Here is a 69,145-nt window from a genome sequence, read left to right as displayed (position 1 = left end):
AATCAGAATCCTTAAAATTGTACAAAAAATGTTGATGTCATGGACAGGGGTACTGTAACGGTCACCACCGTTTACGATATTCCCATTCCATCGCCCACGACAGCTTATCGGACACTCCAACCATCCAACAGACACAATCCATAAGAATTCCCTCAGAGAGACGAGACATACGCTCTGTGTTCTGAGTCAAATGAATGACCTTTAATGGTATCTTAGCTCTCTTATATACGGTACAGGCATGTTTACAGTAATCAAAGGAACAGATGAACTCTCCACCCACACATCACACAATGGGGGGGCTTCAATCACATTCTTTTAGAGAATGACATTTAGAGAAGTTAATTTTCCCCCAGATGTCCGGACTCCGATACTAAGTGATTCACCTGCATAATACACATTTCCATGTCAGACGTTTTGGCACCGATTTAACATGACCTAATTACTACAGCTGAGAAGTCACATTCCTTTACTAAACATAATTGACATGCTAATTCCCTACCCCTGAAAGGAGACATCTGACCCTTAGGCCCCATACACACGATAGAATCCATCCGCTGAAAAATCCCAGCGAATGGGTTTCAGCGGATAGATTCTATGGTGTGTACAATCCAGCGGATCTGTTTCCGCGGATTTTTCTCCCATGCGATGGATTTCCAGCAGATAAATATTTGAAGACATGTCTTCAAATCTATCCGCTGGAATCCATCCCAACGGATTGATCCGCTGGTCTGTACAGACTCACCGGATCAATCCGTCCAAAGGGATCCCCCGCATGCGTCGTAATGATTCGACGCATGCGTGGAATTCCTTATATGACTGCGTCGCGCACGTCGCCGCGTCATCATCGCGGCGACGGCGCGACACGTCATCGCCAGAGGATTTTGGCGCGGATTTCGACTCGATGGTGAGTACACTCCATCGCATCAAAATCCGCGCAAATCCTCGAGAGGATTTATCCGTGGAAACGGTCCGCTGGACCGTATCCGCGGATAAATCCTCCCGTGTGTACGGGGCCTTAGACTGCTAACTCACAACACATATCTATCATCAATAGCATCTTCACACAAACAGTGTTATTAGCATACATAATGAAAAGGTCTTGGAGCAGACCCAATTAACACCTCAAAAGCATGTGTCCTCACATTGAAGGAGACACTCTCATTGACAGGTTGGGGGTCAGAATGAAATCACCTGTAATATGTCCAGATCTCCTGCAATACATGAATTAACAGTAATGTCCCATCTCATGTAATTTATAATTAATATTTCCCAGTCACCCTATGCCCAAAAGGGGCACAGGGTGACCCTAGACCCAAGAGTCATTAGTGACGCTGGCACAGGAGTACCCCCCATCCTTCAAAAGTCTCTGGTTGTCACGGGTCATTCCGTTACAGGTACCAAGGGTAAAGAGATGAGAAAATTGTGGGATAACGTTGTCCGTTGCATGTCCTCTGAAACTGACCAGCACGTTGGTAAATTATCGTGGGATCCTCTAGTTCTCCAATCTGAACACTGGTAACAACTGCACAAAACATGCACAATCAAATTTCCCACTGCTGCCGCCAGAAGCCAATGAAATCACCCTCATGGGGTCTCTTTAAAAAGTGGATGTAAGTCCAATTTTTTTTTATTTATTTTTTGATGTCACAATGTACAGTATAAGATTTCCTATCGTCTGTGCCCAGTCTTGCCACACAGAGTTAATCCAGCTCTGAGCAATCCTCTTTTACTTTTCAGTGAAATAAAACGGACTTACAGGGAAAAACCTTAGTCCGTTCCGCCCCCTTGCTGTGAGTGACAGGTTATTTTCATATCTCATGCACTAGCCTGGAGACAGGCGTTATTTTTTACTTCACACCTCCACTCCTTTTCTGAAGTCATGTGGTTACTTTTCTGGATGTGGACTGGATGTTAGTGATCATAGCAGATTTTAGTGTAAGGAATACACAGGAAAAAATGCATGTTGACAAGGGGAGTGTAGAGGTGGGCGGAGAGTCTACTGACATCACGACTCCACCCACCGAGCTCCAGACAACAGATCCACCCACAGAATCTGCAGTTTTTCAGTTCTTATAACAGACAGAGGGGAGACATTTGACAGATAAGGATACATGCAGGAGGCATCTCTATCCTTATAGATCAGCACTATGGCAGTAGTTTAGAAAGGATGAGAGCGGCTTTACATTCACTTTAACTGTAGCGAGAACCTTGTTTGAAGGCAGAGGAATGAGGATAGAGCCTGAAATACCACCAGCTGCCTCTAGAGGGACTTATCTAAAGTATAGTTGGCTGTACACACATAGGCAAATTTGCCTACAATCTGAAGCACTGTAAAGACTAAAGAGCAGCCAAGTAATTACCCAAATCGTTATCCTATGAGCTACCATTATTGTGTTATCACTTTTCCTGTTGCCACACACACCAAACATGCTACCTATGCAGGCCATAGATTATGCAATTGTCTTTCCTTTCATCACAGGTGGAAGGAAATACAATTTCTTGATTCCCCCATCAACACAATCATATGGTGCTGCTCCAGGTCGGTCCTCCGTCATGGTCCCGCACACAATTATTCCCATGGGTGAAAGCTCAGCTTATTGTACTGAAGCATATATGTTCACAAAAGTTCGGGCCGCTGCACTTTAACCACTTGCCGACCACCGCCAGTAGATATACGTCGGCAGAATGGCTGGTGTGCACAAAGCAACCTATGGGTACGTTGCTTTGAAATTCCCGCCTTGCGGGCGTCCGCGCAAGCTCCATGAACGTGCCCGCAGGACCCGTAAAAATGGGTGTCTACCAGTGTCCCGTGATCGTGTCATGGAGCAGCAGAACGGGGGGATGCCGTTGTAAACAAGGCATCTCCCTGTTCTGCCTAGTGACAGGACACTGATCGTCTTCTCCCTATAATCATGATCAGTGTTGTGTCACAGGAAGCCCAGCCCCCACACAGTTAGAATCACTCCATAGGACACACTTAACCCGCTTCCTCCTCCCCTAGTGGTTGAACCCTTCCCTGCCAGTGTCATTTACTGTACACAGTAATCAGTGCATTTTTATAGCACTGATCGCTGTATAAATGACAATGGTCCCAAGATAGCGTCAAAAGTGTCCGATGTGTCCGCCATAATGTCGCAGATAAAAATCGCTGATCGCCGCCATAACTAGTAAAAAAATAATTATTGATAAAAATGCCATAAAACTATCCCCTATTTTGTAGACGCTATAACCTTTGCGCCAAAACCAATCAATATACACTTTTTGCGTTTTTTTTTTTACCAAAAATATGTAGAAGAATACGTATCGGCCTAAACTGAGGAATTTTTTTTATTTTTTTATACATTTTTTTTTTCGGGGATATTTATTATAGCAAAAAGATAAAAATATTGTTTTTTTTTTCAAAATTGACTCTCTTTTTTTGTTTATAGCGCAAAAAATAAAAACCGCAGAGGTGATCAAATACCACCAAAAGAAAGCTCTATTTGTGGGGGAAAAAAGGACTCAAATTTTGTTTGGGAGCCACGTCGCACGACCGCACAATTATCACTTAAATTGACACAGTGCCGAATTGCAAAAAACGGCCCGGTCATTGGGCAGCCAAATCCTCTGAGGCTGAAGTGGTTAAAGAATGTCCATCTTTATTACATCATAAAAGCAACATAATAAAAAAAAAAAAAAACACTGTGAGGCATGAGAAATGTCAACACGTTTCATGCTACATCGTGACATGAGTCATGATTAAGTGCTAATGTAGAGTGAAACACGTTAACTGTTCCACAGTGTTATATTGATTTTATGATGCAATAATGATGGACATTCGTGAAGTGTAGTTCCCCTATCAACACAGTCAGTGTTGATGGGGGAATCCCTTGCGCAGGGCTATTGTGTTCTGCTGGCGGGAAGCCTTTCCTGCTGGCAGAAATCAATGAGTTTAGTCAGGGTCGCCATCAGGGGGGTACAGGCAGTACACCTGTAAGGGGCCCGGATGGCAACCCCCCCTTTTTTTTTGGAATTCCGGAGGTCCCCAGGGCCCCGGATGGCAATCCCCCCTTTTTTTTATATTTTTTTCTTTATATATATATATATATATATATATATATATATATATATATATATATATATATATATATATATATATATATATATATATATATATATATATATATATATATATATATAATTATTATTATTATTAAAGGGCCCAGAGGCAACCCCCCTTTTTTTATAAAAAAAACAATACTTTTTTTATATGTATATATATATATATATATATATATATATATATATATATATATATATATATTTATTAAAGGGCTCATAGGTCCCCAGGGCCCCATGTGGCAACCCTCCCCCTTTTTTTATAATATATATATATATATATATATATATATTATTAAAGGGCTCAGAGGTCCCCAGGGCAACATGTGGCAACCCCCCCCCCTTTTTTTTTTTTAATAAATGTTTATTTTTTTTTTTATTAAAAGGCCCAGAGGGCCCCAGATGGCAACCCCCCTTTTTTTAATGTATTTCTTTATAAATGTTTATTCTTTTTTATATATTTTTTTATTTATTTTTTTATTAAAGGGCCCAGAGGTTTCTTTTTTCTTTTTATTAAAGGGCCCAGAGGTCCCCAGGGCCCGGATGGCTACCCCCCTTTTATAATTTATTTTATATATATTTATATATTTTCCTTCTCAATTTGCGGCAGCCCCCCTCCCCCCGCTTCTCAATTTCAGTCGGCAGCACCCCCCCGGTTCTCTGCTGCAGGGGGCCCATGACTGAAGCTGTGTAAGGGGCCCCAAAATTCCTGATGGCAGCCCTGAGTTTAGTTCCGCTTTAATAGAATATCTGTGATATAATTCAACTTCTAACATCTAATGTTACTGTTGACTCTGCTATATCTCCCTTAAAGGGAATACTTTTGTTTTTTTTCCTTTTTATATGTAAATACGATCATGCTAATAAAAATGTATTTTTTGAGGCATCTTAATGTTTTAAAAGCTTTGTTTATACTCCTCAACCCTTTATGGTGAACCACATTACAGGTAATGTACAGCATCATTTATCATTAAAAATCGATAAAGATTTTGGATATTGTGGAGGCAACATGGACTCTCGTGGTACGATATGAACTTAATGTTGCCTCCACAATATCCAAAATCTTTATCGATTTTTAATGATAAATGATGCTGTACATTACATTTATCAAATATCAGGACGAAGGTTCTCTAATTTTTTCATATCAAGTCGTTTTTTCCATATATCATTAAAAATCTGTTAGGTGACCCTTCGTAAATTGAGATGATGATATCTACCTACAACCAACCAAGACCTCCAGGCAGGAAGACCAAGTAAACTGAACTTCCATGGCCCTGCTTGCTCTAGTACCTCCGAGGTCAGGTACAATGGTCAGATAAGAAGACCTGGCTTGCAGTGAGTGGTCCCATTCTTCGCAAAGGTGTTCAGTAGGGTTGAGGTCAGGGCTCTGTGCAGGACACTCAAGGTTCTCTACACCAAACTCATCAAACCATGTTTTTTATGAAGCAGGGTTTGACCACAGGGACACAGTCTTTCAGGAACAGTAAAGGGTCTTCACCATAGTGTTTCCAGATTGTTGGCACACAGGTGACTAAAAAGTCTTGCTCTAGATGGGTATGTGATGGGTGATTTAGACATAAGAGGTGCATGGGAAGCTGAAGCAAGGGTATCCCGTACTTTCTAAGGGATTCTGGGTTCCACGGGCCATCCCGTTACAGTGACTATAGGTGACTTTTGTGACTATAGGGTAGGAATTCTGTTTACCTCTTAGGATCACCAATGAGTTGATGAATGGCTGTAGGCTCTAGAATTGTAGAGAAATCTATATGTGAAGTTACCTTAATCTTTCCATAGAGTAGAGTGAGGAATCAAAGCACTTCCCTGCCTGTTGACTGAAGTAAATTCTACAATATTATACAATAAATAAAATAAACTATATGACTATCTAGTCTTCCGCAAGATGGTTACGGATTCCTTCTATTGCCTATAAGTATTAACTTGTCTATCCCTATAATTAGCTAATCTATTAAGACTCTGATAAGCACAGTGATATAAGGTTATCTATGAAAGTAAGCACACTGCTTAGTAATACAATATCTTTCATTTATTTGTCAAGAAAATAGGAATATGCTAACAGTAACGTAAAATTTACAACACATATAACGACCGAACATCACATATACTTATCACAATCCTCTAGACATAGTTTCATCGGCTGGGCTCAAGATGGCAAATAAGGGCCCGAGCCATGAGGCTTAGGCCAAAGCCAGGATCCAAAAGAAAGGGACGAATTCTCTTCTGTGTGTACTTTTTACATTCATTCACCCCCACTCATAACCACTCCCACTTGCCTCCTGTCCAATAAGATATTGCCAAGAGGTAGTCCTTGTAATATATTACATTGGCCTCTAGGGGCAGCATTGCCCTTGTATCATCTCTATGAGCCCTGGGCCGTCTTCAGTGTTAGCTAGCCCTTATTCTCTTTGAAGGCTGTAATCACACATATCACACCAGGTGGGCTTGAGCCAAACCCTTGTTAAACTTGCTAACTTCCAGATGCAGAATTTGATATGATACAAAGCTTTGATGTTAACTGGTTACATTCCAACTTGGGGGCCATCTGCCTGTATCAACCAGGAAGTACATTTCCAGACACCTGGTTGAAACAACCAGAAGGACAACTCCAGAGTTCCTATTTCAAACACATCTTGTATTATGAAATAAACATGTTGCCTTCCACCAATGACGAAACGCGTAACTTCCAGAAAGCACGCCAGGATCTAAGCGTTGTCCATATTTTGAATGCAATAGTGGGCAGTTTTTACAGTGTATTACATTGTATGATTATATGATTACAAAAGTGGCCTTCTTTTTATTTTTACCTAACAAATATATCTTTCACGTATCAGATGTGTGTGCTGCACAAAGTGAACCAGACGTATTTAGGTGAATAAAGTAATAATTTATTAAGACATGTGAATAATATATAAACACAACCACCTCCAATATCACACAGTGCACAACAAACCAATATTAGACAAGACCCAAAATTACCAATAATCAGACGAGTATACAGCCAAAAGGGAATACCAGAATCGTAGTCTCAGCCAGGCCAGGGTCATAACTGGAGATCAGCAGATGAGGGACAAGGAGCAAGACGCACAGGGAGAGGGTGGAAGGGATCATACAGCAGGGCAGGGATCCAGGGATGCAGGACTGACAGGAACAGGTACAAAATGTGTCAAAGTCAGGTTCAGAATCAGAGCTAACAGGTCAGGGCACCAAGACGAAATCAAGGCGGGGTGTGTGTCAACTTGCCAGGCTTTTTTACCATTACCTGCTATCAGGTTCAGGTGATGCTTGACTGCAGGAGGAGATATCTGCTCCATACTGCCAGGATCCACCCACTGGTGCATGCCAGTACTGCGGCCCAAAGACCACATAACACCAGCAGGGAATGGCTCTCCTGACAGTTCCAAACTGCCAGGAGACACCTGCTGGTGGACATCAGTACTGCACGCCAAATATCAGATAGTATTACCAGCGGGTGGAACCTTTCCTGACAAAACCTTAAAGGATTTTATACTATGAGAGGCTCCCTCTCCATTTAAATTTTTACTTTAAATTTATTGCCTGCCAATTAAACCCTCTGGAGCAACACTGGAATAACACAGAGGAGGAGTAAGAATCTGGGGCATGATTGATAACTGCCAGCCACTCCTCTCCAACTACCCCAGCACCCCTCACCATGCATGGTGAATAGGGTGACCACGTGTCCCGGATTGCCCTGGACATTCCCGCATTTTGGAGGTCTGTCCCGGGCACCTTCATTCCAGGACAATACAGTATCCCGGAATGAAACTGACACAGATACCCCCCCGCCCCCTGGCCAATCTGATGCCCCCAAAAAAGGCTGCCACATCACTGCTTTACTCACTGAAAGTACTTGTCCTGCCCGAGAATGCCTGGAGGAGCACAATCCCCGCCCCCTGCTTGTAATTGGAGAAATCATAAATCCTGCCTCTTGTGCTGATTTTTGGGAAGGGAAGGGGGTGTCCCTGAATGGTAGTTTGGAAATGTGGTCACCCTAATGGTGAGGGGTGCTGGGGTAGTTGGAGAGGAGTGGATGGCAGTTCTCAATCATGACCCAGAATTCAGAGGCTCTGGGTGACTTTGAGTGGGATTTTGGTCCCAAAATGGTCAACCCACCTGCAGAGAAGGCTTAAAGAGCAGCAAGAAGGAGTCAGCAAGTTGAGTGTGAGGCAGTTCACAGCTATGAGATAAGGTCCATAAAGTCATGGATGAGCAAGTTTATGGTGGAGGAACTTGACTGGCCTGTAGAGAGTCCTGACTTCAACCCGGGCCTTCTTATCAAACATCAGTGCCTGACCTCACAAATGTGCTTCTGTATACAAAATAGTATATATATATATATATATAGTTTATATTTTTATTGGAAGCAACCGTTGCTTTGTTTTTCTTAGGGCAGAAAACTTCAAGGTGAAGTTTCATGTACAAGGAAAACAAAGTCCACCATTGAGACAAGAAGAAAGTTTGCCTTGAAACAGCTAAAACCAGTTGCTATTACAGATACGTTTTTGAGTTCCAACTGAAACAACTTGGAGGCACTTGGCTTTTTCTCATGTTGCACGCGTCACAGTCTGTAAGGAGCTGGAAATTGTCATATAACGTAATTTGTCCACCACTTTTAGATGGTCGTTTTAGATAAAGGAAGTAAGGTTTCCTGCAGCTTCCCACAGCTCTGCAGGTTCCTTTTTTTACACAACCGATGTTAGCAGTGGTCAGACTACGAAGTGTTCCAACTCCAAGCCAAGCATGCAAAAGTTGTTTGCATTTGAGATCAGTTTGGGGTTGGTTTGAAAAGAGTTTGGGATACAGTACTTTTGAGATGGAGTTATTTAGGCTTTTTTTTTTGTATGTTGTAATTTTTATTATCGTATATACTTGAGTATAAGTCAATCCGAGTATAAGCTGAGGCACCTAATTTTACCACAAAAAAAAAAAGGGAAAAACGTATTGACTCGAGTATAAGCCTAGGGTGAGAATGTAGCAGCCACTGTAAGCGGAAAAGAGGGCCATTTGCACACCTCACTGTGCCCATTAAAACCTCACTGTGCCCATTACCTCACTGTGCCCATAACCTCACTGTGACCATCTCCTCACTGTGCCCATTACCTCACTGTGCCCTTTCTCACTGTGCCCATTACCTCACTGTGCCCATTACCTCACTGTGCCCATCTTCACTGTGCCCATCACCTCACTGTGTCCATTACCTCACTGTGCCTATCACCTCACTGTGCCCATTACCTCTCTGTGCCCATTACAACCTCACTTTGCCCATTGCAGCGTACCTGAAATTCTTGACAGGCTGCGCTGCGGGCGTCCATTTTTTAAAACTTGCGGCTTCCTCCTGGTCCCGTTCCGTTCCATGATAGGCGTTTGACACTGTGTTGAGTGTTCCACCTATCACGGACGTTCTTTCATTCTCGGACAAGAGAAGGTCCGTGATAGGCGGAACACTGAACACAGTGTCTGCTGGGAAACTGAGTCCGAGAATGAAAGAACGTCCATGATAGGCGGATCACTGAACACAGTGTCTGCTGGGAAACTGAGTCCGAGAATGAAAGAACGTTTGTGATAGGCGGATCACTGAACACAGTGTCAAACACCTATCACGGAATGGGACGGGACCAGGGGGAAGCCGCGAGTTTTAAAAATTGGACGCCCAAGGTACACTGACTCGAGTATAAGCCAAGAGGGGTATTTTCAGCCCTAAAAAAAGGACTGATAAACTCGGCTTATACTCGAGTATATACAGTATTTTTCAAGAAATTTTCAAAGTAATATGAGCAAACAGAAAATAGAATAAAATATAATTAAATTACTATGAAGAAGCTATAACAAGCAATCTGACGGTACAAGCACTAATATACCATATGTTCCTTTTAACATTTTAAAAGATTTGGGTACCAAAATAATATCTGATTTTGTAGATATTATTATTTTTAGTCTCGACTCTCGAAGCATAGAAGAAAAATGTACTAAGGTAATGTACCATAGTATTAAGATTGCTTTAGTAAGGCATTTATAGCAGGATGCTCATAATAGCCACATGAAAAATTGAATAAAATTAGTGAGTAAAAACAAAAAAAATAATTATCAAATTAAAATCAAAGTATCGAGACTTTAGATCATTTTTGACTGTCTTTATCATATGTTATATAGAAATGATATTATAGAGAAATAAAAAACTAAATAATAACAGAAAGTGTCAATGGGCCATATTCTCCTAGATTTACCGCGGGCGGCGCGTAAGCCATTTACACTCCGCCGCCCCAACCTACAGGAGCAAGTGCTGTATTCCCCAAACACTTGCTCCGTAGTTTGGGGCGGCGGAGTGTAAATGGCCCGGCGTAGCCACGCGTATCTCCAAGGGGGCGGCTTCTATTTAAATTAGGCGCGCCCCTGATTCTAACGAACTGCGCATGCGCCGGGCTTAAAATAGCCCAGTGCGCATGCTCCAGTTCTCAGCGTAAAACGTCAATGATGCCGACGTGTGCGTCATTGACGTAAAGTCGTATTCAAGAACGACTTAGGGAAACGACGTAGCCGACAGAAAAACACGACGCGGACCCGACGCCATACTTAACATGGCCTACGTGGGACTTGCGTAAACTTACCCCTCATATAGCAGGGGTAAGTTTACGCTTACGCAAACGACGTTAGCGACGGTTATGCGATGCGAATTCGTTCGGGAATCGGCGTATCAGGCTCATTTGCATAAACAAATGAGACCTGAACGTAAACGCCATCTAGCGGCGGGTGGAGTAATTACATTTAAGATCCGACAGTGTAAGTGACTTACACATGGCGGATCTTAAGGCCCCGTACACACTAGAGGATCTATCCGCTGGAATTTATCCGCGGATCACTTTCAGCGGTTAGATCCGATGGTGTGTACAACCCAGCGGATATTTATCCGCGGATATTTTTCGGGCCGATGGTTTTCCAGCGGATCAAAATTTCTTAGCATGCTAAGAAATCGATCCGCTGGAATCCAGTCCAGCGGATTGATCCGATGGTCTGTACAGACTCACCGGATCAATCCGTCCGATTCCCTCCCTCGCATGCGTCGTAATGATTCGACGCATGCGTGGAAGTCCTTATATTACAGCGTCGCGCACGTCGCCGCGTCATCATCGCGGCGACGGCGCGACACGTCACCGAGGAGGGAATTCCGCGCGGATTTTGATCTGATGGTTAGTACAACCATCAGATCAAAATCCGCCAGAGGATTTATCCGCGGAAACGGTCCTCCGGACCGTTTCCACGGATAAATCCTCTCGTGTGTACTAGGCCTAAGTGTATCTATGCGAAAATTATTCTAACAATCAGTCGCATAGATACACGGGCCAAAAAAGAGAGATACGATGGAGTATCCTGAGATACTCCATCGTATCCTTACTCAGAATATGGCCCAATGTCTCTATATGGTCCAAATAATATTTCAATATCAAAATAAAAGTCAGATATTCTACTAAAAAGACTGCGCTGGCAAGAGACTCCAAAACGCATAAAGTAGCTAACCACATGCCTTGGTACATAGGCATAAACATAAAATGTCATGAATCGCCAAATTACAAAAATTAGGCAAACAAATCTGTGAAATAATTATGAATTTATAAAAAAACTTGCTTGCATGTGAAATCACTTAAGAGCTGGTTAGAGAGGAGTTGTGGACACTTCTGAGATGGAATATTAAGGCTTTTATAGAGAAATAAAAAACAAAAAACTAAAAAAATGGTCCAAATAATATTTCAATATAAAAAAAAGCTAGAAATTCTAATAAAAAGGCCACACTTACTGTATGGCAAGAGACTCCAAGGGATAAAGCAGATAACCCTATGTCCTGGCATATAAGCATAAACATAAAATATCATGAATGAGGTAGCGCTAAATCACCAAATTACAAAAATTTGGGAAAAAAATTGGTGAAATAAATATGAATTTATGACACAATGAACAGATATACGCATTGAAAGATCAAGTCAAGACTATGAAAAAAAAAAATGTGCTCATCAAAAATAAAAAGTCGTATTATAGTCATTATCAGTGAATACATCCAATCCAACGTGATGGAATATAAGGTGAAATCATTTATTACAGTATGTGTCGACATAAAACATTTGCCACCTTTGGGTTCACCATGCCCTTAGGGAGGAACTTTTACTGGAAATCCATGACCCCCGGCTACAGAGTGGTCATGGAAAGCATGTGTGTATAACCCATCTGGGATATGTTCTCATCTGGCTTTTTCGGTTAATAAGCAACTCACACTCAAAGGTGCCCACATGTAAATATAAAAACATACCATAATAGTATAATACCATCAAAGCAAAGATTTATTCCAAGAAGTTAAAAACACTTTTGATAGGAATATACAGCACTCATCTATCAGTAAACCATCAGTAGATAATTGTGAAGAATCAGCAAAAACGGGCATGCGTGATGACGTCACCACGTTCAGACCATGCCACCTACGTGTGTCGTCATATGTTGAAAATCTCAAGGGGATATGCCCTTGATTTAAATCATTTCACCTGAGTTCCATCACGTAGGATTGGATGTTTTCAGTTAAGATGACTTTATTTGGACTTTTTTATTTTTGATGAGCACATTTATTTACACAGTCTTCACTTTATTGATTTTTCAATGTTTATATCCATTTGTTGTTACATGGATTCATATTTATTTCACATATTTGTTTTACAATTTTTTGCAATTTGGTGATTTATGACAAAAATTCAATATCACATTGTTTAAAAAAATTTACAAACCATTTTCAGACCCACTATCCCTGAAACTGATACTTCAGAGCTTCTTATACCTCATGGATCCCAGTAATGTGAACTAGAGGGAGCAATTATTCTTTCTGAATCACGGCAAGCAGTGCTAACTAGATCATATTAGTTACAAGGTTACAGCTTGCGTCATTATCTCCTCCCTCAGCTGCTGTAAGGAAGACCGGCAGCAGAAGAAAACCAGTACAACCTTGTGCGCATGTGCACTATACTGCCCACACTTCCAGGTACAAGGGAACAGTTGAACATACTGCTGGAAGACAAATGTATGCACAAGGATTTGCGTGCATACGCCTCACTGGGTTTGGTGCCTGGTTGCCTATATAAACTGATGCTTGGCAGAGAGAAGTTGCTGAATGATCTTCAGCTTGTCCTTGACCATTTGATCCTGCCTTCCTGTGTATGACCCAGCTTCCTCTCTGGACGTCGCTACTGCCTTCTGCCCTACTTATTATCTGCGTGGCTGTTAATGACCTTGGCTTAAATTCTGTCTCTGCCTTATGATCCTGTTACCACGCTGCCTGGCTGTTACTGACCTCGGCTTGTTTCCTGGACTCAGGCTTGGCTCCTGATTCTGCTACCGTATTGCTTGGTTCCTTCTTTGGCTCGTTTCTTGGACTCTGTCCCTGCACCAAGCTGGGACCCGGTACTGGGCTCCTTCCCAGTGATCTGCAGCTTCCAGTTTCACTCACCTGGCTACAGCACAGATCATGTCCAGCCTGCAAGCTCTGGCACTCGTGCCACTCCATGCCCTCACACTCTCTTCAGGAGTGTTGGGCAGGGAGTGCAAGAGGAGTCTCCTCAGCAACTCAAACTACATCCGGTGACCCAAAAGAAACACTGTGTAATAGGTCTGTGAGAGCCCCACACAACAGCCCCAGGAGTGCAGGATCTTTAATCATTCTACTTATGACAACACAACATAGAACAGCCAATGCGTTTCGAGGGCCAAAACACCTTCTATTTTATCAGGGTTTCAAAAGGCTTTTGAGATAAAAGGAGAACTTAAAATCGACTGAAATGCTGACTTTGTATATACTGGATTCAAAGGATCAAAGGTGTCAGTTGCAAGGTGTGCCAGCCATTAATGCTGCCACACCTTGTACCTGATTAATTTGATCCTTTGTATCCAGTCCATACAGAACAACGCTAATAAAGCCAACACTTGTGTCCATTTAAGTTCTAATTTGATCTGAAGACCTTCTTTGTAGCCATGATGAATAAGGAGTGTTTTGGCCCTTGAAATATATTGGTTGTTCTTTGTTTGTCTTGCTGTCATCAGTTGAATGATTAAAAGATTCTGTACTCCCAACAATTTTGTGTGGCGTTCTCATTGACCTGTCACATGTGGCTTTCTCAATTTAGGTAATCCCCCTCTTCTGAGGATCCCCAGTTGATCTAAGCCATCAGACTCAAGTAATGACTTTGTTCACCTTTTGAAAATCTGCGTCCAAATGCCAGTAACTACCTTTCACATTTGGACCTAAAGTAGCACTGTGACAAATTGCAACCACTTCTAAATTGTGTGTCCTGTGAGTAAGCCAAGACACTTTTCTAGAAGGAACTCCTGGGATATATGGGTTTTTGTGCTTATTGTATATCCATCTGCTTCTGAACGCTGTCCAGTGGTTTTTATTAGAGAATAAGGGCAGGTTGTTAGTTTTTTTTGCCCACTTTATTTTTTATATATATATATATATATATATATATATATATATATATATATATATATATATATATATATATATATATATATATGTACAGTATTTCACAAAAGTGAGTACACCCCTCACATTTTTGTAAATATTTTATTCTATCTTTTCAATTGACAACACTGAAGAAATTACACTTTGCTACAATGTAAAGTAGTGAGTGGACAGCTTGCGCAACAGTTTATATTTACTGTCACCTCAAAAAAAAAAAAAAAAAATCAACACACAGCCATTATTGTCTACACTGCTAGCAACAAAAATGAGTACACCCCTAAGTGAAAATGTCCACATTGGGCCCAATTAGCCATTTTCCCTCCCCGGTATCATGTGATTGGTTAATGTTACAAGGTCTCAGGTGTGAATGTGTTCAATTTGGTGTTATCACTCTCTCATACTGGTCACTGGAAGTTCAACATGGCACCTCATGGCAAAGAACTCTCTGAGGATCTGAAAAAAAATATTTGTTCCTCTACATAAAGATGGCCTAGGCTATAAGAAGATTGCCAAGACCCTGAAACTGAGCTGCAGAATGGTGGCCAAGACCATACAGCGGTATAACAGGACAGGTTCCACTTGGAACAAGCCTCACCATGGTCGACCAAGGAAGTTGAGTGCACGTGCTCAGCGTCATATCCAGAGGTTGTCTTTGGGAAATAGACGTATGAGCGCTGCCAGCATTGCTGCAGAGGTTGAAGGGATGGGGGGGGGGGTCAGCCTGTTAGTGCTCAGACCATACACCGCACACTGCATCAAATTAGTCTGCATGGCTGCTGTCCCAGAAGGAAGCCTCTTCTAAAGATGATGCACAAAAAAAGCCAGCAAACAGTTTGCTGAAGACAAGAAATGCCCTTTTGGAAGAATGGTCAAACATTCCCATAGACACACTCCTAAACCTTGTGGACAGCCTTCCCAGAAGAGTTGAAGCTGCAAAGGGTGGGGCATCTCAATATGGAACCCAACGGACTAAGACTGGGATGCCATTAAAGTTCATGTGCATGTAAAAGCAGGTGTTCCAATACTTTTGGCAATATAGTGTATTAGTGTAGGCTTATCAGCGCACATCAATGAAGAAGAAAAATGACATATTTAGACAGAAACTAAGAAAAGTATTTTGTTTTTTTTAGCAAAAAATAAAAACACAGTGATGATGAAATAATACCAAAAGAAAGCTCTATCTTTCTCCAAAAAATGATAAAAATTTCATTTGGGTACAATGTTGCATGACCACACAATTCTCTTTCAAATTGAGACAGCGCTGAAAGCTGAAAATTGGCCTGGGCAGAAAGGGAGTGAAAGTGCCCGGTAGGCATGTGGTTAAGCAACTGGAACCAGAAGGGTGAGCAACCCTTTCCATCATTTCCAATGAATCAACTTTCTGTGCATTGTTGTCCTCTCACCCAATTAAAGTCAAACTTGTTCCTCTGCTATTTTTAACTTGTATTTAAATTGTGAAATTTAGTGGTAAGAGAGAGAGAGAGACTTGTAAAGCGCAACACATGCGAACTGAATCGCCTCTGGGCGCTGTATCCATTTCATGGGTAAGGAACCCCTTGACCTCAGAAGAGATGGGTTTTATTCTTTCTCCTGAAGGCCAAGTGGTAAGCTTACAAAGCGGAAGTACTGCACTTTACACTGTAAATATACATTATATACTGTATAAATAAATAAATATATATATATATATATATATATATATATATATATATATATATATACACAGTGGAACCTCGGATTACGAGCATAATCCGTTCCAGGAGAATGCTTGTAATTCAAAGTACTCGCATATCAAAGTGAGTTTGCCCATGGAAGTCAATGGAAACAAAATAATTTGTTCCGCATTGACTTCAATGGCATGCAATACCGCATGTGGTCAGAGGGGGTCGCAGGAGAGCCTCAGAAACGGATGGAAAGTACAGTTCTTCTGGCCCGTTCACGAGCCTTTCCAAGGTTTGCCAAGGTCAGCCGAACTGTCCTTGGGCCTTTCCGTGCATTTCCAGACGGTGCCGATTGGCTGCGATCTGCGCTGTTTGGTTCCGGCACCCCCCACCACTTCAGGCCAAAAGCGGTACTGCACACCGCTTTAGCCTGAATCCTGCTCGTTGTGCGAGACAACACTCGCAAACCGAGTTAGGATCTTTAGAAATACAGTGCTCGTATTGCGAAACGCTCGTTAACCGCGTTATTCGCAATCCGAGGTTGTATATATATGTATATATGTAGAAATCAAGAGGGATTTCTGCACAAAAAATAAGTGTTTTTAATGAAAGAATTAAAACATCCAAAATTACAGGCAGTCATGGTAGTAACAGTTTCGGGCTAGTGGAGATCACGCCCTTCTTCATAACTTTATGCCTATGAATGATCACGTAGATGATACAATATATATATATATATACAGGGTGGGCCATTTATATGGATACACCAAAAAACAAAAGTTGGATTCAAAATGGCCGACTTTAAAATGGCCACCATGGTCACCACCCATCTTGAAAAGTTTCCCCCCTTACATATACTAATGTGCCACAAACAGGAAGTTAATATCACCAACCATTCCCATTTTATTAAGGTGTATCCATATAAATGGCCCACCCTGTATATATATATATAGAGAGAGAAAACTCATCTATAATCAATTAAACAATCAAGTAATATGTCTGTAGTCCATTAATCAATTAGTAGATTTATTATTATGATGAGAAAAACCGTATGGTAAAGTATACAATATAATTCGAGATTTTCCTAGCTTGTGACGGAAAATATTAATTATATGAAGACAGGAGGCGAGTATCTTATGCATTATCTTTCTTTAATAATGCCCATAGCAGAAATACAGTAAACATTTATTGTAACTTAAAAAATTCAAAGAACTACCCTTCCCAGCAGTCCCTGGGCCAGTGTAGCCCCTCCCAGACCGTAGCCTATATAAGGGACTGTCTGAGGTAACCTATTCCTCTTTCTTCATGCGAATTAGTGTAAACAGGAACCGAAAGTCCAATTAGACATCTCCGCGGCTGCCGGGAACCTTCCGACCGGAACACAACATCCGAATCTGGAGGAAACGAAAGGACAAGGCCAACACGGACCAACTTCATCCGGACCAACTTCATCCCAACGGGGACTATAGGAAACCCAAACCATTCGGAGCCGACCGGTCAGTTGTCCTCAGGAACATGGACCAACGGATTCAGTCAACGGCATCCCGACTCCGGATCTGGAACGCAGTAGGAACCTCCATCTGCGGTGAACTAAACCCATGGATCGAAACGGACAGCAATCCCAACGGGGATAGTGAAAACGAACTCCCGGGGCATACCAGCCTACGACTTGCAGGGTGCGTGGTTCATCAGTCTAGAACGAGAGAGAGACATCCTCGTGACAGGGTTGGGTTGGGAGGGAAGATACTCGCCTCCTGTCTTCATATAATTAATATTTTCCGTCACAAGCTAGGAAAATCTCGAATTATACATCAGACAGGAGGCTCATATCTTATGCAAGTTCAAAGCTATAACAATGCATATGACCAATAACAATCAAAATAATCCACAACACTGACATAGATATGTGTACCTCCTGTTCAAAGCGGGATTGGCGGAAAAGCGGTCGCTGACAACAGTCCGCCGCTATAGTAAGTCACAGAGGAAACCGGGAAGAGAGGATTAACGTAGGAAACGAGGAGTTGAAAGACTTGCGAAGATCGCAGCGAGGCTGTCAAGGACATATAAGTCTGTAGACAGCGGACCACATACAGTTGTGGATGTGCGGGGAAGAACGGGTAGAAAACCGATCGAAGTACCGTCTGGTCCAACGCACGACGGAAAAAGACTTGAGTCTCTGAGACGAGGAATGACGCCTGGATATGTCCAAAGCCTTGACGTCTGACCCACGATGATGGAAATCAGACACAAGAAGACAGTAAGCTCGAAAGACAGGAACCTCAAAACAGAGTGTCAACGTCCCCCAGCCAGAGAACATGATCATGACCTTGGAAAAATCCCAAGTGTGCTGGTACATTGGGTGATTTAAACTTAACGCCTTCAAAATTGACATACCAACGGATCCAAAGAGTTCGCCAGATAATTGGCTATTACAGACCCTGGCGCTTGAACGGGGTCGACCCGTCGTTGATCACACCAAGTAACCCAGAGTCCCCAGGTAGATCGAGCTGCCGATCTAGTCCCGAGGCCCAGTCCAAGGCAGGGAATCCCTAGCTGTTCCCGAAAGGTCGTAGTCTGCGACCGGAACCCCGATACTAACCATGTGAGGAGAGGTAGGATGTGCTTCGTGAGTAGAGGGTGCAGATCCCCGTTCGGACCAGCGAGGAGGTGGGGGGAATGAGGAAACAACCTGGGGAGTTCCACCGTCATCCTCAGAAGGAGGGGAAACCATGGCTGCGTCGGCCACCACGGAGTGAACCGCACGACTGATGCCCTCCGGCTCGCTAAGTGAAGGAGGACCCTGAGGGTCACCGGGAACAGGGGAACACGTAATGTGTCCCCTGTGACCACGTTTGGTGGAGGGCGTCCACATGGTGCGCCTCCGGATCCGGCCTCCGGTTGTAAGAGCGCGGAAACTGGTGGTTGATACGGGGAACGAACAGGTCCATAGAGAAGGATCCGCGAAGTGAGCGAGGATCAGGGACCCTGACCGGTGCGGTCGCCAATCGTTGGAATCGGTCAGGTAACGAGAATCCAATCTGCCACCCTATAGGGATAGTCTGTGGCATATCCCGCAATCGGGACGATGTTGCATTCCAGGCAGAAGTGCCCGAAGTCTTACTAGATCCGCTAGGATTCTGGATCAGGGGCCCACCAAGCGATCGATGTACCGGACTGCGGGTACGTTGTCCGAACGCAATAGCACACAGCAGATGGACGTGCGTGGCAACAGACTTCCGATGGCAAAAAAGGCCGTCAGGGGTGTACGTGTTGATGTGCAGCCGAGGGTTCTCTGCGGACCACGTCCTACCGGAGGACGAGGGACTGCACCGAGCACCCCAGCCGAGGCGGCTGGTATCCGACCCTATGACGAAATCCGGTGAGGAGTTGAAAATGTCTCGCCATTCCGTTTGACGGCATGACGTAACCACTACCGTAGGTCCACCATGGCTTCACTTAGTTTGTATAGCGAAGCCCCTAGCGAAGATGTAGAGTCTCGAGTCTCTGGAGGGTTCGACAGTGAAGAGGGGCTGGAGAGTGGCCTGGATTGACACCGGGAACAGGCCGACTAAGCGAGTCAGTCCGCGTAAGGACACCCGCTGCTGCCCAGCATGATACTATGTCTTTGCGGATGGCGGCTAATTGGGTATGGGTAGCCGAAGGATCGCTCGGTTGGTGTCCACCAAGAACCCCAAAAACTCTATCTCCTGAAATGGGGAGATAATAGGTGTTCGTGATCTATAAGGAGTCCCAGATCGCGAAGCGATCCGACCATCCAGGAGGCGTGTTTGCTCGCTAGGCGAGGGGAACCAGCCATTAGAAGTAGGTCGTTCAAGTAGATGTTCAACTTCACCCTTGTTCCACAGGGCAGTAAGTTGGTGAGATTTCTCAAGCTCCCACCGGACGAAAAACCGCCTTTCTTCTTCCTGATCGGGAAGATGTTGTCGAGGAAGTTCAAAGAGAGCGGATCCATCTCTACTATCGGGTGTTTGGTCCAAGGTCTAGCAACCTGTTGTCCATTAGGACGGTGTTTAGGTTTGAAAAACCGAATGGGATGGTGAACCAGGTATACGCCTGGTAATATAACTCCATTTGTCCTACCGTCTTAAAGATATCATCAATTAGCGTGATCCCATTGTGCTAGGTCAACCGGCTTACAGAGGCGGTAGCCTGCTCACTAAGGCGTAGGGTTAGGTGATAGGTCCAGAGATCTAAGACCCAGTACTGTGAGGTCCCAAAGACCCTCTCTATTCCCTTGCTGGAATACTGAATGATTATGGGATCCACCTCTGGAGTGAGCACCGCCGTATTTGGTAATGGAAGGGTGAGTATTCCACCCTCAACTTGTCCGGTTAGCGTACCGATCGATCTCCGGGTCCAGCATTCGATCTATTGGATCACCTCAGGTAGAGGTGCCCAGTCACCGGAGTGTGGGTGGCCAATCACCTCCTGATCGAAAAATGGTACTCCACAAGAGTCCAATAAGGTTTTACCCTGGGACCTAGGGTTGGCGTCGTCATGGAGCGCCATGTGCCCACTGCTCACATAATCATCATCCTTATCATCATCATTTTCATCCTCAGACTCAAAGGTGTTAGCCGCCTCGTACTCCGCGGACGACTCTGGAAGAGTCCACGAGGAGTCTGGCTCAGTCCTTCTAGCGGATCGCTGCCTCTGCATGTGCATCTCCCCGAGGCTCGGGGGTCGATTGGAGTCTGGGAAGGCAGTGGGTCGGCAGGCCCGGGAGGGTACTGCCTGGGGCATGTTATTTACTTCCCCTGCCGGGGAGTCCGTGGGTCGGCAGTCCTGGGAAGGTACTGCCTGGGGCATGTTATGTACTTCCCCTGCCGGGGAGTCAGAGGGTTGGCAGTCCTGGGAGGGTACTGCCTGGGGCATGTTATTTACTTCCCCTGTCGGGGAGTCAATGGGTCGGCAGTCCTGGGAGGGTACTGCCTGGGGCATGTTAATTACTTCCCCTGCCGGGGAGACGGAGGCCACATTAATGTGACGGCGCATACGGGACGTCATGCCCTACTCAGGGGCGTTATATTCTTGCCGGGAGATCCGGACATAGGGGTGCATGTGGGTTGGAACAACCGATGCCCTGGTAGTCTGGACGGACCTACCGACCAGCTCAGGAACCAGTGCAGCACTGAGGTAGGTAGGGCCTTCCCGGGCTGCGTCCACCACTTCAGTGGCACCAGTAGGGAGTAAAGGATCTGTCGCCAGCCACAGGAGAGGAGTCAGCTGTCTGCGGACAGCACGGCCGTGCAGCACAGGAAGATACGGCAGTTATGTACTATAACTTGTATAGTAATTTCTATAATTCATTCAATTATTGTTATAATTTGTTTATTTATTTATATATATATATATATGTATTTATTTATTCAATTATATATAAAGTATAGTTTAATAGTTTATATTTAAAATTTGTTTATTATATATATTTATATATTTATTCAATCATATAGATTGTATAAATTATTTATTTATAGACATTTATGTTCATTGATGTATTTATATTTATTTAATAAGTCAATAATTTATTCATTCGTATAATTATTTAAATGTATTATTTATTTACATGTATTAATATATTCATTATATGTAGAATAGACTACAGGGGAATAAATTCCAAGAACAAGAACTGATGTTTAATGTGACTGAAGGTGAAGGAGTGACAGAAGCAGGGGAGGGGAGGAATTCTCCACCAGCTAGGTGTGAGTGACAGAAGTTAGATGAGGGGAGATATTCCCCACCACAAGGAGAGCTAGACGTGAGGCTCGGGGCCGTAGTCTTGCGAGACTACGGCCTAACGTGATTCGCATAGATCAGTGAGATCTACACAGAGTTCCAACCATACAGCCGCCCGCACCCTGGCGTGGCGGCGATGGGGAGAGACGGCCTAGCACACGGAGGATGGGGTCCCCAGGACAGGTCCGCAGCAATGGCGCCGTCGATTCGCGACAATAGCGCGATTGGTGCAGGGAGATTCTCACCGCCACGCCCCCCTCAGAGATGAGACGCTCTGAGGAGAAGAAGGGAGGTAGGAAAAAAAGGCGCCGAGATGTTAAAATGGCGCCGTCCTACCTCCAGTCAGAAAACGAGCAGTGTGCAGAGCGCACCGGGGGGAAACAAAAGAAGCAAAGCAGCGGTATATTGTAAAATAAACAAATAAAGAAGCCCAATGACTGTAAGATGTACACATCAGAGGAAACCGCGTTCTCTACAAAACGGGTGGCACAGATAGCAAAGTGGGAAAAGCATACAACAAAAACTAAACGTTTATCATTTTTAGAAATATCAGTTGTGCTTCATAAGACAGAAGGTTGATAGAACAACACACAGATGAAGGTCTGAGGGGATCAGAGGGTATATGTAGATACAGGTGGAAGGGAATAGCGGAGGAGGGAAAAACCTCCGTAGCTGTAATAAAAGCCGGGGTGGGAGGGGGGGGATCCCCAGCACCCTGTGGAAAGACGATGTGACATTAGGATCTACACAAATTAAAAAAGGGGCTGCTGATAACCAAATAACAAGCAAGCCTACATAAAAATTATAAACATAGAGTAATGTACTTATCTGAGTTCTGGCTATGAGCAGAAAGAAAGAGGAATAGGTTACCTCAGACAGTCCCTTATATAGGCTACGGTCTGGGAGGGGCTACACTGGCCCAGGGACTGCTGGGAAGGGTAGTTCTTTGAATTTTTTAAGTTACAATAAATGTTTACTGTATTTCTGCTATGGGCATTATTAAAGAAAGATAATGCATAAGATATGAGCCTCCTGTCTGATGTATAATCCAATCTTGGACCAAAAGATCCACAGGTATAGCAGTATTCCTACACATCACAGATTGTGTCGATCCATCGGGAATGCTATGAAATATGTAATAAAAAATAGTAGAATGAAAATTGCAAAATATCTGAAAAAAAGAAGAAAAAAGAAAATGTATATACCGTATATACTCGAGTATAAGCCAAGGTTTTCAGCTGAAAATGCCCCCCTCGGCTTATACTCGAGGCAGGTTATCTGCCGCCGTGTCAGTATTGATGTGGAGGGAAGGAAAGCCATATTACGCCATATATTGTCCCCTCCGATTCACAGCAGGGCTGTGTGTATAGAAAGACTGCGCTGTCCACGCCATTCCACCTCCTCCTCGTCCTTCCGTGACGAGGAGGTGGCGGAGCTCTGTTGCAGTGGACGGTGCGGACTTCCTATACACACAGCCCTGCTGTTAATTTGGAGGGGACAATGTATGGCGTAATATGGCTTTCCTTCTCTCCGCATCAATACTGACATGGCGGATAAGGTACATGGGCACAGTGAGGCTACTTATGGGCACAGTGAGGCTGCTTATGGGCACAGTGAGGCTGCTTATGGGCACAGTGAGGCTTGCAATGGGCACAGTGAAGCGGAAAATGGGCACAGTGATGCTGCAGGTGGGCATTGTTGACCCTCTTTTCTACTTACAGTAGCTGCTGCATTCTCACCTTAGGCTTATACTCCAGTCAATACGTTTTTATCATTTTTTTGTGGTAAAATCAGGTGCCTGGGCTTATATTTGGGTCAGCTTATATTCGAGTAAATACGGTATATGAATGTATATGAACACATCCATTCACATACATACCTAATAAACGTGGGTGGGTATGGAGTTGGGTGTATGGGATTGTATTGTGTTTTTTATTTTGTTTGTTTATTTATTTTTTGTGGTTGAACTGGATGGACTTGTGTCTTTTTTCAACCTGACTAACTATGTAACTATGGCCCAGATTCTCAAAGGGCTTACGACGGCGCAGCGCCATGTACGCCGTCGTAAGTCCTAATCTGGGCCGTCGTATCTATGCGACTGATTCTTAGAATCAGTTACGCATAGATATCCATTAGATCCGACAGGCGTAAGTCTCTTACGCCGTCGGATCTTAAATGCATTTTTTTTTTGTCCGCTAGGTGTCGCTTCCGTCGTTTTCCCCGTCGAGTATGCAAATTAGCTAGATACGCAAATTTCCGAACGTACGCGCGGCCGACGCAGTAAATTTACGACGTTTACGTTAGGCTTGTCCCAGCGTAAAGTTGCCCCTGGGTATATGAGGCGCAAACCAATGTTAAGTATGGGCGTCGTTCCCGCGTCGAAATTTATAAATTTACGTTGTTTGCGTAAGTCGTCTGTGAATGGTGCTGGACGTAATTAACGTCCACGTCAAAACCAATGACGATCTTGCGACGTCATTTAGAGCAATGCACGCCGGGATATTTTAGGGACGGCACATGCGCAGTTCGTTCGGCACGGGGACGCGCTTCATTTAAATGAAACACGCCCCCTACCCGCCGAATTTGAATTCCGCCGGGTGATTTACGTTACGCCGCCGCAACTTTACAGGCAAGTGCTTTGTGAATAAAACACTTGCCTGAAAAACTTGCGGCGGCGTAACGTAATTGAGATACGTTACGCCCGCACAGGGATACGCCAATCTCTGAGAATCTGGGCCTATGTAACTATGTACAGAACAAATATAAATAAACATAAAAGTTACATGAAATGGAAAAAAGAATAGAAAAAAAATCACACTAAAATGTCATTACAAAAATAAACATAAATCAAAGTGTGATCTGAGTTTAACCCTTTTTGGTTGGAGAGTGTCAACCTGATGTATCCAGTCGACTTCTATTTTTATATATATATCTTTTTTTTTTTTTTTACAAACAAAATAGTGATTCTAATAGTATAATAGGATTACAAGTAGATTAAGTGAGAATACATAAACAACTGACATCACTCAGTGAGGACATCTTGTTCATCAGAAATGAGGAATTAGTCAATAGACTCTTTCTACCGGTCTAACTTCTGCTTCCTGTGTAATCTCAAATGACGGAACTTCTCCAAAAAAGATTCAGATATACGAGACGTACGGAAGAAGTAGAAGCAGAGAATAAAAAACCTCAACGAACAAATGAAATTGAATGATCAATAAAGGAAGAAACGAGACAGAAGACATGGACCCTTATGGAAAGAATTGTGGAAGAGAAGACCACGTCGAACAATAGCAGGTAATGTGACATAAAGAACATAATATTTTGTAAAGGAGCAGTATACCGGCTTGTCTATGGGATCTCCTCTCTGTCTCTTACCAATAAATAGGCACAACTCGTCCACTTTCCCTTTACTCTTCTAGCACTCTTCTCACCGTCAGCTCCTTCACCGCCACATAATTAAACTGCTAAAAGTTCTGACCTGCAAAGTTTCCTCAAGTCCAGTGTTTTATTATATTTTTTTCACTAATTTCTTATCCTCCTATTATATTTCACTTCTTTCACCGCTCTTTTTACAACCTTCGGGCAGAACAATGGTTTAGTGATTAGCGCTTATGCCTTTCAGAAATGGGGTCCTTAGTCTGAATCTTTGCCAGTACACTATCTGCATGGAGTTTGCATGTTCTTCCTGTGTTGGAGTGGGTTTCCTCTCTTACTCCAAAGACGGGCTGGTAACAGGGCCGTTGCTAGGTGGCAAAAAGACCAGGGGCTTTAGCCCAAAGTCAGAGCCCGACACCAGGGGGGGGTGTTTGGCTGGGCGGTGGGGTTGTGTGGAGGGGGGGTGGGGTTGTGTGGGGGGGATTGGCTGGGCGGTGGGGTTGTGTGGAGGGGGGTTGTTGTGTGGCAGGGGGTAAGCTCACTTGCTGGTTCCTGCCTGGCCTACCAGTGCCCATCAATGCTGACCGCGGTCCTGGCATTGGACCAGTGCGACATCCATCATAGGCGCTGTTTCTATTGTGTAGAAAGAGGGCGCTTTATATCTCTCTGCCCAACTCGCCCTCCTCGGCCAGCTTGGTCTGGATGACCCTGATCTCCATGGGTTCCACATCTTCCAGGGTAGGTGTGTATATATCCTCAGGAGCATCTAGGCTTTGTGGGGTTAGAGCTTAATAGCTTGGCACGTACTGGGATGGCTTGGAGTCATATCTGTACAGGGTAGCCTTCAGGGTGAGGCAGTGTTTTATACCCAGCTGATTAGATAAACTGCCTCAGCTGAACCATGAGTGACAGGTGCCAATTGCGAATAAAGATCCAGAGTATAGCCCTCCGTGTTGTATGCAGGGGAAGACATAGTTGGAAACCAGGCTGAATGATGAGCTGAAGTGTGGCTCAGAGGCAATACAGCAGGACCAGTACACTGAAAGTCATGGGTTCAAAACCTCCTTGAGCCACTTGCATGGCACGGTAAGAGCCGTGACAACTTTTTTTTTTGTTTTCTAGAGTGTCAATACTACGTTACCTTTGAAGTTCCACTTTTCAGGCCTTATATTATGTTTGGGGGTAAACTAAATGTGGGTTGGATCTTTTGGAATTTTTTTTTTTTTTTTGTATGTTTAAACTTGAAACTTTAGATTTATTTGTCGAATGTTTCTCTACACTATCAATATTACACAACCCAGTACAATCTCAACAAACCAACATTCTTTTTGTGAATAGAAAACCTTTAAAGTGGTTGTAAACCCTCACATATACTCAGTGGTTGTAAACCCTCACATATACCCAGTGGTTGTAAACCCTCACATATACCCAGTGAAGTGAAGAGCCTCAGCTAATACGCAGTGATGAAACAAATCCTCCATCTGTTAGGAGCACAGAGGAGGGGTTGGAGAGTCTGTGTGTGAGAGCTGATTGGAGGAAAGGAACACCCCCCCCTTTACACAGAAGAAGAATTGTGTTGTGAATAGAAAAGCTCCATACTGAGCTCCCTCCCCGACACATATTTTATCTCATGTGTCGGGAAAACTTCTCAGAAGTGACTCATGCTGATATAACAGAGGAACGAAGCACCAGAGAGAAACGACACTTAGAGCTTTCGGGAGAGATAAGTAAACACTACAGATTTATGCGCTTTGCTCAGATTCCATGACTGAGGCTTACAACCACTTTAAATGCCCCTATACCTTTACCTTCCAGTTAATACTAAGTTTGCATGTGGCAACACCTGCTCCTAAATATATCTTGCCTAAACTGGGCTTTGATCTAAAATACAATGTGCTATTAATTATCATTATGTAGTGAAGGGGAAGACACAAAACCTATGAGGGTGTCAGGTTCTTCTCTTGCACATTATAATCTCTTTGAAGTCATTACCAGGTAGTGACAATTTTATTGTATTTTAGGAACCGTGGACTGTCTAGTACTTTCTAATATGAAAATAAAAAGAAGTAGTTATCGGCTGAGCTATTACTACATCCTCATTTATATGATATCCCATCTGTGGAGCGGTGAGTATAATGTGTGTTAGCGCTGGCTTTGTATTGTTAGAAAATCTTTTAGGGTACATTATGCGATGAGAACTACATTTTTTTTATATGCAGCCACAATGTGGGAGTAGGATAGGGATTCCAAAGCCTAAAGAAGGTCTTCTCTGAAACAATAGGAATAAATACCCTTACCGCAATTGTTGGACCTGTATGTCAGCGACAGCAGATCTAATAGTCATGGGTGGCCGGAACGGTGTATAGCTCAGAGAGTAAACCCGGAATCTCCAGTGAGGAACTCCAAATGGACCTTTTCTGACACGTTTCGTCCTCAGGGACATCAACATGATGCCTCTGTAGATGTCCCAGAGGACAAAACATGTCGGGCAAGGTTCATCGCTCCCCACATTGCTTTATTTATGTGATCACTTTTATCTTTTTGTATGTTGGTTTAAAAAAAAAACATTTATTTTTGACCTACACTATTGGAGCCCCCCTCCGTTTTTCCATATACCTCGCTGGGGTCACAACCAGTGTGATGATTCCATACAGCTACCTACCCTTTCAGTCCGGTTGGGTTACCAAGAGGAAGGTTCTATTGGAGATTCCGGTCTTCTTTTATCATCTGGGCTGCAGTTCGGTTGGAGTGCCACGAGGTCCATTTGGAGTTCCTCACTGGAGATTCCGGGTTTACTGTCTGAGCTATACACAGTTCCGGCCACAAATGCCTATTTTATCCGCTGTCGCTGACATACAGGTCCAACAATTGCGGTAAGGGTATTTACTCCTATTGTTTCATAGAAGACCTTCTTTTGGCTTTAGATGTCTTTTATATCGGCCTCTCTTCTTTCTTGGGCTTAAAGGAGCATTACTTAATTGTTGTGGACTTATCATCCATCCCTTTTCCAGGATTTTGTGTCGGGATTAGATTGGTTTCAATCCTCACATTTTGTCTGACTTTTACATACATTTTTTTACTGAATGATCACGGACAAGTTGGACTGCTTATTTTGGGTTTATTTGAATGATTATTTGAGTTTCCCTCCTTCTTTGTGTGCATTTTCACTTCACGTACAGCTTAGCGCTACACTCCATCCATCAGTAAATTTTAGTAGCTTGAGTTGTACAACACCCATTCCCTACACTTGTATTGTAGAGGACAGAATCTTGTGTTTGAAGTGTTCACTACAACCCACCAGGGCCGATCCTAGGCAGGGTGCACAGGGTGCATTGCACCCAGGCGCCTGCAGAGGTGGGGGCGCCAAAGTGCCAAAGTTCTCCCCTCCCTCCTTCTCTCCTTGTTTGTGTCCGTCCAGAACTAGTGTTCTGAGTATAGGTATGTGTCCATCCAAAACTGATGTGTGAGCATAGGGCAGTCGGTCCAGCCTGGCAGTTCTCGGGGGAGGGGCCGCTCCTCTTCCTGACATGAGAGTTCTAGTTTTCAGTGGCTGCTGAGTGCTGATGTGCAGGAATTAATTCCTCAACCTGGGAGTCTTGGATCCCGCACTGTCTCTACCAACTCTAGTTGGAATGCCTCCCCCTCCCATCTCTATCTCAGGCTGCACAAAGAGAGAATCGAGGTGAGTCACAGTGTTCAGTGTGCTGGGGGATGGCATCCCCATCATCCCTTTACACATGCTCTGGGCTGCCCCTGCTCTAGATGTTTTATGGCATGATAGATTGCATAGGATACACAGCCCCTACCTATTCCTGCGCCTAGTCCATCTACAGATGTGATGTATAATGAAATGTAAAGGGGAGGAGTTAGTAAAATGACAACGCCCATGTGGGGGCGCCAGAAATATTTCTGCACCCAGGTGCCTATGACCCTAGGATCAGCCCTGCAACCCACCATAGTTTGAAGGTCGGAGAGTACTGAAATGTGGTGATCTGAGACGATCAGGCAAAGCATGACATCTCAGGGAGAAATGTAGCCCATAAGGTCGCAGCACCTGTAATGAGTTTTGCTGCATAGGATGTGACTTTCTCAAACATACAGTAAAAAAAAGGGAATTGATTAATTCGATTATATAAATAAGCAGCAGCTCAAAGTGAGATACACACAACATTGGAAAATATAAGGAAGTCGTGCTAAACAAATTATAACGGTACGGCTGGGCACAGGGACGTATATATACGTCCCCTTTAAGAGCGCGCTCGTGACCTGGTCCAAAGCTCCGTGACCTCGCCCACGGGACCCGCGGACCTGATCGCCCCGCTGTCCCATGATCGGGTCACAGGAGCTGAAGAACAGGGAGAGGTGTGTGTAAACAAACCTTCCCCGTTCTTCTCAGTGGCAGTGGCAGTGATCGTCTATTCCCTGATATAGGGAACGACGATCACTGACGTCACACATCCAGCCCCACCCCCTACAGTTAGAAACACACATGAAGTCACACTTAACCTCTACATCGTCCCCTAGTAGTTAACCCCTTCACTACCATTGTCATTTTCACAGTAATCAGTGCATTTTTAAAGCACTTTTCGCTGTGAAAATGACAATGGTCCCAAAAATGTGTAAAAAGTGTCCGATGTGTCCGCCATAATGTCGCAGTCATGAAAAAAATCGCTGATCGCCGCCATTAGTAGTAAAAAAAAAAGAATTATTAATAATAATGCCATAAAACTATCCCCTATTTTGTAAACGCTATAAATTTTGCGCAAACCAATCGATAAACGCTTATTGCAATATTTTTTACCAAAAATAAGTAGAAGAATACGTATCGGCCTAAACTGAGGAAAATAATTGTTTTTTTTATATATTTTTGGGGGGATATTTATTATAGCAAAAAGTAAAAAATATTGATTTTTTTTCAAAATTGTCGCTCTATTTTAGTTTATAGCGCAAAAAATAAAAACCGCAGAGGTGATCAAATACCACCAAAAGAAAGCTCTATTTGTGGGGAAAAGGGACGTCAATTTTGTTTGGGAGCCACGTCGCACGGCCGCGCAATTGTCAGTTAAAGCAACGCAGTGCCGAATCGCAAAAAGGGGCAAGGTCCTTAACCTGCATATTGGTCCGGGTCTTAAGTGGTTACATGAATAGTATTAGTAATTACATTGGTGTATAAAATGACACCATAAGCCACAAGTGAATGTGCGCAGTCCTTCAAAATCTTGAAAAAGCTCTCAAACACCACTACAAACTCGTGACCTCAACCACATAAAGTGCGTGCTTACCGGAAGGCAAGCTATCAACCCAGCCAGGGCCTTTATCCAGGAGGTGTTGAGATGACAGCTCACAGACAGATGCTTAGCATGATATGGGCAGGACACCAGGAAGACTTGATTGCTCAGTGATCATGGTCATGGACCAGACTCTCCTCGATGATATCTCTGATAACTTCTAGAATCTTCTTTGTATTTCTCTATTTTATCAGGGAGGGAGGGAGGTGGAGGCAATGTGATGGTCATATGATCACCAGACTTCACAGGAGGAAAACTCTAGATCTCCTCTGCTGCCACTTCCAGCAATGTCTATCCTCCCTTTCTCAAACAGGCTGTAGTGATTGGCCAATGACAATCAGTGCGGCTATTTGAAAGTGAAGTATGGCCAAAGTTTTTTTTTGCCATATTTCTCTTGTGGGTCACAGGAGTGCACTTACTTTTGCTCCTCTGTGATACAAAATCAGCTGACAGCAGGCTTTTGACCACTCTCAGCTGACATCACAGAGCCGCTCCAGGCCCTGGAAGGATCCCACCATATTGTTGACCTACACCCAACTGCGTGATTGGCAGCTAACTTTGCCTCTCAGAATGTTGTTGATATCTAGAGCCAGCTATGACTGCCCTGGGCCCGTTACTTCAGAGAGTGCTGGAGGAGCAGAGGGGAGAGCGGTGACTGACATTCACTGCTCTCCACTCTGAACAGACAGAGAACTTGATCTCAGTTCTTGGTCTTAGGCCCCGTACTCACGACCAAACATGTCTGCTGAAACTGGTCCGCGGACCAGTTTCAGCAGACATGTTTGGCCGTGTGTAGGCACGAGCGGACCATTTTCGGGCGGATCGGACAGGTTTCCAGCGGACAACTGTTTCCTGGACTTGCTTTAAAACAGTCCGCTAGAAACCTGTCCCCCCGACATGTACGGTCGTCTGTACAGACCTACCATACATGTCCGGCCGCCCGCCATCCCTCGCATGCGTCGAATGACTTCGACGCATGCGTGGAAGCATTTAAAAGGCAGGCCCGCCCACGTCGCCGCGTCATTGTCGCGGTGACACCGCGTCATCGACGCGGCGACACCGCGGACACGCCCTGCGTATTGTTTACGCGCGGAGTTCTGTTCGATGGTGTGTACAGCCATCGAACAGAAGTCCCCGGGCAGACATGTCCGATGAAAATGATCCGCGGACCGGTTTCATCGGACATGTCTGCTCGTGAGTACAAGGCCTTAGAGCCAATGTCGGACAGCTGCAGCATAGAGGTGAGTATGAAGGTTTATTTTTTTACATACCTTAAACTTTCCCTTTAACATAATCTCCACACGCATGGTGATTTGCAGTGATGTCATCATCCATACATGGTGGAGTCTCCCTGTGTGAAGCTTTATTTATAAACAATAAAGAACAAGAAGGGCACACCAGATTTGCACATCAATTTAGATACTATTTAATAAATTAATACACAGCTAGTTATACTCACAAACCAACTGAATCTCAAGCGAGAAAAATTGTTAGGAAACAATTATTACAGAAAATGCACTACTCAGGTGGACCTGGGTGTCATCTCAGACACAAAGGTGTTTCGAGGGATATACCCTCTTCCTCAGAGCTCTCACCCAGGTCCACCTATTGGTACTGTTCGTGTTCTGTAAGGTTGGTTTCCTAGCGATTTTTATGAGCCATAAGCCACACGATCGGACTTTCATCTGACTTTTCCGTGGATTTTGGTCCGAAGGGGCATTGGCCAAGAACTTGTTAGGCCTTGTATACACGACCGAACATGTCCACTGAAACTGGTCCGCGGACCAGTTTCCGCGGACATGTCCGACCGTGTGTAGGGCATAGCGGACAGTTTTACGGCCTAGTGGACAGGTTTCCAGCGGACAAAAGTTTCTTAGCATGCTAAGAAACTTGTCCGCTGGAAACATGTCCGTCGGACATGTCCGATGGTCAGTACGACTCAGTACGACATGTCCGCTGGTTATGACATATAACCAGCAGCCCGAAATCCCGCGCATTCATTGAATTGATTAGACGCATGCGTGGAAGCATTGAAATTCCGTGTTAGAGAACGTCGGTGTCTTCTATGTCACCGCGTTCTCTGTCCGCGGGGATTTTGGTCTGATGGTGTGTACACACATCAGACCAAAAGCTCCCAGCAGACATGTCCGATGAAAACGATCCGCGGACATGTTCGGTCGTGTGTACAAGGCCTTATGCATACACACGGCAGAACTTTTTCAGCCAACATTCACAAAATCACGTGGTTTTTCAGCTCTTTACCGCCACCCTTTGGGCAACTTCTGCTATTGTTGTCTGATCCTAAGGCCCCGTACACACCATAGAATCCATCCGCAGATAAATCCCAGCAAATGGGTTTCAGCGGATAGATCCTATGGTGTGCACACGCCAGCGGATCTTTTTCCGCGGATATATCTCCCCTGGGATGGATTCCAGCAGACATGCACAACATATCCATCTGCTGGAGTCCATCCCAACGGATGGATCCGCTGGTCTGTACAGACTCACCGGATCCATCCGTCCGAAGGGATCCCCCGCATGCGTCGTAATGATTCGACGCATGCGTGGAATTCCTTATATGACAGCGTCGCGCACGTCGCCGCGTCATAATCGGATTTCGGCGCGGATTTCAATGCGATGGTGAGTACACTCCATCGCAGAGAAATCTGCTGAAATCCTCGAGAGGATTTATCCGCGGAAACGGTCCGCTGGACCGTATCTGCGGATAAATTCTATCGTGTGTATGGGGCCTCAGTATTGGCTTTGAGCATGCGTGTTTGGAATTTGGACTTTAGTCTGATGGACTTGTGTACACACGATTGGATAATGCTCCATCGGACATTTGTTTGAGAGCATTCACAGCAACATTTGTCCGATGAAAAAATGAAATCAATTGTTCGATGGAGCATACACACGGTTGGATTGTCCCATCAAACATGTCCGTCGGACAGTTGTTGTCAAAAAGTCTGATCGTGTGTATGGGCCTTAAGATTCAGTTGGTTTGTAAGTATCTGTGTATTCATTTAATGAATGGTATCTTAGGTAATGAGCAAGGCAAGGTGCACCCTTCTTGTTCTTTATCATTTATGCCTTGTTTCCACTGAGCGGATCGGTTCGGTACGGTTCGGTACGGTACGCTTTTTTGGGTGTTTCCATTATGAAAGCGTGCCAAAAAAGCGAACCGTACCGGACCATTCTGGGTCCTGCTTCAGATGTGGGGCCATAGAGAATGGAACGGTTCCATTAGGGCGGACCTACAAATACATCTCACTGATTGGTGGACGTGCTAGGCTTTTTTTCTAAACCTTGCATGGTCCCGGATGGTCCGATTTGCAGTGGAAATGCTCTGCAGAATAGACCGGACTATTCTAACCCGTTCCATTCTAAGCGACCCGAACCGATCCACTCAGTGGAAACGAGGCATTAGTTTTGAGGACACCCCCAGTCTGGAGAGGGTAACAAGGCCTGGAGCCTACCTGGTTACCTGTGGAAGTATGAAGCCAGCAAGATTGACACCCATAAGACTGATATGCACTTTAGCCACTGGCCCTTCCCACATTAGCACTGAAATAGTGTAGTCTTCAAAGCTTTATTTATACCTTAACAAAGGGACATATCAGGGTGTGCAAGAAAAAAAAAAGTAACATCTGCCAGTTTTCATTGCTGTTATTTATTACTAAGATTTTTCGACTGGGTTTTTACCAGGAAAGGAGGTAATCACAAATCTCCAAATGTAAAACCAACAGCAATAATAAAAAATGAAGTTTATTCTTTCTGACAGTACAATGGTAGGAACAGACTTTATTAATATATGTAGCCAAATGTATGATCGTGTACATGTGTGACGAAGCCATGAAAACACACTTTTTCTATTTAATCTGCAGGTACTGACAGTGAATTGATTCGAGGATACAGTATAAATGTTCCTCATCATGTAACGGTCCAGAGAGGACTGTGTGTGTACATTCCATGCAGCTTTACTGTGCCTAGGACAGTAACATTAACTAGAAATGCTAAGGGAATTTGGTACAATAAGGATGAGGAATCTGTGGCTTCTAGAAGTAATACCAAGTATGAGACTAATGGACGATTCTTTCTGGTTGGAGATGTATGGAGAGGGGACTGCTCTCTCTACATAGAGGATCCATTATATGAAGATGAAGGTCATTATCGTTTCAGAGTTGAAGAAGATAACATAAAATTCAGCTACCAAGATATCAAGCCTTATGTAAAAGTAACAGGTAAGGAAAATAATAATGCTTCCTAGGAGTTTACAATCTACAACCATCAAATACAAAAATAAAACAGTCCCTGATCTCTATGAATATACATGGGACTATTATAGTATATACAGCCTTGGAGCAAAGCCTTCCCTTAGTTTACTTACATAAAAGCACGTAAATGGAAGGAGATATCATATAAATAATTGGATGTTGGGTTATCACACCATCAAAGTTTGAGACATTACTAAAGCTGAACTCTAGACAAATATAAATTGGACCATTGGAGAGACCTGGGCTGATGTGTGTGTGTGAGTAGCGGTCAGACTATCCAACATGTTGCCATTACAGTTTTAGGCTTTGCTGCATCGCCAAGCTTTAAAAAAAAACCACAAACTAGCAAACTTTGAGAGGCGAGTATGGTATTCTCAAAGATTTTGCCGCCGAAGTTACGGCGGCGTAGCGTATTAGGGCCGGCGTAAGCCCGCCTAATTCAAATGTTGAAGCTGTAGGCGTGTTTTATGTATATAAAGTGTGACCCCACGTAAATGACGTTTCGATCGAACGGCGCATGCGCCGTCCGTGGACGTATCCCAGTGCGCATGCTCCAAATGACGTCAGTAAATCGTCAATGCTTTCGACGTGAACGTAAATTACGGCCAGCCCCATTCACGGACGAGTTACGCAAACAACGTCAAATTTGAAAAATTCAACGCGGTTCCGATGTCAATACTTAACATTGGCTGCGCCATCTTTTTGGTGGTTTATCTTTACGCCTGAAAACCCCTTACGTAAACGTTGTATCTTTACTGCGACGGCCGGGCGTACGTTCGTGAATAAGCGTATCTAGCTGATTTACATATTCTAGGCGTAAATCAGCGTACACGCCCCTAGCGGGCCAGCGTAAATATGCAGTTAAGATACAACGGCGTAGGAGACTTACGCCGGCCGTATCTTAGCAACATTTAAGCGTATCTCAGTTTGAGCATACACCTAAAGTTGCGACGGCGCGGATTCGGACTTACGACGGCGTATCTACTGATACGCCCGTCGTAAGTCTACCTGAATCTGGCCCTTTGTATTCTAATTTTATAATTGTTAAAATTCAAGGAGTTTTCTGTGTGTTATCATTGCAGACCTAAATAAACCTGAGATCTCACCCATAAAGAGTTGGCTTGATGGAGAGGAGGTGACACTGCGCTGCACATCTCCTAGAACATGTGTGAGGAGGATAACCCCCAAAATCACTTGGAGAGGAAATATCCAAAGCAGAAGACTGGTAAATTGGGTTAAAGATAATGAAGATGGTACAAAGACCCACTTCTCTACAATCACCTTCACCGCGAGGAAGGAACAGAACAACTCTCCATTGACATGCACAGTAGAGCTGAAAGAGGGATTGACCACTGTACAAGAAATTACTATGAAAGTTGAATGTAAGTCTTCTTCTCATCCTGAAACCACCTTAATTTATGATAGAAATGTATAATTTACCAGGATAAGATTTCTAGTATTGAAGTTTTAGTCATAGAAACGTATTACATCATCATTTATAGGGCATTCTAGTACTAAGACCTCTCTATTCAACATCCAATTTCCTCAATTCCGCCAAGTATCAATGTACCGGCTACAGCAAGAGGAGTTTTCTTTTTGATATACTTAACCACTTGATACCAGTGCTATAGCCGAAAGACGGCTACCGCATGAGCTTACATTGCCGGGAGGACGTACATGGATGTCCTCCTGTGCTGGCACTGCCCGCGTGCCCCCCCTTGGGACTCGGCTGATCACGGTAAAGGGCCAATCATGGCCCTTTACCACGTAATCAGCTGTCAGCCAATGATAGCTGATCACGTGATGTAAACATAATCTGGTAATCGTTATTTTTTATTCCTCACGCTGACAGCATGAGGAGAAAGAAATAAAGCTGATTGCCAGCTTCTGGTAAAGGGACATCGGTCCGACACAGTGACCACCAGTGCCACCTACCAGTGCTCATCAGTACTGCTAACCAGTGCCACCTATCAGTGCCCATCAGTGCTTCCAATCAGTGCCCATCAGTTCCTCATGATCAGTGCCACCTATCAGTGCTGCCTATTAGTGCCACCTACAAGTGTCTATCAGTGCCCATCAGTGTCGCCTATCAGTGCCCTTTAGTGCCACCTATCAGTGCCACCTATCAGTGCTGCCAATCAGTACCTATCAGTGCCTCATCATCAGTGCCACCTATCAGTGCCCATCAGTGCCACCTAAGCTTACAGAGCTTAGGGAGGGATATGCAAATTGCCAGCCTGAATATTTATCGCGCTCCAGCCAATCCCTGCAGAAGAGAGCCCAGTATTGATAGTCTGAAGTACTAGAGAGCTGGGTTTTCTCTCCCCAGGAGGGTCTGAGAAGCTGCTTTTGAGGCCTTTCAGGGCTGAGGGCCTGGATGAACCTTGTTGGAAGCTGATTGCAGGACCTCATCACAAGGGATCTGGACTGAAGGAAGACTGTGCCACTCATTGGAACATGTCCGTAGGAAGATGGAAGGTGGTAACTATCCTGGGGACATGTGAGTACAAACCCTAAACTGATCCCTATCACTGTGCAGTGCTCTTAAGACTTAATTGGGTACCAGCAGTTTTGCATTGGCACTAGGTAACCCAAGAGACTTGCCTTATATTTTCAGTTATGAGAGCCTAGACTGCTCAGAAACTTGTGGTGTTCAAATGTGTGGTATTAGATGGCTCGTTGTCCCTATCTCTAAACTCATTTTTGCTTGACTGCTGTAAGTTCAGAAACCTGTGCCAATTATTTTCCTACTGATTGCTGCATACTGTTATAATTGCTTTTAGCACAGATTTTTTTTTCTTTTTAAATCTCTATATATTTTTGTAGCACCCTGATGTTTAGATAGGGTTGCTCCCAGGGCTTTTTTTCTCAGAAAACAGGTTCAGGAACTCAACCACAAGCCACTTCCCCCATACACACACCCTCCAAACTGCATCAAATAGTGGATGTGTTCAAATTTCATTAAAAGTCGGAGGGGTCTTAATGGGGCATTAAATACCAGGAGTGCATTACGTGCATAGTTGGGGGGTAACACAGAGTGCAGGGTTCAGTTACGTTGCATACAGAGTGCCGGTTTCAGCCTTCTTCCACAGCTGCTAACCTCTGCATTCCCCGTCCACATCTCACTTTCACCCCTCTTCAGCTCTGACCTCTGCATCCAACCCCCTCTACTGCCCACATATACTCCCACCTTCCTTAATAAGCTCCACCATCTTCCACCTTACTTTTGTTGCTGTATTAAATTAAAGCATGCAGTTGGCTCTAGTACCTCCCCACACACTGTAGGTGGCTCCACCTCTCTCACTCTCATCATCCATTGAGGGTGTCGGCATCCTCATTCCACCCCGGGCACCTGCATCTCCCTTGTCCCCACCCTGTACTCAGTGGGACCCATTCAGGAGATCAGATCTACGGGAGCCGTTGAGAGTCAAGCTGTCACTTGTAAACACAGAAGCCAGACTTCTGTGTTCACAAGTGATAGTGGTGAGCATGGAGCAGAGGGCCTGAGCCAGAAGCAGAGGGCCTGAGCCAGAGGTGGTGGAACTGAGTTCCACCAAGTTCCAGCTGAAAAAAGCCCTGGTTGCTCCTAAATTTACATGCCAGGTGTAGTTACCTTGGCCCAATATTTTTTTGCTATAATAAATATCCCCCAAAAATATATATAAAAAAACAAATTTCTTCCTCAGTTTAGGCCGATATGTATTCTTCTACATATTTTTGGTAAAACAAATTGCAATTAGCGTATATTGATTGGTTTGCACAAAAGTTATCGCATCTACAAAATAGGGGATAGATTTATGGCATTTTTATTATTATTTTTTTTTGTTTATTAGTAATGGAGGCAAACTGTGATTTTTATCGTGACTGTGACATTCCAGCGGACACATCGGACACTTTTGACACATTTTTGGGACCATTGACATTTATAGAGTGATTAGTGCTATAATGGGACTGGGACTAACTAGGAGAGATGAAAGATCGCTGTTTCTACTTAGTAGAAACACACAGTCTTCTCTCCTCTGACAGCACAGGGATTGGTTTGTTTACACACACCAATCCCTGTGTTGGCTCTTGTGCACGCAATCGCGCTTGGCCGGCGGCGATTGCGCCTGCCGCCCACGCTTATCGGGACCCCTGCACGCGCGCCCTATGGTGGCTCTTAAAGGGGAGACGTAGCCCTACATGATTTTGTGCAGCCGTGCCACTTTGTCGATGTATAGCGGCCATATTGCGAGCCAGGCGGCAAGTGGTTAAGGAGAATCCTGTGCCAAAATGTAAAAAAAAAAGGCGTGGGGTCCCCCCAAAATCCATACCAGGCCCTTATCTGAGAACGCAACCTGGCAGGCCGCAGGAAAAGGGGGGGAGATATCGCCCGCCCTCCTGAAGTGTACCAGACAACATGCCCTTAACAGGGTGCTTTGGGGGACAAGGGCCTCTTCCCCACAACCCTTGCTCAGTGGTTGTGGGGGTCTGCAGGCAGGGGGCTTATCGGAATCTGGAAGCCCCAGGGTCTGGTATGGATTTTGGGGGGACCCCCACAACATTTTATTTTATTTTGGCGTGTGGTTCCCCTAAAAATCCATATCATACCTGATAGGCCTGGTATGGATTTTGGGGGCGACCCCCACGCCATTAAAAAAAAAAATTGGCACGGGGTTCCCTTAATATTCATACCAGACCTAAAGGGCCTGGAATGGATTTTGGGGGCGGCCCACACGCAATTATTTTAAAAATGTTGCCGTGGGGTTCCACTTAATATTCATACCAGACCCAAAGGGCCTGGTAATAGACTGGAGGAGGAGGGAAACTGCGCCGTTTTTTTTCAATGATTTGTATCTGTATTGCCGGGATCCGACAATTCATTATTGGCAGCGAGCAGTTTTAAATTACTTTTTTCCTTTAGAAATTTCATTTTGCTGTGGTATTGTTATAAACATGCAAAAAAGGCGGTACTTTACAGGCAGACTCCCCAGGCACGATATTTAAAGGAATAAACAGGCAGGACCCAGGTCCCCAAACACTTTTTATGACAATAACTTGCATATAATCCTTTAAAATTAGCACTTTTGATTTTTCACGTTCATGTCCCATAGAGTTTAACGGTGTTCGCACAATTTTTTTGCCTGTTCGCATGTTCTGCTGCGAACCGAACCTGGGGGGGGGGGGGGGAGGATGGGGATTGGGGGGGGGGTATGTCCGGCTCATCCCTAATACTTACAAAATTGCAGAATGTTGGACAGCTCCCAGGTTAGATGTCCTTGTTGGTTAGCGTTGGGTTAGATTTTGCGACATCCTGCAATTTCGTAAGTATGGATACTCAAACTTCATCCTCACATGTGCACACATATAACACACTCTCTAATATCCATGTTATACCTTTTTTTTAAATTATGTTACCCTTTAGACATGTGTATATGCATTAAGAAGTGAGAACACACTCACGAAACGCGTATGGTCACTCAAGATGCTATGTTTCTTTTACTATGGATTTACTATGAAATGTTGTATATTACTATGGATTGTAAATGTATAGTTGGGCCAATTTGTTTGGCAACATGGAACCCATTTTCAGATGACCTTATTGGTATTACATGCAATAAATTTCAAAGTTTTTACTGGCTGTGCCACGCTTCATCTAAAGTCCTACGGGCAAAATTCTGTATTTTTGTATGCATAACAGGGATGGAGACGTTTCACAGTGTGCATTCAGCCTTATTCTGTTTCTTAGCTCTATATAATTGATTCTCAAGAGATGAGGCATTCAAAAGTGTTTGGCACATTTTGATCACTGTCTAGGTAAACCACGTGATCTGTGGTGGTTGATTGATGGTTGTTTGGTAGGTCGGTTGGTTAATCAATTGATTATTCTGGAAGTAGATGGTAGAGTGCTAGGTTTCAAGCCTGGAGGTTGTGAATGAATCAAATGTTGCAGCTCTCTATTGACCAGTGGAGCCCCAACAGGGACCATGGGCAAATCAGCTTGCATTTATTACCATAAGAGCTCCAAGGCTCAGTCCACACATTCATTTTCCAAGGTTTAGAGATTGGTCCACTTATTGTTTATTTGTCACAATATCAAGAGTTGACAGTCAATGTGTTTCCAGGGTTATGTAGAAATCATCCTTCACTGGACAGTTTTATTGTGTGTGTAATGTAGACGGGTGATTACCATAGCTCCCAACTGTCCCTGATTTCGAAGGGACTGTCCCTGATTTGGAGAAATGCCCCTCTGTCCCTCATTCCTCCTAATTTGTCCCTCATTTTGGTTTGATCTATATAGATGTATCGTATTTTTCGCTCCATAAGACGCACCTGACCATAAGACGCACCTAAGCTTTAGAGCAGGGGTCTCAAACTCAAATTACCTGAGGGCCACAAGACAAGTTTTCATATGCCATGGGGGGCCGCATGCAAACTTTCAAACTTCAAAAACAACAGTACTGGTGTCAGCGAACACATTATTAACCCCCAGCACTGGTGTCAGCGAGCGCATTATTACCACCAGCACTGGTGTCAGCGAGCGCATTATTACCACCAGCACTGGTGTCAGCGAGCGCATTATTACCACCAGCACTGGTGTAAGTCAGGGTTTGACAAATTTGCTTGGAATCTAGGAGCCAGCTAAAAAATTCAGGAGCCAGAAAACGCACCCCGTCCCGACGAGCTTGCGCGCAGAAGCGAACACATATGTGAGCAGCGCCCGCATATGTAAACGGTGTTCAAACCACACATGTGAGGTATCGCCGCGATTGGTAGAGTGAGAGCAATAATTCTAGCTCCTCTGTAACTTAAAACATGCAACATGTAGATTTTTTTAAACGTCGCCTATGAAGATTTTAAAGGGTAAAAAAGCTTGTCGGCATTCCACAAGCGGACACAATTTTGAAGCGTGACATGTTGGGTATGAATTTACTCGGCGTAACATTATCTTTCATAATATTAAAAAAAATGGGGATAACTTTACTGTTGTCTTATTTTTTAATTAAAAAAAGTGTAATTTTTTCCCAAAAAAGTGCGCTTGTAAGACCGCTGCGCAAATACGGCGTAACAGAAAGTATTGCAATGATCGCTATTTTATTCTCTAGGGTGTTAGGATAAAAAATATATATAATGTTTGGGGGTTCTAATTAGAGGGAAGAATATGGCAGTGAAAATAGTGTAAAATGACATTAGAATTTCTGTTTAACTTGTAATGCTTAACTTGTAATACCAACGGCCACCACCAGATGGCGCCAGCTCACATCTGATGGTAATAACTTGTAATACCAACGGCTCACCACCAGATGGCACCAGCTCACTTCCACCCTGCCTGAGGGCCATTTATAACTGGTCCGCGGGCCGCAAATGGCCCGCGGGCCGGTACTTTGAGACCACTGCTTTAGAGGAAAAAAACAAGAAAAAAAATATTCTGAGGAGGTTATTACACATTACCATTTACCATTCAGTTGTTGGAGGTTACAAACTCATTACTGCTTGCTGATTGGTTTCTAGAGGTTACTACAGATTGTCACTCTCCATTCAGTTGCTAGTGGTTACTGCACACTAATTGCCTGCAATGCAATATCCCCCTCTGCAAGTTGCTCAGTCCTGCTGCTGCTTTAACAATCCCCACCCCCACTGCTCACAGAAGAAGGGAGAGGAAATGGAATGCACACAGACACAGCCCGCTCTGTGTGTCTTTCATCTCTCACTCAGCTTGTGATGCTGCCCGGAGAAGGAGGGGGGGACACAGAGAGCCCGCTCTGCCGTGAGAAGCTGGGAGAACACAGACAGCCCGCTCAGTCTGCCCAGAGAAGGAGGGGGGGGGAGACACAGAGAGCCAGCTCTGCCGTGAGAAGGGGGGGTGTAAACGGACAGCCTACTTTGCCTGGAGAAGGAGGGGGAACACGCTCCCTGTCACGGACACACAGATGCTCCCATCCTGACAGGGAGGAGCAGGCAACCCACAGCTGAGGAGTTATGCGGCTGGCTCAGCATTCGGCGGCGGGCACTGGTCTATATTCGCTCCATAAGACGCACAGGCATTTTCAACAATTTTTTTTGGGGGGGGGGGGGGGTGTGTCTTATGGTGTGAAAAATACGGTATATAAAATGCACTTTTTATCTATCAAAAAGTGTTTCCCAGTGCTAAACCTTTCACCTGATTTCTAAATTGCTGCATTTGTAATTTCCAAAAGCCAATATAAAGGAATAGTAATGGTAAAAAAAATACTTGTGGGTTTAACCAATCTTGTTTTTTTTGTACAATTCTCCTTTAAGGGGGCATGGCAAGGGGTGTGTCCTATGCCTGCATACTTTTGCTGATAGGTGTCCCTCATTCCCATTTCAAAAAGTTGGGAGGTATGGATTACCCCTGAGTTTTAATGCTTCGTAAACTGTGGTTAGGAGCTCACTCTGTAAGTTGTATGGTAGCAAGACAACTTTCTGAGTGATTTCCTAAACTTGGTTTCATTGTGACAAATACAGATTTATAACTAGAACAATCTCTTCAGTTTGGCATTGTCATCCTTTAGGCCCCTATCACACTGACTTTGATGTGACTTGGTGTCCATAGACCTCAACATTACACAGGCATTGATCTTCAAGTCTCGTCAAAGTCGCGTGACTTTCAGGTTGTACAAGTGTGAAAGGGGCCTCAATTCAATACAAGATACGTAATTGATTAGGCAGCCAGTGTTTTTGCCATGATGATAATGATGAGATTTTTTTTATTTTTGTGTAGAGAATTTTTTTTGGAGAAAAACAGAACATTTTGGGTTCCTCAGATTCTTTTAAAAATTGTTACAGATCCCCCAAGAGCACCGGAGATCAAATGTTCCATAAGTACCGAAGAGCCAAACATACCTTCTAGTAGTGGATGCACCATTGATGCCAATAATGCCATTTACCCTCCAGAAGGGTCACGGCTCTCCCTGACTTGCTCTGCTGACAGTGTACCAGAATCCCGTTTCGTATGGAAATCCTTCTCTGGAACAAAAACTTCCTCCTTTACGGAAAAACTAATTTTCACCAATTTGTCACTCACCAATGTAGGAACTTATACTTGCCAAGCCACAAACCCTCATGGCAGAAAGGAGACTTCAGTCACCATTAAGATAACTTGTAAGTAAGTGCCGGTTCACACAGGGGCAACCCGACTTACAGCACGACTTTGCAAGGCGACTTGGAGCAACTTGCAACGCGACTTTGGCTGTGGCCAATCACAGAATAATCAGCTCTGTGGGAGGGGTTTGTCTGAGTAAACTATTTTCTTTTCCTGTAAAGTTGCTTCAGGTAAGACACTGATCCGACTTTGGAGGCGACTTCCATTGAAATCATTGGGTACAAGTTGCCTAGAAGTCGCCTTGAAGTAGTACAGGAACCTTTTCTGAAGTCGGAGTGTACATTAAGATGGCTCCATTCACTTCAATGGAATTTCTCATGTCGCGTGACTTGGGGCGACACAAGTCGGATCCCAAGTCGCTGTAGTGTGAACCGGCACTTAATGTACATGTTTTTCTTGCATTTATAATGCTATATTGTTTCTGTTAATAATCTCCTTAAACACGGTTGCGCAATTTACTTGATATAGGGGGCCTCAAGTGAGACCCTTGAAATCACCAAAAGGTCACACATAATATTCAGTGAAACTATTGCTACAGAAAACCGTCAGAGTCTGCAGGCATATAACAGCAGATGGTCAGAGACTGCAGATATAGTACAGGAGATGGTCAGAGACTGCAGACATATACAATGAGATGGTCAGAGACTGCAGATATAGTACAGGAGATGGTCAGAGACAGCAGATATATACCAGGAGATGGTCAGAGACTGCAGACATATACAATGAGATGGTCAGAAACTGCAGCTATAGTACAGGAGATGGTCAGAGACTGCATACATATAACAGGGGATGGTCAAATAGTGCAGACATAACAGGGGATGGTCAGAGAGTGCATAAATATAAAAGGGGATGGTCAAAGACTGAAGACATATAACAGGAGATGGTCAGAAACTACAAACATATAACAGGGGATGGTCAGAGACTGCAGACTAGGGTGACCACATTTCCAAACTACCATTCAGGGACACCCCCCCTTCCCAAAAATCAGCTTGTGGTGTAACAAATCACAGCACAGTGATTGGACACAAGAGGCAGGATTCATGATTTTTTCAATCACAACCAGGGGGGCGGGGATTGTGCTCCTCCAGGCATTCCTGGCCAGGACAAGTACTGTCAGTGAGTAAAGCGGTGATGTGGCGGCCATTTTTGGGGGCATTAGGTTGGCCCGGGGGGAAGCTGTGTCAGTTTCATTCCGGGACACTGTATTGTCCTGGAATGAAGGTGCCCGGGACAGACCTGCAAAATGCAGGACTGTCTCGGGCAATCCGGGACACGTGGTCACCCTACTGCAGACCCGCTATAAATTAAGATCAGGCATTACAAATATACTATAGGAAAACATGTATTGGAGAGAGCACCGCTCCCTCAGAAGGTGAAGGAATTTTAGCGGGTGTGTCACTGAGGTAAGCACAACCACAAGGAATTAATTATTAAAATTTAAGAATTATTACAAAGATACAAATATAAAATCACGATACATTGTTCATAATAATGTTGACCATGATTAATATTTAATCCACAAGATGCGGACAGATGCTTGTATATGCAGAGATACTGACGCGTTTCACAAACTGCTTCTTCAATGCAGCTCAGCATGCATCAAACTTGTGGCATTAATATCTAAGCAACTGCAACTCCAAGGAGGAAGCAGTGAAAGAAACAGCCTATAGTGATTGAGCGCTGAAGTCAGATACACCGGGTTGGTCTGTTGGACTTTGGACCGTGTCAAAGGCATGCATACTGCGGCGTTGGCGTGGAAGGTTTTAAGATGCTATCTACGCTATCTAACGAGCCTTTTTTCGAGATTACTATTGGCCCGATGATATCGTGCCTTTGACACGGTCCGACATCCAACGGACCAGCCCGGTGTATCTGACTTCACCGCTCATGTGCCAATGATAAAACACTGGAATAATAATGATAGGGGCAATCCTGACAAAATACAGAAAATACCCATACTACCAATTCAGCATCCTCCAAAAATGACCCCTCATCTCCCCAGAAATGTTCTCCCTGTCAGCAACCCCTTCACCCTACCATGAAAAATCCCCCTCTCATAAAAGTAAGAGGATTTTATTGTTTGAGGAAAAGATGGACTTTCTAGGCACCAATGGTTAACACAGAATACATTTTTAATGATGCAATCCCAGACACATAGGTGATTGAACCAACATTACAGTACATATAATAAGAAATACATTAAAAACATGAATTGTCACAGAGTAATTCTGTAATGCTATAACAACTCAGATGGAGTTATGTTAAAACCAAAATAGGTCCACTAAGGACATCAACAGAAGTTGATGAACAAACGTAAGTATTGATAGGCGTATTTGTGCATGAGCTCTACATGTTTCGCAGTTGAGTGCTTCTTCAGGAGCTATAGACTTTCATCCACGGTAATGGATAAGGTTACATTTAAATTCCAATGGAATGGCTGGATCAGGAGGTGAAAAAATCCAGACTTCAAAGACGGTTCAGGTGGAAAGGAGGCTGGTAGATGGATCCAAGAGTGTATACCGCAGCGAATAATAAACTGGTCAAATTTTGTGAGTAGATACAATAGTGCAGATAAAAGCTGCAATTGTAGGGAAACTGATCCCATAAGAGTAGGGAAAAAAGCTCCCTACAGGTGGAGACCAGGATGTATGTAAAGCTGCGGTGGGGTGGAGGAGTATCAAGCCCAAGCCATCAGGCTGTATAACACGCCACCCCAGCCTCCCCAACCTCCTGATCCAGCCGTTCCATTGGAATTTAAATTTAACCTTATCCATTACCGTGGATGAAAGTCTATAGCTCCTGAAGAAGCACTCAACTGCGAAACATGTAGAGCTCATGCACAAATACGCCTATCAATACTTACGTTTGTTCATCAACTTCTGTTGATGTCCTTAGTGGACCTATTTTGGTTTTAACATAACTCCATCTGAGTTGTTATAGCATTACAGAATTACTCTGTGACAATTCATGTTTTTAATGTATTTCTTATTATATGTACTGTAATGTTGGTTCAATCACCTATGTGTCTGGGATTGCATCAATAAAAATGTATTCTGTGTTAACCATTGGTGCCTAGAAAGTCCATCTTTTCCTCAAACAATAAAATCCTCTTACTACTATCTAGGATGTGGCACCGCAGTACTCCAGGACACCCATAGTCCATCCTATGGTTTGTGTACCTTAAACCCCTTTTAAAAACCCCTTTCATAAAAGTCAATAAAACAAAAAATATATTTTTTGTTTTTTCTTGTCACTCTTTTATGTTTCTCACCCACTTAACAAAGATCTTCCCCCTCCTTCGGCAAAGATCTGCCCCCTCCCTTCAAAAACTAACCTAACCTCAAATGCAGCACAGCATTAGTGAGGGGACATCCTCCAAAGAATTCCCTTGGCTATGTGACACTTCTGAGTTGGGGATGTGCCTTCTCTGCATATGGCACATTATTGCTATACATGGGCTCCTTCAAAGACATAGGCAACGTGACCCATGTCTTTGCTAGAACACCCACATGGCAGTGCACAGGGATGGGTCGATGCAGTCATGGAGCGCTTCATGTCTGGCTGTTTCCTGGGCAGAGCCTAATTCCCACCTAGCTATGCCATGCCATTGAGCAGAGCTCGCCTTTTTCAGAAATTACACCTCAAATTATCTGTAGATCCGGAAATTTAAGCCAGTAAATCAGAACCTTTCTTCCAAGCCTCCCTACTTTGAAGGACTGGTGGCCTCATCAACCTCAGTAGGGACAAGCTTGCACAAGTCATATCTCATTGCACATTGCTCAATATCTTTTTTTTTCCCACACATTTTCCCTTTTGTTATAGATAAACCACAAATCATCGGAGGGAGTTGTCGTAAAGTTGAAAATCGCCTTGAATGCACATGTCAAATTCAATCATTTCCTGAACCGAATCTAAAGTGGATACACAATGGGGTGTTTTATAATAACTCAAACCACACGAATGCCAAAGTCAGTATTTTCACTCAGACATCTAATTCAGTTACCAACAGCACCATGACCCTTCCAGTCAATGCAGAAGAGAGTCAGAATATTCAGTGTGTGGCTTCCAATTTACACGGAGAGCTTGTTCTGGGGCTATTCAATGAAACAGGTAAGGATCTCACAAACTCATGCTCTATGGTTGACGTTGATTTAATAAATTAGTAGAGGCTATTCACTTTAAAGAGTTCACATTAAATACCTAATCAATCACCCCCTTACCCACTTTTTTCCCCTCTTTTTTTTTATTCACTGTATTTATCGGCGTATAACACGTGTCGGCATATAACATGCACCCCAATTTAAGAGAGAATTTTCAGGAAAAAAAAACAGAAAAAAAAAATAAACCACTTTGAAGCAAAATAATGGTCAGTGTCCATCTGCAGCCTCAATGCAGCCTGATCTGTGTCCATCTGCAGTCTCAATGCAGCCTGATCTGTGTCCATCTGCAGCCTCAATGCAGCCTGATCTGAGTCCATCTGCAGCCTCAATGCAGCCTGATCTGAGTCCATCTGCAGCCTCAATGCAGCCTGATCTGTGTCCATCTGCAGCCTCAATGCAGCCTGATCTGTGTCCATCTGCAGCCTCAATGCAGCCTATGGGCCAGATTCTCGTCCAGCGTCGTATCTTTGCGGCGGCGTAACGTATCCGATTTACGTTACACTTCCGCAACTTAGACGGGCAAGTGCTGTATTCTCAAAGCACTTGCTCCGTAAGTTACGGTGGCGTAGCGTAAATCGGCCGGCGTAAGCCCGCCTAATTCCAATTTGGAACAGGGGGGCGTGTTTTATGTAAATGTGCTGTGACCCGATGTGATTGAAGTTTTTCACGAACGCCGCATGCACCGTTCGTGGAAATCTCCCAGTGTGCATTGCTCCTAATACGCCGCAAGGACGTATTGGTTTTGACGTGAATGTAAATTCCGTCCAGCCCCATTCACGGACGTGTTACACAAACGACGTAAACATTTTCAAATTTTGTCGCGGGAACGACAGCCATACTTAACATTGGTACGCCGCACTTACGCCACCATATAGCAGGGGTACTTATACGCCGGGAAAAGCCTAACGTAAACGGCGTAACTTTACTGCGTCGGCCGGGCGTACGTTCGGGAATTCGCGTATCTAGCTGATTTACATATTTCGACGCGTAAATCAGCGTACACGCCCCTAGCGGCCAGCGTAAAAATGCAGTTACGATCCGACGGCGTAAGAGACTTACGCCTGTCGGATCTAACAGATATCTATGCGTAACTGATTCTTAGGTTATGACGGCACAACGCAGACATACGACGGCGTATCTGGAGATACGCCGTTGTATCTCCACTGAGAATCTGGGCCTATGTATCCATCTGCAGCCTATGTGCCCATCTGCAGCCCGTCTCTCATCAATGCAGCCTGATGCCCATTTGCAGACTCACCATCTCTCGTGCAGTGCAGCCGTCATCTCGTACAGCCGTCCTCTCCTGTTCACTCAGCTCTCAGTCGCGTTGGCAGTCCCATACACAGTCCCGCCATTGGCATTGGATCAGCTCCTGTGGTTGACAGAACACTGGTCCAATGCCGGTGGCAGAGGCGGGACTGTGTGTGTGACGTTAGAGCTGAGGTCCGAGGTACACTATCGGCGTATAACACGCACCTGTGATTTTCCCCCTATTTTCAGGTAGATCTGTAGACTGTGAAGACTCACCTTTTCCTTTTCTATCCCTAGCCCCCCCCCCCTTTATTTTTTCTTATACTCTGGGGAACTTCCTCAAATGTATGCCTCCCTAATTCCAATTTTGAAAATTTGAGTGACATCACAACATTTGAATTACAATCTTATACATTTTTCTGTATGTGTAAATTACAATTGTGATGTACATGTCAGTGAGCAATTTTTTTTCTCTTTTGTCCATTATGTCCATATTATGTAGATATCCATTTGATAACCCTTTTGTTCTTTCTGATGCTCATGATGTACTGTATGTGATGCAGCCCATTCCTAAATAATGTAAGATAAAAAAAAATAATGTGAGGGAAATAAAAAGGGTTTATTGATTTATTGGTATTGGTTTATATATATATATTGGTTTATTGATCTAAACACAGCTTTACCCTAATTAATACGCTCAGCTTCTTTTATAAATCTCATCCAATTTTCTTTGCATGTCTTTTGACCATTTGTATTGACTGTCAGATTTACCTGAATTTCTCATGGTAATAACTTTTTTTTTCTTCTCAGCTCAGTTAACGTCTAAAGCATTTCCATCTGCTGCGATATATGGTGGATGCTTTGCAGCTGTATTAATAGTGACTGGAATTTTATTAATAATTTTCTACAGAAAGTAAGTCTTTTCTACATTTCCCATCATCCTATGGTGTAATTTTATCAAGCAAGTTAGAAACACAGGGCCATATTCTGAGTAAAGATACGATGGAGTATCTCAGGATACTCCATCGTATCTCTCTTTTTTGGCCAGTGTATCTATGCGAGTGATTCTTAGAATAATTTTCGCATAGATACACTTAAGATCCGACATGTGTAAGTCACTTACACTGTTGGATCTTAAATGTAATTACTCCGCCCGCCGCTAGGTGGCGTTTACGTTCAGGTCTCATTTGTTTATGCAAATGAGCCTGATACGCCGATTCCCGAACGAATTTGCGTCGCGTAACCGTCGCTTACGTCGTTTGCGTAAGCGTAAACTTACCCCTGCTATATGAGGGGTAAGTTTTACGCAAGTCCCACGTAGGCCATGTTAAGTATGGCGTCGGGTCCGCGTCGTGTTTTCCCGTCGGCTACGTCGTTTTACTAAGTCGTTCTTGAATACAATACGCCGAGAACTGGAGCATGCGCACTGGGCTATTTTAAGCCCGGTGCATGCGCAGTTCGTTAGAATCGGGGGCGCGCTTAATTTAAATAGAAGCCGCCCCCTTGGAGATACGCGGAGATACGCCGGGCCAAATACACTCCGCCGCCCCAAACTACGGAGCAAGTGTTTGGGGAATACAGCACTTGCTCCTGTAAGTTGGGGCGGCGGAGTGTAAATGGCTTACGCGCCGCCCGCCTACATTTACCAAGAATATGGCCCACAGACACAAATCAAGCTGATTTTTATTTAGCCATGTCTATGCGACTGCATTGCTTTCATGGGGCTTCCCCCCTCCCCTCCACCCGCACCCTTTTACATGGATCCTCTCTGCAGCCCTTAAAAATTCCACTCTTTGCTCGCAAAATGCGAGTGGAATTTAGTCCAGGGAGAGTGAGCAGCAGGGGTGAACCAGGCTGACAGTTTCCTGGCTGAAGTGATCCACCAGGAAACTGTCAGCTGAGTGACACAGCGAGCGGCAGGGCTGGACTTCCCTGGCGCCGCTTTGAGCCGTGGCTGCAGCTCTCTCCTTCTCCTCCTCTCGTATCACACACACACACAGCGCTTCCGCTGTGTGTCTTGGAGCTGGGAGGGCCCTCCCCCTCCCCTCCCCTCGTCGAGCAGGGGGGGGTGTAAACTACAGGTCGACGTGGATTTTGAGGAAAGTGGCCAGTCGGCCTCACGTACTCGCTTCGCTCGGCCTCCTGGCTCTTTTTTTAACATCCTCCAATCCACGGGGATGTTAAACAATGAACCTGGATGCCTCTCCAATAGCTTTCTGTTCAGATTTATTTCCACCTGGTGATCCTGCCACTAATGCCGCGTACACACGATCGGTCAATCCGATGAGAACGGTCTGATGGACCGTTTTCATCAGACCAAACCGATCGTGTGTGGGCCCCATCGGTTATTTATCCATCGGTTAAAAAATGTGAAACTTGTTTTAAAATTAACCGATGGATACCTAACCGATAGAAAAAAAACGATCGTTTGTAGGTACGTCCATCTGTTAAAAATTCACGCATGCTCAGAATCAAGTCGACGCATGCTTGGAAGCATTGAACTTAATTTTTTTTCAGCACTTCGTTGTGTTTTTTTTGTCACCGCGTTCTGACACGATCGGTTTTTTAACTGATGGTGTGTAGGCACGACTGACCATCAGTCAGCTTCATCGGTTAACTGATGGAAAAATCCATCAGACCGTTTTCATCGGATTGACCGATCGTGTGTACAGGGCATAACACTCTTCCTGTTGACAGTGTTTGACCACTGTACTGTACTTTGGAGGAACATCGTTGTTACTCTATAACTCTATAACTAAACATGGAGCATTGTTTACTCCCAATAGGCACAGTCTGCCCCCCTAATGTCTGAAGGACAGTAAACTGTTCCTTTGTTTAGAACGTTTGGAGACACTTGCCCTAGGACAAGAAGAGTTTCAGAAGAACACATCCTCCGCTTCTCTCCTCCATAACATAGATGGTATATTCTTTTAGTCCACAGAGAGAGCTGAGAATGATTCGAAAGATCAATAGATATTTTTTGCACTTCTCAAACAGATATAACAAAACCTTTTGAATGGTATATTTAAGAGTAGACATGTGCACACTGAAATATTTTGTTTCAGAATTTAGTTTTTGCCCGAAAAAATAAATGTATTTAGTTACTCCCGAAATTCGTTTTTATTTATTTTGTTTGGTTAAACAATGCATTCGTCCGAAAATCCGAATTAATTAAGGTCGAATCTGTCATTGAAGGCTTATGGTGTCTGTCGAATGTTCTAAGAAGATTCGACGGAGCAGCTGAACTGTACGACGCCGCAATCGTACATTTCCGGTCGAATGTTCCGTCTACAAGCTATAGAAGAATTCTAATGTTATATGACACTAGTAATAATTATATTTATAAATTATCATTACTAGTCAACCAACATTCAAATTCTTCTATAGCCTATGGGCCGAGCATTTGACTGGAAATGTATGATTGCGGCGTCGAACAGTTTAGCTGCTTGTCGAATCTTCTTAGAACTTTCGACAGACACCATAATCCTTCAATGACAGATTCGACATTTGTATGTTTTTCGCTGCTTCGTCGAATCTTTGTCATTCATGTCGAATGGTCTACCCCAACACTGTCTCTATAATGTCGAATCTTTCCCCTCTATGTAGAATATTCTTGGACTAATAGAGTTAAGGTTAGGCACATTCGACAGACACAGATGGCTATTGTCAGCGTCATGTTGAATCTCCTATCTATATCGAACTGTTGTAGCAACGAAAAAGAAAATAAAGCATTTTTTTATGTCTGATCTTTCGGATTTCGGATTCTGCACGTTTGTTTTCGTTTGTTAAAACGATAACGAAAATACCCAAAATTCGGACGAAAATGCATTCAGATAAAAACAAATGCACAAGTCTATTTAAGAGACTTAAGGGAGCAACAAGAGCAGCTCATTCTTGGACTTCACATGGACTTTAAGGTCAGTCTGGTCAAGTCTGGTCAAGTCCAAGATGGATTTTTATTTGTTACTCTGGGTTCAGCTTCATTTCATATGTAGTAATTTGTTCCTTCAAAATGTTGTTGAATGACTACAATTTTTTGGACACATTAGTCCATCGAACAACCATAAAGTAAAACATTCAGATAAGTAGAGATACATTCTGAACCTTTCTCTTGGCTTTCCCCTGTTCAAGAACATATTAGTAGAATCTTCAGTTTTTGTACTATTTCCAGCATGAATCAACCCTTATCTGCACTTCCTTTTTTAAATTTTTCAGAAAAAAGATGATGCAGAATAAAGAAGCTACAAGGCGGACCCATGCTGATGTTGTTGATCATATCTACGGAAATTCAGAAATGTTTTCTCATGTAAGTTACCCTAGAAAATGTCTTCTGTTATATTACTGAGTGCTGTTTTACTTGAACCAACTTCAAAAACTCTAAAGTGAAATTCAGAACCAAGCTAGCTACCAGAAAATGTGGCTTCACAGTAGAAAATTGATACGCTGAATTTAAAATGAATCTGAACTCATAAAAAAAAAATGATCTGATATGTTTTAACCACTTGCTGCCCATAGGACTTCATATGGTGTACTAGGGTTTCAGTGGTTATACCGCAGAGATGATGCATTCAGCTGGCGATTACCATTAATGTAGAAATCAATCACTTCTACAGGCATATCCAATAAAAAAAAAAAAATCACATTTGTTCATAAATTTAGGCCGAGGTATTGGGGTAGATTCACAAAAGAATTACGCCGGCGTATCTCTTGATACGCCGCGTAATTTCAAATTTTGCGTGTCGTATCTTTGTTTTGTATCCACAAAACAAGATACGACGGCATCTCGGATCGATCCGACAGGCGTACGTCTTAGTACGCCGTCGGATCTCAGGTGCATTCTTTCGGTGGCCGCTAGGTGGCGTTTCCTTCGATTTCCGCGATCCACGAACGTACGTCCGGCCGGCGCCTTTTTTTACGTCGTTTGCGTTCGGCTTTTTCCAGCGTATAGTTACCCCTGCTATATGGTGGCGTACTCAATGTTAAGTATGGCCGTCGTTCCCACCTCGCATTTTAAATTTTTTACGTTGTTTGCGTAAGTCGTTTGCGAATAGGGATTTGCGTAGAATGACGTCACCGTCATAAGCATTGGCTTGTTCCGGTTTAATTTCGAGCATTTGCACTGGCATACCCCCACGGACGGCGATTTTTTTTTTTTTTACTTACCCTAAATAGCTGTTGCTATGCAGAAGTGCCGAATCTGCCTCTTCATCCTCCGCGGTGCATTCTCTTCCTCCTCCTACACTCGGTTTCTTCTTGTGAATGTGGCGCGCTGCATTCTGGGAACTGTGTGTTTTCCAGAAAGCAGCATCGCGCATGCGCAGTAGGAAACGGGCAGTGAAGCCACATGGCTTTGACTGCCTGTTTCCCTTACTGTGGATGGCGGCGCCTGGAGCTGCCAGGATCGAGGATCGGCCTCGGCGGGGGCCGACATCGCTGGCGACTAGGACAGGTAAGTGTCCTTATTAAAAGTCAGCAGCTACAGTGTTAGTAGCTGCTGACTTTTAATTTAATTTAATTAAAGCTTTAAGCATGAGAGCAAATATATTTATCTCCATACGTCCTGTGTAATGCTAAACTGATAACCTGTAAAGACTTTTAAAGCGGTGCCTATGAAAATTTTTAGGTACCGCAGTTTGACGCTGTTCCACAGGTGTGCGCAATTTTAATGCTCGACATGTTTGCTGTTTATTTACTTGGCGTAACCTCATCCTTTATATTTTACCAAATGCTTGGGTAATATATTGGACTTGTGCGCCCTAATATTAAGTTTAGTGTACTGTATTTTACTGAAATTTTGCGCAAATACCGCGTGACATTTTTTTTTTAAACTATGACTAGAGTCTCTTCTTGCAGAAATTATAGAATGTTTTGGCGCGATAACTAATCTTCAGGTTTAAAATTATTTTCTAAACATGTGTAAAAAAAACGCAAAAAAGGATTAAAGAGGTTCTATAGCCTCCAGGACAATTTATAGCCTACTGCACCCCTAAAAAAATACTTTTTTTTATGCCTTTTCTATTGCCTTAAAGTGGAGTTCCACCCATAAATATAACATTACATCAGTAGTTTAAAAAAAAATGTCATTGGTCCTTTACGAATTTTTTTAATTTTTTTTAGATGCCTTCAAAGTGTTGTGGCTAGTCAGAATAGTTAATCTTCCCACTTCCTGCACCTAGGTGCTTAATGCTTCCTAACCTACACCGCACAGACTCCTGGGAATGTAGTGGGTGTAACTTTCCAGGAGTCTGTGCACTCCCCAATCTCAAAGAATCATGTGACTTGGACAGCACAGGTGCTGAAACCTGATCTGACACTGCTTGTGCAGCACTGGGCATGTGCGAGATCTGGAAGGCTGAAATCCAGGAAGTCATACAGTCTGGCTTCAAGATGCCCACACTTAAGATGGCCCCAGTCAATTTCTATTTTATAAAGTGTCTAAATGCTGTAACAACCTAACAAAACGGACCTTAGTTTACAGACTAACTTTACTAGAATACATTAAGCTTGTGTATTACAGGGGTATTTATATTTAAAAAGTGAAATTGTGGCTGGAACTCCGCTTTAAATGCATGTCAACCAAAATGGCACAATGTGGCTGAAATCTCCTAACTTTAACTGAAATTACAAGGAATTAAAACTGTTTTACTTATCAATTCTCTTTAGTTTCATAACATTATTGCTGCTGATGAGTAACTTGTTTTCTACTATATACCGTATATGGAAGTCTATGCAGTTTAAATTATTTGATTCTCTTCTAGGGTCCCCATGAAGTTGGGAAAATTCCTCAACAGGACCGCCAACCACCTTCAGAAGATGGATCAGTACATCTGAATTGCCAAAATGTACAATACATGAGTGTTGACTTTTCAAAGCTGAAACCAAAAGTTGCAGAAACAGATACAGATGCGGAGGAAGTCGAGTATTCTGTGGTTAAGCGTAGAACCTGAGACTTTATTTTTCAATACAACCCAATATTAAAGTATGCAAATGCCTATGGACATAGAACTCTGGATTATTCTTCATGGAATACATATGAAAAGCTACACGGTATAAAATATTTTAGGTAGATTCAGGTAGAGTTAGGCCGGCTTATCAGTAGATAAGCCGACCTAACTCAGAATATACGCCGACCTATGTTTAAGCGTATGCTCAAACAGAGATACGCTTAAACATATCTAAGATACGACGGCTTGCGCCGTCCTATCTTAGATTGCAATATTTTGGATGGCCGCTAGGTGGCGCTTCCATTGCGGTCGGCGTAGAATATATAAATGAGGGGATACGTCGATTCACAAACGATTTACGCCGTTTCCGTAAGGCATTAGCAGGCCTAAAGTTATTCCACCTATTAGGTGAAATAACAATGTTAAAGTATGGTCGCCGTTCCCACCGCGAGAATCCAATTTTTTACTTTGTTTGCGTAAGTTGTCTGCGAATTGGGATTTACGTCGTTTACGTCCACGTCGAAATCAATAGGACCGTGTGGTGTACGTAGCCGCAATCCACACTGGGAAATGTAGGCGCATGCGCAGTTAAAAAAAAACCTAAAAAACGTGAGGTCAAGCCTCATTACCATCAAACACGCCCCCCTCCAACACATTTGAATTCGGCGCCTTTACGCCCGCCCGCTTTAGGCTACGCCGCCGTATATTAGCAGGCAAGTATATTGAGAATTATTACTAGCCTAGCTAATTTACGGCGGCGTAGCCTAAACAGGCTAAGCTACGCCGCCGCAAGTTTAGGCAGATGTACTTGAATCTACCTATTTATCTTTAATTCGAGACAGATTTTAAAGAATCATTGGAAAAAATGTATGTACAGAATAGACATGTGCACACTGAAATTTTTTGTTTCGGAATTTCGTTTTCGTCCGAAAAATAAATTTATTTAGTTACTCCCGAAATTCGTTTTTATATATTTCGTTTTTCGTTAGAAATTGCATTCGTCCGAAAATCCGAATGAATTAAGGTTGAATCTGCCATTGAATACTTGGTGTCTGTCGAATGTTCAAAGAAGATTCGACAGAGCAGCTAAACTGTACGTCGAATCGTACATTTCCGGTCGAAAGCTCCGCCTACAAGCTATAGAAGAATTCTAATGTTGTATGACTAGTAATAATTATATTTATTAATTATTATTACTAGTCAACCAACATTAGAATTCTTCTATAGCCTATAGGCCGAGCATTTGACCAGAAATGTATGATTGCGGGGTCGTACAGTTTAGCTGCTCCGTCGAATCTTCTTAGAACATTCGACAGACACCTTAAGCCTCCAATGACAGATTTGACGTTTGTATGTTTTTCGATGCTTTGTCGAATCTTCGTCGTTCATGTTGAATTGTCAAGTTAGTTCAAGCTATTTTACTGCTCCTCCTCTTTGGTTACAATCAGCCAATAACATTCATCATTATTTTTATCTTACTTCCCCCACCCAATTCCAGCAGCGATCTTTTCTCTCTATAATGTTGAATCTTTTCTCTCTATAATGCCGAATCTTTTCTCTCTATGTAGAATAATCTTGGACTAATAGGTTAGGCACATTCGACCGACGAAAACGAAAATAAAGCATTTGTTTATGTCGGATCTTTCGGTTTTCGTATTCTGCACTTTCGTTTTCGTTTGTTAAAACAATAACGAAAATAGTTGAAATTCGGACGAAAATTAATGTACATGTCTAGTATAGAGCAAATAAAAGACGGGAGCAAGCAAATACTGGTTATAATGATGTAGCTGAGAATTACAGGTCCCGTGGAGGACTTAAAAAAAAGCAAACAAGGGAAACGCGTCATCACAGCAACAGACAAGTTTGCGTTCCACGCTGGTTCCGCCTTCTGGCCTACAGTGTCATCATCCGGACGCGCCAGTGAGTCCCGGCTTGGCTTCTTGCGTGGCCCAAGTCCATCTCCCAGGGAATGTATATAATTTCCCTCCCCTGAATGCTGGACCGGAGATTATTAGCCCATCAAGCCCACAAGCTTCCAGCGTGGTATAGTTTAATTTTAGTCGTACATTTTAATTATACATAGAAATTATTTTACTTCCTGCAACCTGGACAATAAACTGTTCAAGTTGTATCCCTGGCGCACTTTGGGTACATTTTGTGTCCCATTCTGGCTCACTGTACTTATCATAATCCAGTCTAAGAGCACTGTCCACTTTGCTGCCATTGGTCCATTGCTGCATCTTTCCCATGCGTCTTGAGGGCTGCACCAGTCTTTGGTTCATTACACAGTGTGCTGAATCACAGTTTCCAGAGCTTGGGGACATATTGGGGGTTATTTACTAAAGGAAAATGCACTTTGCACTACAAGTGAAAACTTCATGTGCAAAGTGCACTTGAAATAGCACTGAAAGTGCTCTTGGAAGTGCAGTCGCTGTAGATCTGAGGGGGGCATGCAAGGAAAATAAAAAACAGCATTTTAGCTTGCACATGATTGGATAATAAAATCAGCAGAACTTCCCCTAATTTCAGATCTACCCCTCAGATTTACAGCGATTGCACCTCTGAGTGCACTTTCAAGTAATAACCCCCATTGTGTTTTACATCCCTTGGAAAGCCCATTGAGTCTTTTACAGCCTTACATATATTCCATATTTGCTTGTTGCTTAGATTCTTTTTCTTCAGTGCCAATTAAAGTACATGTCTGTGCATAATAATAATAATAATAAAAAAAATAAAAAAACGAAACAAAAAAAACGTATTCAGTAGGGCTGTGGTTTGGGTCTACAATGGGTTCGAGGTTGGATCTGTTTGTGGTCTTGAGGACTAATGTTGGATTTCTCTGGGTATAATGCTTTGTAACCATAATGCACTGAAATGCCACGTACACTTGATCGGATTTCCGATGGAATAAAATCCGATGGAATTTTCCATCAGAATTCCGATGAAGCTAACTTCCATCAGCCTTGCCTACACACTGTCAGACTAAATTCTGACCGTCCAAAACAAGGTGACGTAAAACACTACGACGAGCCGAGAAAAATGAAGATTAATGCTTCTAAACATGCGTCAACTTGATTCTGAGCATGCATGGATTTTTCTCCGATGGAATACCACACAGACGATCGGAATTTCCCATCGGAAAAATGTAAAACATGTTCTAAAAAAAAAGAACACGTTCTCTTTTTTCCCCCTGCAGTTTTCCTGTCGGGAAAACGGCGATGGAGCATACACACAGCTAGGATTCCCGGCCAAAAGCTCTCATGGCAGTTTTCCTGCCGGGGAAAACCGGTCGTGTGTATGAGGCATTAGGATTAGAGGCCAGTGGGAGTAAAAGAATTACAATGTGCCTGTGGTCAGTAGATGGAACAGTGCTCCACCTCCACCGTTTGTATTAGTTAAAGGAATAATGTCCCATCGTTGGTGCCAGTGGAAGGAATGGCGCCCCATCACTGCTGTCATTGGGAGGAACAGTTTCCCACTGTTTGTGTCTCTGGGAGAAATGGTAACTCATTGTTAGTGTCAGTGGGAGGAACAATACTATGATTGCCACATACAGGCAAGCAAAAGACTGCATCTGGCACATGGGGCACAGTTTCGATATTACGCAAGCCCAGTACAATCTCAACAACCAACAACTTTTTTGGGATAGAATAAGCTTTTATTGAGCAAAAACAAGAATAAATAGAATACACAAACAGTATATGAGTACAGCTAACATTGGGTGGTATCTTACAGAATACTTTACTGTGTAATTTCTTGTCAGCGCGATAAAAAAAAAGAAAAGTTAAAGAGCAGGCACAACAGCAATGTTCACAATTAGGTGTCATAGGGCACAAACATGTTGCATTGATGCGGCCTCCCCCATGCCCTGGTACCCGCCATCCCTGAGTTCCATCCAACGGTTAATAGTCGAGGCTGCGAACAACCCCCTCTATGTGCAGGATGCAGGCGTCCTGAGCCACTTGCCCCATATCTTATCATATTTAGACGATTAAGCGACGTATGATTAAGCGACGTAGGGCTGTCGCGATACGCGTGAGGAGGACACAGAGGGCTTGCTGGTGAAGTCACCTGCTTTGCGGCCGCAGAGCGGTGACACTCGATTGTACACACGCTGTTTAACACAGCAATGTTTGTGAGTGTATTCGTTTTTCTTTATTAAACTGATATCCTGTGGTTTTATGCTATGGAGGCATTCCTGTGTTTCTTTTTGAGAGCCTGAATGGGGAGGAGTGTGAGCCGTCTTTGGATCCTGGATTGTATTTATGTGACTGCAGAGCAGCTCCTGTTACAGGCTTGGTAAAAGCCTCAAGAAGGTAAGAGGCTGGTAAAAATAATCCCCACACTGAGGAAAATCGGGCTGGTTTGATTCACAGACATATGAGCACAATGTAACAAGTCTTCATTGAATGAGCACAATGTAACAAGTCTTCACTGAATTAACCACTGATCATCTGAATTGTTGAATGGAGCACAGATGCACTTTGCACTTTGGACTTTATTTTTAATATTTTCATTATCACTTGATTGTGCACTGGATATAGTTTTATTCACTATCTGTTTTTGGACTATTATTTATGATTTTTTTATTTTTTATTTTTTTATTTTATTTTTTATTTTATTATTATATTATTATATCCTTTTCATTGCACAGAAAAACAACAGTTTTATGATTGAACCGTTTAGGTTTTTAGGACACTTGCATTTTTGGACTTCTTTTCAGTTGTTGCTTTTTCCTGCATGTGTTTGCTAATTAGTAATTAACCACTTTCCAGGAGAGCTGGAGCTTTCATTCACTGCTATTATTGTTTTAATTATTAGCACTTTGCACTTGTTTTTCATCAAGCACTTTAAGGATTTATGACACATATTTTTTTAAAAAAGGATTATTATCCCATGTACACTGTGCGGCCAGTCAGGCACTTTTATCCATTGGATTTCATTATTTATTCACTCGCAGTTCCTTCCACATCTAATTATTGATGTTGGATGGTATTCTTTGGGCATAGACCTCGAGTGTTACACATTTTTACCCCAGTAGAGGACGGACTCACTCTCATACTTTAGGAATCATTGTTTAGAATATTTTATTGTTTTAAATTATTGTCGGTTTTTAGTATTTGCAAGCGCCACTACATCCCCCTGTCTATCATATGCTGTCAGTGCGTGAGCACTATTAGTTGTGGCTGCTGCTTGATTGTAACTTTTAATTTATTTGTACCATTATATATATTTTTTCCCGGGTTAGGCTGGTTTGCGCATTAGTTCCCCCCTTGTTTTATCATATTTAGACGGACATCCCCTGTGCAAATACACCAGTTTTTTTGTACGGCAAAACATTGTTGACCTCTGCCAACCAGTGAGAGAGCTCTGGAGGATCTGGTCTCATCCAGACCCTGGCAATAACCTTCCGGGCCACAAAGAGTGTCTCATGCAAAAATATTTTAGAAATTTATTCATTTCCGCATCTGGAAAAATGCCAAGTAGGCATGGCTTTGGCTGCAGGGCCAGCCACTGGGCAAACCACTGTTTGACACAATGATATCAACAGATAAAGAATCTGAAGACCTGAAAAACCTGATACAGTTTGTGGTTGCAGTTTCATTTCATTGTGGGGCCAATTATCTATGATTTGCAGAGACTTAAAGCGGAGGTTCACCCTAAATGTCAACTTTGTCTTATTCATACCACTAACCATCCTGTATGTATAATCCATTGTTTTTTTTATTTTTTTATCTGATTGCTTACCTTGATTCGGCAGCATTTTGTGTTATTTCAGGGATCCTTTCCCCGCGGGAGTGGGCGTGCCTTTACAATTCCCCGACTGAGCGCGATGTCTCCTGGGAGTGATGTGTCGAGACTCCCAGGAGACGCGCTGTAGTGTAATCACAACGGGGCGTGACCTTCTCAGTACGCCGGCCAGTACGCTGGCAACTGTGTAGTGTTGACGGCTTCGCTCGCCGTCAACACTGCACAAGGGTGGGATAGAGCGGTGAATGCTGGGACGTCAGCATTCACCATATCCCGGAAGGAAATCCTGGTGGGCTTCAGAGTGCCCACAGTCAAGATGGAAATGTCCATCTATGAATTTTATAAAATATCTTTTGCGGGTAAAAGACAATGCTGGCGGCTGCAATACTAGGACAGGTGAGTACCCGATTTGCAAAGGTAACAGCGGGAGAATCATCTGAAAAAAATAATACGTATTCCCGCGGAACCCCCGCTTTAACCAGGTTTGTAAGTAAGTACTCATTGTGTGGGAATGACGGTCCTGTTCTCCATATGTTGATGTCAGTCAGACCATCTGACTGACACATGTGCAGAAAAGGACCATCAATTCCCAACTCCAATTCCATTCCTCTGACTTCTCTATCGAGGTTGATGGCACAACTATCAGGCTGTCCCTACATGCCAGGGTGGTAGGCGTAACCCTGGACTCTGAAGTCTCCTTTCAACCCCACATCCAGTCACTGTCCAAATCTTGCAGCTACAACCTCCACAACATCTTCAAAATATGCCCCTGCATAACCAATTACACCACAAAGCTTCTAGGGCACTCTATGGTTATCTCTTGCCTCAACTACTGCAATTACCTTCTCATACACTTTTTTTTTACATTTTATTTTCTTTGATTACTTTTATTCCTATTCCAAGGAATGTAAATATCCCTTGTAATAGGATTCTATTGTGACAGGTCCTCTTTATGGAGAGATGCAACATCAATAAGACCCCACATCTATCCTCCAGGCTGGAAAGCGTGAGATTGAGAGAACAAATTCAAATTCACTGATCGCATGCTTTGTCTACATCCGCGGCCCGGACGTGACGTCATAACTTTGCGCCCAGGCCTCCAACGGTCATGAAGATGACTGCATTTTATATACAACTATAAAGATCAGACCAACATGAGAGACAAATGAGGAGGAAAGAGGGACAGAGGGACATTGTTCCAAATCAGGGACAGTCCCTCGAAATCAGGGACAGTTGGGAGCTATGGGTTACCCATTGCAGAGCTCAGTGAGGAGAGCTCTGAGAGCTGATTGGAGAGAAGGGACACACCCATTCCCCCTTCACACATCACACAGGAACAGAGCTGAGGCTGTCAATCTGCTGGATCCCTCCCCTGTCACAATTTGTCTCTTGGTGCCAGGAATACTTGTCAGAAGTGACTAAGCCTAGTACACACTATAGAGCTATATGCACGGCCGTTTGAAGGAATTTGGGGGCCCCAAGCAATTTTTTTTTTCAAGTTGAGAAGCGGGGGGGGGGGGTGTTTTCTGCCGAAAACATTACTTAATTTGTTAGGATATCTTACAATCCTCTCTAGCCTGCATACACGTGTATGGGCAGCACTCCTCTCCCCACCACCTGCATACACGTGTATAGGCAGCACTCCTCTCCCCACCATCCAGTATACCGCTATACCCCCGCTCAAGACAGTCTACCTTTATCCTCCACAGAGCCTAACAAGACGCCAGCCATTGCCGCATTCTGTCATGTCCCCCTACAATCAACATCGAGCTGGTCAGGGGCCCCAGCAGGGCGGGCCCTTGCCACACCGCTGCTTCCTCCTGCAGTCCGGTTGGCCGCGCGGAACAGTTTGCTGTTCCCAGGCCAGACTGAAAGGAAGTGAACACTCAGTGTGTGCACTTCCTGTCAGTCCGGCCGGGAACAGGAAACTGAATCCCCTGTTCCGCGCGGCCGACCGGACTGCAGGATGAAGCAGCGGTGCGGCAAGGGCCCGCCCTGCTGGGGCCCCTGGCCAGCTCGGGGCCCCAAGCAGTTGTTTGGTTTGCCTGTCGGGTTCCGACGGGCCTGGCTATATGCTTTTTCATATTTCATGTCTGAGTCTGTTTACAACCGCTATTATTATAACTGCTATTAACCACTCCAATATTAGGCAACTTTTTTTCTATAGGAGTTTTATTGAGAAAAAACAAAAAAACGATACAGAAATAATCTGACAGGGCAATTACAATCAGTATTAAATTACACGACAGAACAGTTGGTATAAGAAAGATAGTAGCTGATAAGTCAGAATCAAGAGTTGGTTACACTAGAAAAATGTGAGAAAAACATGACCATGGATGAGCGAGTTTGGGGTGGAGGAACTTGACTTGCCTACACAGAGTCCTGACCTCAACCCGACAGAACACCTTTGGGATGAATTAGAGCGGAGACTGTGAGCCAAGCCTTCCCTTCCAGATCAGTGCCTGACCTCACAAATGCGCTTCTGGAAGAATGGTCAAACATTCCCATAGACACACTCCTAAACCTTGTGGACAGTCTTTCCAGAAGAGTTGAAGCTGTTATAGCTGCAAAGGGTGGGCCAACTCAATATTGAACCCTACAGACTAAGACTGGGGTGCTATTAAAGTTCATGTGCGTGTAAAGGTAGGTGTCCCAATACTTTTGGTAATATATTTTTTGAAGGTCCTAGGGAATAAAGTGGCGGTCGTTGCAGTTTTTTATACCACATAAATAACCAATTGTAAAATATATAAGATGATGTTATGCTGAGTAAATAGATACCCAACATGTCATGCTGTAAAATTGCGCATGCTAGTGGACGGCGCCAACCTATGGTACTCAAAAATCTCCATAGACAACACTTTATAATCCTTTACAGGATACCGATTTAGAGTTACACAGGTCTGGTGCTAGAATTATATAATATATATATACCGTATTTATCGGCGTATAACACACACTTTTCTCCCCTTAAAATCAGGGAGAAATCGTTGGTGGTGCGTGTTATACGCCGAACGGCTGCCTCAGAGGGAACGAGCGCAGCCGAAATAGACAGAGCAGAGTGTACTGTGTGCTCGGCTCCGCTCGCAGTCACACCTCCACCTTTGGACCAGTGTTATGTCCATTATAGGAGCAGGGCCAAGGGGCAGGACTGCGAGAAGAGCTGAGTACACAGGATATCTGGCTCTGTGTATCTCGGCTGCGCTCGATCCCTAAAGGCTGCAGATTGACACTGGATGGGGGAAAGGCGGCAGACGGATGGCAAGGCGACAAGGCTGCAGATAGATGGCAAGGCTGCAGATGGATGGGCAAGGCTGCAGATGTATGGGCAAGGCTGCAGATGTATGGGCAAGGCTGCAGATAGATGGCAAGGCGGCAAGGCTTCAGATGGATGGGCAAGGCTGCAGATGTATGGGCAAGGCTGCAGATAGATGGCAAGGCGGCAAGGCTTCAGATGGATGGGCAAGGCTGCAGATAGACACTGATAAGGCTGCATTGATGGGCATTTAATATATACGTTTTTCCCTTAAACTTACCTCTTAAAATTAGGGTGCGTGTTATACGCCGGCGCTTATTACACACCGATAAATACGATATAAAAAATAATGCATTTGGGTGACAAAGACATAAATGCAATCTACTCACTGGTGGGGAAAACCTCTGGGGGAATCTAGGATGGAAAAGAACCTGGGGGTCCTAGTAGATGATAGGCTCAGCAATGGCATGCAAAGCCAAGCTGCTGCTAACAAAGCAAACAGAATATTGGCATTAAAAAGTGGATTAACTCCAGAGATAAAACGATAATTCTCCCGCTCTACAAGACTCTGGTCTTATGCTGTCCAGTTCTGGGCACTAGTTCTCAGGAAGGATGTACTGGAAATGGAGCGAGTACAAAAAAGGGCAACAAAGCTAATAAAGGGTCTGGAGGATATTAGTTATGAGGAAAGGTTGTGAGCATGGAACTTATTCTCTCTGGAGAAGAGACGCTTGAGAGGGGATATGATTTCAATTTACAAATACCGTACTGGAGACCCCACACTAGGGATAAAACTTTTTTGCGGAAGGGAGTTTAACAAGATACGTGACCATTCACTAAAATTAGAAGAAAAGTGGTTTAACCTTAAACTACGTATAGGGTTCTTTACTATAAGAGCGGCAAGGATGTGGAATTCCCTTCCACAAGCGATGGTCTCAGCGATGGGCATCGATAGTTTCAAAAAACTATTAGATAAGCACCTGAACGACCACAACATACAGGGATATACAATGTAATACTGACATATAATCACACACATGGGTTGGACTTGATGGACTTGTGTCTTTTTTCAACCTCACCTACTATGTAACTATGACGATGGGGGTTCTTTACTTTTCATTTTTTTTTCTTTTACACTTTTTCTTATTTATTTATTTATTAAAATGCTTATTGGGAGCGCAGTCATTACCAGAAGGCCTCGATGCGCTCATAGAACCAACATATACAAGTACAAAACACATCTCTCATTACTGTAAGATAACAATATAAAACCACATAATAAAATTTAAAAGAACTAAAAATACTAATATCTTACCCTAGTTAGGGCCATACACTAAAAAAATAAAAAAGTTTTTAAAAACTTCCTGAATCTTAATAAATCCTTCTCACGTCTTATGTATAGAGGTAGAGAGTTCCAGAATATTGAACCCTGCGCATCCAGCATCCTCCCTCCACATTTAGTTCTTCTACATTTAGGGACAGTCAGATTTGCCTGATCAGCAGATCTCAGTGATCTGTTGGGAACGTAACAGGTACATTTTTCTTGCAGATACCCTGGGCCTATCTTATGGATAGCTTTGCGGACTATACAACCCACTTTGAACAAAACCCGTTCAGCAACCGGTAGCCAGTGCAGGGCTTTCAGAGAAGGTGTAATATGGTCCCTACGACCCACACCCATTAATAACCTAGCTGCAGCATTTTGGATCAGTTGGAGCTTATGCAGAAGGGTTTTTGGACACCCCATGTATAGCGCGTTACAATAGTCCAGCCGACTACCAATAAAAGCATTAATCACGTGGACTTTGTCCACCTCGTCAATGAAATGCAATGTAGAACGCAGGAGTTTCAGTTGGTAGTAACATGCGCTTACCACCTGGTTTACCTGTGCCTTCAATGACCATTTGGAATCCACAATGATTCCCAAGTCCCGAACCTGGGTAGCCAGGGTCGAGGATGGCATAAACGAAACCGGCCAAGAAGGAAAATCAGTCAAACTGGTTTTGCTCTGATTACTAATAATCATACATTCTGTTTTTGAGCCATTAAGTTTGAAATAATTGGCTCCCATCCAGGACTGTATTTTCTCCAGGCAGGATGCCAAATCTACCTGGACCTCCTCATTTTTAGGCAGCTTAAAATAAATCTGCGTATCGTCTTAAAATTTGTATTTTATTTTATGTTTTTCTATCACAAGAGATGAACAGCCTCCCTTTTGATAGCATGAACAGTGACATATGTGGTCTATCAGATCTCTCCTCTGACCTTAAAAGCATCTGATCAAACCGAGATTGGTTTGGCCAAATGCTTTCACAGGTCAGTAACAGCTTGTTTACATGAGACCAAAACAGGAAGTGACAAAATACTTGTCACTTCCAGTTTATTAGACCATAGAGATGATCGGGATGTTTTGGTCGTCAGTCATCTCAATGGTAAGCCAGTGGAACCACTGGCTTCAGTTCTGGGCTCCCCCGGTGGGATGGTATAGCCTAGCAAGACGGTGGAAGGCCAACGGGCAACGGGCTGGGGGGGTTTCCATTCTACCTCATGTAAAAACTGCTGAATTTCCCTCAAAAGGATGTACCTGTATGCCTTCTGCCAAGCAGGTATACTGGGGCCATGACTGCAACCCCCCCTCCCCGTTCCCCTGTTCCCTGTTGGGAAAAGCTTTTATTGTTGGCTCTGACACTCTTTTGTAAAAAAAAAAAATTGGGGGTAAAATATAAAAAAAACATTAATACTATGCACCAGAAGAGTCACTGATTATAATTTCAGCCTTTTGGGTTTATTGCTCTGATCTTATGATGGTGTGATAGACGGAGTTTGTAGGCTTCTGCAGATCCTTTATGAAAAAAAAAAAAGATACATAAGAGTTAATTAACGCAAATGCCCAAATAATAATGTACTACACAGTACAACTGTTTTTGCAAAAAAATAAAATGCACTATTCTGTATTTCTGATTATTATGCCACTTCTTCATCTACAGTATTTTCCTTATAAATTGACAATGTTCTCAGCAATGCTGTGCTAAAGCAGCCCATACAAGGAGCAAATTTCTTAGCAAATTTCTTATTTTATTTTATTTTTATTTTATTTTATAATTATGTGGAATATGGGAAAGTTATGTACAGAACATTAATTAAGTTTGACAGGGTCAAGCTTAGGTCTACTTGTGCCTCATTAAAACTGTTAAAGCGGGAGTTCATCCGAAAAAAATTTTTTAACATTAGATTGAGGCTCGTTTTGTCAAGGGGAATCGGGTGTTTTTTTTTCGAAGCAGTACTTACCGTTTTAGATATAGATCTTCTCCGCCGCTTCCGGGTATGGTCTTCGGGACTGGGCGTTCCTATTTGATTGACAGGCTTCCGACGGTCGCATACATCGCATCACGAGTAGCCGAAAGAAGCCGAACGTCGCTGCGGCTCTATACGGCGTCTGCGCACCGACGTTCGGCTACTTTCGGAAAATCGTGACGCGCTGTATGCGACCGTCGGAAGCCTGTCGGAAGCCTGTCGGAAGCCTGTCAATCAAATAGGAAAGCCCAGTCCCGCAGCCCATACCCGGAAGCGGCGGAGAAGATCTATCTCTAAAACGGTAAGTACTGCTTCGAAAAAAAAACCCACCCGATTCCCATTGACAAAACAAGCCTCAATCTAATGTTAAAAAAAAAGTTTATGGGTGAACCTCCACTTTAA

At 43.6% G+C, this 69,145-nt stretch overlaps 1 protein-coding gene across 2 annotated transcripts; it reads left to right on the top strand.

The window, feature by feature from the left end:
- The first annotated feature begins 25,172 nt into the window (after positions 1-25,172).
- On the top strand, positions 25,173-56,496 carry LOC120916356 (sialic acid-binding Ig-like lectin 12). Of its 2 annotated transcripts, none has more exons than XM_040327273.1 (8): positions 25,173-25,341; positions 27,444-27,548; positions 34,595-34,951; positions 36,067-36,366; positions 47,910-48,197; positions 50,309-50,411; positions 53,714-53,804; positions 56,257-56,496. In XM_040327273.1, exons 2-8 carry the CDS (start codon positions 27,473-27,475, stop codon positions 56,443-56,445), a joined length of 1,404 nt encoding a protein of 467 aa, XP_040183207.1. In that variant the 5' UTR covers positions 25,173-25,341; positions 27,444-27,472; the 3' UTR covers positions 56,446-56,496. The 2 variants fall into 2 exon arrangements, with proteins under 2 accessions (XP_040183207.1, XP_040183208.1); XM_040327274.1 differs by lacking the exon at positions 25,173-25,341 and adding an exon at positions 26,557-26,615.
- Positions 56,497-69,145: the final 12,649 nt, after the last annotated feature.

Source organism: Rana temporaria, chromosome 10 (genome assembly GCF_905171775.1).
Source record: "Rana temporaria chromosome 10, aRanTem1.1, whole genome shotgun sequence".
In the NCBI taxonomy this organism is placed as follows: Eukaryota; Metazoa; Chordata; class Amphibia; order Anura; family Ranidae; genus Rana; species Rana temporaria.
This window is presented reverse-complemented; position numbering and strand designations above follow the sequence as displayed.

Excerpts from the sequence above, each read along its gene's own strand:
- LOC120916356 (XM_040327273.1), top strand. The coding sequence starts at position 27,473 with ATGAAAATAAAAAGAAGTAGTTATCGGCTGAGCTATTACTACATCCTC. Across the intron at positions 50,412-53,713 it reads TTAATAATTTTCTACAGAAA|AAAAAAGATGATGCAGAATA; the intron begins GTAAGTCTTTTC and ends TAAATTTTTCAG. Across the intron at positions 53,805-56,256 it reads ATTCAGAAATGTTTTCTCAT|GGTCCCCATGAAGTTGGGAA; the intron begins GTAAGTTACCCT and ends ATTCTCTTCTAG.